The sequence below is a fragment of the Zalophus californianus genome, chromosome 3 (assembly GCF_009762305.2).
Source record: "Zalophus californianus isolate mZalCal1 chromosome 3, mZalCal1.pri.v2, whole genome shotgun sequence".
Taxonomy (NCBI): Eukaryota; Metazoa; Chordata; class Mammalia; order Carnivora; family Otariidae; genus Zalophus; species Zalophus californianus.
The window spans coordinates 104802328-104874416 of record NC_045597.1 but is presented as its reverse complement, the minus strand read 5'-3'; the positions used below and the strand labels follow the sequence as shown (position 1 = coordinate 104874416).

The 72089-nt window shown below is 36.6% G+C and overlaps 1 protein-coding gene across 2 annotated transcripts; it reads right to left on the bottom strand.

Moving 5' to 3' along the window:
• Positions 1-16691: 16691 nt before the first annotated feature.
• HNMT (histamine N-methyltransferase) lies at positions 16692-69737 on the bottom strand. Of its 2 annotated transcripts, XM_027591476.1 has the most exons (8): positions 69039-69181; positions 59133-59185; positions 39103-39210; positions 37951-38081; positions 35419-35512; positions 27324-27390; positions 17996-18064; positions 16692-16934 (listed from the first exon to the last, which is right to left on the bottom strand). In XM_027591476.1, exons 1-8 carry the CDS (start codon positions 69173-69175, stop codon positions 16772-16774), a joined length of 822 nt encoding a protein of 273 aa, XP_027447277.1. In that variant the 5' UTR covers positions 69176-69181; the 3' UTR covers positions 16692-16771. The 2 variants fall into 2 exon arrangements, with proteins under 2 accessions (XP_027447277.1, XP_027447276.1); XM_027591475.1 differs by lacking the exons at positions 16692-16934; positions 17996-18064 and adding an exon at positions 69645-69737 and having other exon boundaries at positions 26999-27390; positions 69039-69185.
• Positions 69738-72089: the final 2352 nt, after the last annotated feature.

Here is a 72089-nt window from a genome sequence, read left to right as displayed (position 1 = left end):
ATAAGGTTCTGGTATCAACTAACACACTTTTTTCAGACTCACTAATGGCCTCCAACTTCTCCCTTGAATCTTATCTTCTGGAGTTCATTTCTGTTGCAACACTGAAGACACTTGGAACATCTAAGGATAATAAGCTGGGCCTTCATGGTCAATCTTGGTATGGGAGAAAAAGTATGAACCTTGGAATCAGAGGACCTAGATTAGAATCCTAATCTACCATTTACTAGTTTTGCTTTCTTAAACAAGTTGCTTGGATTTTATTTTTTTTATTTGGACCACCATTAAGTTGAAAAAAATACTACTTACTGAAAGCATTGCAGGAAAGATTAAATGAGAATTGAAAATTTGGAGCTTTATCATAATAAGAATTCATTACCTTATAATTTAGTTTAAACTTTAATAATTTATATAGATTAACTTTCCATGGCATCTTTAACTCAGAGCATCTTTGTTACTAGGCTACCTCTTTGGCTTGTTGTCTCTTCATCTTGTGATTCTCTGGCCTGCCGTAAACTTTGTTCCCTGATAAGTTACATGATGGGTGCTGAAGATTTAGATGAAAATACAGTCATTTTCAGAAATCTCTCTTTAAATAAATACACAAAATCCATATTCTTACCATTCATTTGCCTTTAAAAATAAACCAATATAGATAGAACTTACTGACACAGTTAAATGCTAGTTTGAGATCACTCAACTCATTTGCATGGATGACCTCTACTTGAACTCATTTCTCTGGAAATAAAAGTTTAGTGCACTACTAATTCAACTTAGAAAGTAATTGGAAGACTTCAGCAAATGAGGAAAATTCTAATTTTATAGGGACTGGGAACTTAATTCAAATGAAAAAAGTTTCATTGATGACATGAGTTAATTGTGCAGTTAACATGAAATAACCTTACCTAGCATTATGAAGACTCAAAGCGTCAGTTTGCAGGTATCAATGATTAAATGATCTGTAACAGAAAATCACATTTCTTGAATTTTCTCCATGTTGTATAGTAAAAGAGACAGTCAATGGTCACTAGGGAGTCTAATACTTCCCATGATATCATATAGTAGAACCCCATTATAACCCCCAAATCTAGGCATAAAGGTACAGTTTCTTCAGATTCCAAGATAGCATATTTCCTCTTTTGTGGGATCTTCATCTTCTACCTCTAAATGTTGTCAATCTCAGGGCTCAGTCCTAGACTTTCTTATAATACACCTGTTTGGAGACTTCATCCATTTCTCTGGCTATTAATACCATTCACATGCTACTGATGTCCAAACACTCCACCTCTCCAAGGTTGAGACACGTATCAACCTACCTACTTAACATTACCACTTGGATGCCTCAAATTCATATCAAAAGTAACATGTTCAAGATTAAATCCTCTCTCAGTTTGGGTTCCCTAGAAGCAGAGCCTCAGACAGGGATTCTCAAGCGATTTATTGTATTGATATTGTTTTAGTGATAGTCAAATGACTTATTTAGTGAGTGCCCTCAGGGAAAGTGGGTAGGAAAACAGGAGAGGACTGAGGAAAACAGCTCAGTGAGACCAGCTCCAGCATGGTCCCACGCTCCAACATGGTCCCACTGGGAAACTCTGGAGTACAAATTGTACACTAAGTTGTTTTCACCTTGAGGCAAGGATGCTGGCTTTTTATAACCACATGTCAGGTTTCTGGATCATCACAAGTGGGATATTGGAGGACCTAAATTTCTGAGTATTGCAGTTACTGTTTAACTTGTGAAAATTCTCCAGAGAAGGTAGTAGCTGTGAGAAACTAGCAGCTAACACTCATGGCAGCTGGGAAATGGATATATCTACCAGTGAAGCAGGTAATAGCAGGGCACCAATAGCATCCAGTAAAGATTCTTAATTGACCCTCTCCTCAATGTGTGGCCTAAGTTCTACCTACAGCTTATATCTGAAATCCACCCACATCTCAGCCAATTCTGCTTATACCTAGGCCAAGGTGACATCATATCTTACCTACACTGGTAAAATGCTTCCAGCAGGTGCTCCTATGTCAACCTTAACTCACCAGCATACATTTTCTTCACAGAAGCCAGGGTCATTTTCTTTCTTTGTTGTTGGTGGTGTTGTTATTGTTTTTAATACAAATCTGATCACCTTCAAATCCTTTAATAGCTTCTTATTGCCTTTACAATTAATTTCAAACTCAAGACCAAGATCTAAAAGGTACTTCAGAATTAGGCTTCTGTTTACAATGCCAACTTTACCCCAGAGGCCTCTTTTCTCTGTTTTTGATGCTGCCCTTTGGTCCATGCCTAGATTATTAAAAGCTTCTGTCTCGTGGCCTTCATTCTCACTGTTTTCTCAGGTGAGAATGCTCTTTCAGATTTCTTTGGTTGGCTCCTCCTCACCACTCAGGCCTCAGATTCAAGGACACTTGTCTGAGAGGCCTCTCCTGACCTGCTTAGCTCATTGACAGCACAGATCACAATCTGCAAGGTTATTTTTTCTCTAAAATCCTAACTATTGAATGAGCCGGATTTGGGTATATGAAAGCAGAAAACAACTTTCTATTAACCTTGATTCTTTGACTCATTATCTTCCACAATGGATAATCCCATAGCTTCTATTCCACTCAGATATTAAAATTCCAATCCAGTGAAGCATCTACACTTTAGTTTCTTTGACTTATGCTATTTGAAGCTTTTTAGCTCTCCCAGCTTGGGCCTGCTTCAGGCTAGAAAGACTGCATTGGACAAAGAGGGCAAGATCAGCTTCTTTACTATTCCCCTTAGCTTTCATTTCCTTCCTCTTCCCTCAGGTGTAGGCTCCCTGAAACTTCAGAATTGGAACAAAGACGGAGCTAGGTGAGATATAAAAGGACTTCATTCACTTGAGTCATTGTAACCTGGCATCAGGCCTTCTATGTGTTGTGGGCCTGACTGCTAATTCTTTCTCAAGTTCAGGACTTCCAATCTTCAGTTATCTGACACAGTTAATACCTTAGGTACTGGTTGATTGCACCTCCTTCAACTCCTGGCTTCTTACAGCCTACTCCCCCAAACAACCATCTTGGGGTCATCTCACTCCTTTGAGTAATCCCCTTTTGAGATAACATGATATACAGATCCCTTTTGCAAAGAATATATATGGAGTAGGGACAATAATTCAGCTTTGTACTGCCAAAGCAAAGGTACACAGGATGGTCTCAGTCCATTCAGGATGCTATAACAAAAATATCATCAACTGGATGGCTTAAAAACACCAAACATTTATTTTTCACAGATTTGGAAGCTGGGAAGTCCAAGATCATGGTGCTGGCCAATTTGGTGTCTGGTGAGAGACTTCTTCCTCATTGATGGCTGCCTACTCAGTGTATCCTCACATGACAGAAGGGGCAAGGGAGCTCTCTGGGAACTCTTTTACAAGGGCATTAATCCCACTCATGAGGGCTCTTCCCTCATGACCCAATTATCTCCCGAGGGCTTTACCTCCAAACACCATCACATTGTGGATTAGGTTTCAACATATGAATTTGAGGGTGTAGGCACATTTAGACCATAGCAAATACTTTCCAATGAAACCTCCTACCAAAGGTTACTCAAAGGTTGCCTGAAGACTTCCAGCCATGAGTGGTAAGATGTTAGACCCTAGGTCTCCCAGACTTCTCTTTCTGAGGATTAAACTTTCTGAGGATGAAATAATCTTTTCCCTTATAGCCTGAGCTACTTGCTGACAACACCCTGTCCATCACTCTTTACTTCCAGGCCTCTCTTGCTTTCTGCTCTTTATAATCAAGAGGTGAGTGTTGGCAATAGATGGCAGAATTAATTTTATCCAATCCTCTTGTACAGGCAACCTCAAGGATCTAACACTTTGATTTAGAATTTGGAGTATATTACACTATTCTCAGCTTTAGGGCCTCACTTAAAACTCCAAGATGGTGAGAGCCCCATTTAATACCCTTTAAAATTTTTCCCCTTTTTCTGTAACTCTCACTACAATATACACCATGAGAGCTGGGATCTTGTTCATCTGGTTCTTTGATGAATTTCCAGCTCTTAGCCGAGTTCCTGGCCCATAATCAGTGCTTAGTATTTGTTGAGTAAATTAACTTTGCTATGTATACATACTTTTTTTTTTTTTTTTGCTTAGTTCCTTTCTCTATAAAATTTGTTTAAAACTTAACTTTCAGAGTGAGGGAGACAAGAGAAAAAAATATGTGGCGTATAGAGAAAAGAGAAGGGGACTGATATTTAGATTATAATCTTTATTTAGGATTTGAAGGGTCTCAGAAACCAGTCAGTATCAGGGATTTACAGCCTCCCACAGTTACCCCCTGGGACTTTTGTTTAAAATGTAGTATTTAAACTGTTAAGTACTTCTACCCCAATTCTTGGTAAATTCTTTCCAAGTCATTCATCTCCTCACCTGCTCTCCCCAGAGGAGCTGTTTAACATAAAATTGTCTATATAGTTCTACAAGGTAAGAGGCCCTTGCACTCACCAGGCAGGTATAGGTCTTACCAACGTTGTCCTACTTCAGCTACTCTTGCCTCCCCCTGGGGGTTCAGAGAGCCACAATAATAGCTCTGTCCTTTTTTTTTTTTTTAAAGATTTTATTTATTCATTTGCGAGAGAGACAGAGAGAGAACAAGCAGGGGGAGAGGCAGAGGGAGAGGGAGAAGCAGACTCCCTGCTCAGCAAGGAGCCTGATGCGGGACTTGATCCCAGGACCCTGGGATCATGACCTGAGCCAAAGGCAGACGCCTAACCATCTGAGCCACCCAGGCGCCCAAAAGCTCTGTCTTTACATGAGGCAGAAAAAAAGAGAACTAACTGGAAAAATGTCTCTGTTATTGGGGGACTAGTACATCCTACTTATTATAAGGATTATTATCATAATAATATGTTAGCAGGCCATCCTGCCAGAATCTTCTATGTAGTGAAAGTAGTCAACTTCCTCTCATCACTACTTTCCTTTGTCAACACATATTGTTTCTCCAACTAATTAATGTGTATTTTCATGGTCAGAGTGAAAAGTAAGTTTTGCAACAAAACAAAACCAGAGGAAGGGTGCCTGTCCAGAAGAACTGAGGATTCTACTCTGGAAGCTCAGCCACCTGATGAGAAGACATCTAGCTTCCTTGAGGGGCTCCTTATGTGTCAGTAATGATTTTGTCAGGGTCAGTACAAGTGAAAATGCTGTGATTGGATGCTTGGAAAAAGGTCAAGAGGAAAATGTATATGGACAATTTAATAAATTTAACACACACACACACACACACACACACACACACACACACACACACGACACACATTGTCTTTATCTTACGGAAGATAAGGACAAAGCCCAGCTCTGAATTTTTTTCCCCAAGTTTCTCCAGAACTAGTGAAAAGAAAAAGAGGAATGAGGAGAAAATTATTCCAAAAAGGAATGAGGGGAAAGTTATTTCAAAAGACGTCTGTGGAGACTGTCACATTTATTATCAACGTAAGTGAATATTGGGCCTTTTTGGGGGACTGGCAAGATCTGAAATAAGGGTAGGAAATCACTGATTTTCCATAACAAATGAAGTGCCCAGGCCATAAAAATGAAGGTCTGTGAGTTCTGGTAAAATATCTAGAAACAAAGGAGCACTATAATTCTGCATTAGTACATAGATAGTTTCTTCTTCCCTGAAAACTGTGTGGCAACAACAAATGTTTATGCTTTATGTATGGTACCTTATTTTGTTTTTGCAATTTTGAAGTCACACATCCTTCTAACATACTTCTAGCATCTCCCTGGAGCCTTACTGCCCAGATCTGTATCCTGGTTCTACTCAACGCATTTTCTGGCTGCCCATATGGCAAATTTGTGCATACTTGAAAAAGGTGTACTTCTTAAAAAATGTTTTACCTCCATCTGTCAAAAGTGTTGAAATATACTGATTTTGTTAGAATAAAACACCATACTGCCATCTTCCAGAAAATCATCCTATTCAATATACAAATCTACCATGACTATAATGGGAATGGCAGACTCTTAGATGGGACACCTTTTGTGGTATACAACATATAAAAGCCACCTTAGTTCTGTTCTTTTTTTATGTGTGAGCTTACAGAATTATTTAACCTTTCTCTGTTTCTGTAAATGAAGCCAATAATAGGTTTCTGGGGATTAAATTAGTTAATGCATATAAAGTACTTAGGTACTTGGCAAATAGGAAACATTCAGTAAATATAAATTTTAATCGTTATTACTGATGAAGAAATATACTTTGACTAGACAGCTTCTCCAATGATTTCCAAACAGTAAGAGGAAAAGCTGGGATATGAATTGGGTCTGGTTTCTCTCACCCAGTGTTCATCTTTTTGCCTCTGATTCATGACAATTCCTGGTCGGGGATGTGCTCTGTTGTCAAACATCAAATGCTTTGCTTGATCAACACTGACTTTAACTGAATGGAAAGTGGCTGTATGATAATATGTTATTGCAAGGAATAGTATAGATACACATTCTATTGTTTGCATTTAAATTTAAAAAGTATAAATAGTTCCCTCCAGAAAATCATGTGGTTCTGTTCAGTGTACAGTTCCTTTCTGTTATCTAACTTCTTGTAAAGAATGTCCTGTGTTTACTACCTAATTTGGGACTTATGTAATTATAGCCTTTAAAATATAAACTTTTAGAACTATGCCCTTTTGAGAGTTTATGGATTCATAAAAATCAAAGCCCTGGTCATGGAAAGAAAGTTTGCAAACAACTATGAACCCTGGAATGGCATGGGAAACGGGTGCCCATGTTCCAGACCAGACCAGTCTCCCAGCTCATGTTCCCCTTAAAAGCATAGGAGATGGCCCCTGTGGGACCTGAAACAGCCTCAGAGCATGGGAGGCAGTTCCCCTCTCACTCCTTCTCACAATGTTCCTGCCAGTTCCCCTCTGATAAAAGCCCCCCATCTCATCCCAGCCTGTTAAAAGTAAGCAAGCTTGGCCCTACTTCATATCCTGGAGACCCCCATATGCATCTTCAGATATTTTGGGGAAATTAACTTCTGACAGCTAGAAATGAAGAAAATCACATCTTGTGTGCCTATTCATGGAGCTGCTTGCCCTCAAATTTATATCTCTGCTTTTCCCTTGCTCTGCTCTGGCACAAAGGGTAAGGAGGCAGTGACAGGGGAAGGTTGACTAACCCCCATAGGCTGTGTTTTCCAGAGTCCATGCTGTGTCCACAGGCACACACTTATGGATGGGTTTGGACAAGGAGGGCACTGATGGAAGAAGGTTGGAGGTTGGCGGGAAGAAGGGAGAAGCTGCCACTTCTCTTCCTATGGTAGGGTTTCCAATATCAGCTGCTTATCCTCTGTGTCTTCAGCAAATCTTGCAATGACCAACGTGGCTCCAGCTTACACGGAATGCCTCCCTCCCCAGGGCTCCAGCGACAACACTCCTCTCTTGGCCCTTCAAACTTGGGATTGTAGGGGCCTCCTGTTGTTGCTCATCTCTGTTGCTTCCCTCTGTACTGAGTGGCTTTATAGAATGCTCCCTGCCCCTATATAACTTTGGAACCAATTCCCTGTGTTTGTTTTACATACTTGGATTGGTTTCTCTTTTCCTGGTTGGGCCCTGACTGATGGAGGCTGATTTTACAAAAGGTGGTTGTGGTGAGATAGAGTCAAGCATAAACTCACAAACATAGTATGTAGAAGAGAATACACTGTGAGGAATGTATGTGTTGTGGGAAATGATTCAGATTAAGAATAAGATGTTGCTGGCTCCTAAATGCTATGCTGCAGGAAGGAAGGAGGTGAGTACTCACCAAACTACTGGGCAATACTCACACTTAGACTGTAACACATCAAAACCACAAGTTTTCTTTCATACAAGAATACAGTACTGGGCTTTCCCTCTGAGGATTGCTTTGTACTCAGCAGGGAAGGAATGGGCTCCTGCCACTAAGGCAGCAGACTAGAAACCTTGTGATACTCAGGATGGCCGGTGGGGGTGTAAAATTCAAAACAATTATTTGAAAGTTGTAGTCCTAACACATAATTCATAGGGTGACAGTGTTTGTCCTGTAAAGCATTAAGGATAGCTGTTTTGTTTAGTCATTCTATAACTCTTAGTAAATACCTACTATATTCCATGCTATTTTAGGTACTAGGATAGAGCAGTGAGCAATTAAAAAAAATACTCTGGGGGTGCCTGGGTGGCTCAGTTGGTTAAGCATCTGACTCTTGATTTCAGCTCAGGTTATGATCTCAGGGTTGTGAGATAGAGTCCCACATCAGTGTAGGACCCACTCAATATTCTCTCTCTCTCCCTCTGCTCCTTGCCACCCCCAGCTCATGCAGTTTAGCTCTCTCTCTCTCTCTCTCTCTAAAAAAAAAAAAAAAGAGTTTGTCTTTATGGAGTTTATAATGTAGCGGTGAGGGACAGAGGAGATAGACCATAAGCAAAAATATAAGTAATATATACGTTAAAATGGTAATATATTTTATAGAATAAAATAATACAGGGAAATAAATAGTAAATGTTGGAAGTAGAAAGTTGAAATTTTAAATAGGAAGGTCAGGGAGGGCCTCACTTAGAATGGTATTTAAGTAAAGACCTGAGGAGGTAAAAGAAAGAGTCACGGGTCTTGTGAGTAGAGTATCCAGGCAGAGAGAGGGAAAAGGATTACAGCACCGTATTTGGATAAGGTGGATGTAATAGAGGAGACTCGAGGAGGAATACACAGTTTCTGATCAGAGTCTCTGGAAGGACAGCATTCTTTTTAACTGAAACAGAGCAAAGATGAGATGGAGGAGGTTGATTTGGGCTTGGGAGATTAGGAGCTTAGTATTTAGACATATTAAATATGATAAGCCTATTGCACATTTAAGAAAAGATGCCACATAGGCAGTTGCTTCTGTGAATCTAGAATTCAGAGAGAGATTTCAGAGTTGTCAGCATATCAGGAGTGCTTAAATTAAATTTAAAGCCTGAAGGAAATGAAAGTGAACATAGATAGAAAAATAAAAGGCCAAAGATCGAGTCCTTGTCACTCCAAAATTAAGAGGTCAGGGAAATGAGGAGGAACTCAAAAAGAAGCTGTATTAGTGTTCTCAAGGGAAACAGAATCAATAGGACTTACACAGAGATATAAAGATACATTGAAAGAGATTTATTATAAGGGGCCAGCTCATGCAATTATGGAAGCTAAGAAGACTCATGATCTGCTGTCTGCAAGCTGAAGGCCCAGGAAAGCCAATGATATTGGTTCTGGTCCAAACCCAAAGGCCTGAAAATCAGAGGAGCCAATGGCATAAGTCCTAGTTCTAGTCTGAAGCCTGAGAATCAGGAGCACTGATGTCTGAGGGCAGGAGAAGATGGGTGTCCCAACTCCAGCAGAGAACAAACTAGCCCTTCCTCTGACTTTTTATTCCATTCAGGCCCTCAGCAGATTGGATGACGCTCACCCACACTGGTGGGAGCTATCTTTTTTACTCAGTCTATCAATTGAAATGCCAATCTGTTCTAAAAGCACCCAAGTGAATCCAAGATGGGTCAGAAAAAGTGAAACAAAAGTTAAACATATCATGGATGAATTTTGTATCCTGATGGGCTCAAAGAGAGAGTGAAGAGAAGATCATGGAAGGAGTGATCTAGAAAGATGGCAGGTGGTAGTCAAAGAGTATGATGCTGGAAATAGAGAATATGGAGGGGATGTAGATCAGATAATGACAAAGTCTATGCTTTAATCATGGGAAGAGATCATAGGAAGTTAGGAGGAAATTAGGAAGCCAGGGTATCAGAAGGATCATATTAGCTTGGAAGGACATTGAAATCACCAAGAAGCAATAGTGATAAAAAAGAAAATGACAATGAAGCAGGATCAAAAATCTGCAAATTTAAGAAGTGGCCTTAGTATGAGTTGATAACTATAGCCAGGAGGACTGGTGTGTAGAAGCATCTGATCATTTGAGATTCAAAACTGAGTGTTTCCATGGAGAAGGAAGAGAAAATAGACAGGAAGGAGCAGTAAGGGGGTAAGAGGGCACCTTTCCCTCCTGCAAGCCCAGTGTCTGAGAACACAGAGGGGCTAACATCTATTAGAAAGGGCTGTGGGAGAAGTGGTATTCTCAAGAAAGAGTCAGGGTCTAGAACGTAAGTTGTCTTTCATTATAATGGACCAGGAGTTCTATAAGTCATATTTGTAGAGTTTTAGAAACTGGGTACAGATGGAATATGTGATCAGAAAAGGATTCCATGGGCTCTTGGATGGCTCAGTCAGTTTGGTGTCCAACTCTTGATTTTGGCTCAGGTCATGATCTCAGGGTCATGAGATAGAGTCCTGAGTGGGCTCTGTCCTGAGCATGGAGCCTGCTTAGGACTCTCTCTCTCTCTCTCTGCCCCTCCCCCTTCACTCATGTGGGCTCTCTCTCTCTCTCTCAAAAAAAAAAAAAAAAAGACATGGGAACTTGTTCAGGGCAGGGAGAGGAAACCCTTACTTATTGAAGTCATAGGCTGGTGTAAGACACTTGATGTCCTTGTACTGTGTGGTTCCCCATGAGGAGAAAACTTGGAAGATACCATTGGATAAAATACATAGTAAGTTTTTACTTTCTTCTGAATGATCTATTTTTATTTTAGTGAAAAGTTGGGTTGATAAGTGAAATGATACACATGACAATTGCCAAACTCTGGGGTAAAAAAGGTGCTATAGGAACAGAAATAATTGTTTTAAATTTTTGAGAATGAGAAAGAAGGAATGAGCAGATGGCTCGTCATGCTTTCATCGGTTTTCAGGTTGGTTCCAAATGGTAAACTATTGCCTGGGCAAATATTTGGAATCAAAATGACCCTACTCCATTTGTTCAGAATATTTCAGTACTCAATGTACTATGCAAGTCATGTTCACCATTATAAAAGGACATAAAACTTGCTAGGAAAAAATCTGTTTTATTAGAGCACTGGGATGAAGTTTGAAAAGAAAGCAAGTGAAGGAACAGATATCCATTACTGAATGGCAAAGATGCTAAGAGAGGAAGAAAAGACTCTGAGTACATTGTGGAATTTGAAGTTTGTGTGGCAGAGCTTTTATCTAGACATGGGTAAACTCTTTATGCTTCATTGTTGTAGAGACCAGGAGTATTTTTTTTTTTAAGATTTTATTTATTTATTTGACAGAGAGAGAGAGACAGCGAAAGAGGGAACACAAGCAGGGAGGAGTGGGAGAGAGAGAAGCAGGCTCCCCGCTTAGCAGGGAGCCCGATGCGGGGGGCTCAAACCCAGGACCCCAGGATCATGACCTGAGCCAAAGGCAAACACTTAATGACTGAGCCACCCAGGTGCCCCAAGACCAGGAGTATTTTTAAATGAAAAGTGGATCTTGAATTATGGATTTTGTTCTAAATAAGTCAAAGAGAATATTGTGTAACTTTGATGGAACCAACAATTCTTATGAGGAAATAACATTTTTTAAATTTTAGTTAAATTTAAAATGACTGTATTTTGGAATAGTTCTTGAATATAGAAGTAAAGCTAAATGAGACATGACTGAAGAGCATCGATCAAATTATTTGGACCTAAAAAGAAAGAAAGAAATACTGAAGCATGCATAGTTAATTAGTAATATGAACAAAGTTTTGGAGGGTGGGAAGTGGCTCTCTCAGTGCTCTAGGTATTACTTGAAATTAGTTCAAAGACAATAGCTGTGTATCAAGGCTAGATGTGGCACAGCCTGTGCAATCAGACCTGAGTGTGAACTCCCACTGTACCACTTGCCTTAAGTATCAGTTTCTCCTGTAAAGTGGAAATATTAAAATCTCCTTCATGATTTGCAGAGATGAAGTGAAATACATGTATTGCTTAGCATAGTGTCTGAAACACAGAAATAGGATTTTGCATATAGTCCCTCCCAGTAAATTTGCTATGCAACGGATTGCACTGATATCACCTGGACTATTCAATTTTTCTTTCAAAGATGTTTGGGAATAAATTTAATAAAAGAACCCATTTTCTCTCCCTTTTCCCACTTAATGACTAGGCAAAACTTAAGGCCTAGTGTCCCATGGGAAGAAGGCTAGATGGACCTAGATATTAGAGTTTCCCTTAAATAAAAAGCAGATTTATTACTTCTGGCTATGCTTTGGTTGCTGCCTCTCTCTCTAAGCAGTTGCTATGTTTTGGCTATGATTTTGTATTTGTCATTATTAGAAGTTGGGCAAGTATAAATTAGTCCTCCCCACTGCAAGGCAGTGGTCATTCCTGAAACAGAAATTTATTATTTCCCTCACATTGTGTCATATCCCAGAAAAGGATATTGCACTGGGTAGTGGGATGGGAGAGGAGTCTCTAAGGAAAACGAAAAACAGAGATGAGATTCTTGAAGTTCCTACTCAAATGTGTCCTGTTCTAGAAATCTTCAATTGTCTAGTAAGAATTAATTGTTTTATATTCCCTCAAGTAATTTCTACTGCTTAATTTTACAGTTATGTCTCACTTTATCCTATAGTATATTTGTTTTCTTGTTAGTCTCTCTTAGCTGTCAATAACCACTGTGAGAGAGCTAGGCTGTCTTCTCATTCACTGCCACTTTCCTATTATACCTAGCATCCAGTCCTGTGCACAGGTATCCAAACAAAGTCAGCCCCTGTCAATCACTCCCTCTCTGCAGTAACCCCAAGACTTGAGAGCCTTATTTACTGTGATTATATCCATGGAAATGCTTAATTTGGGAATTGGGGAGATTTTTCAGGTAACTGTAATTACATAAAACCCCATTTTGAGGTAAGAAAGATCGAAGATTGTGGAATCAGTTACCCTGTAATGCAAAAGGGACTTTCTGGTCCTGCTGCCTTCCATCTCCTTGGCTGAGAAATGGCATAGACTGGTAAAACTGGCTTCCAAGCCAAAGGCACACCTATTTACATGGTTGTGGTTATTTATTTCAATATTACTTTTGCTTCTCCAATGCTTCTCTCCCTGTTCCATGCAAATTCTTTTATTTTTCAAATTACTGATCCAAAAAGGGTAGGAGTGGGGGATCTTGCGTGAAAGGAAAAGTCAATTGGCATATATGGTTATCTTGAATACCTGACATTTGAGTTTAGTTGTTACCCTCCTAAGAATTAAATAATATATTTTTAAGGCACAAAACTGGGACTGCTAAAATTTTGATTTTAAATAGCCATAGGTATCTGGGCCAGATTTAAACATATTATTCTTAGTGGGAAATGATTGTGTCTTACAGTTCCCTTCAATACTCTTGTGCACAAGCCAGCAGAACTCTGTTCTTTTTGATTGGAAAATGTAAATCATACTTAAGAATTGTTCCAAAAAGAGTCTTGAGCTGAGTCCTTGGATGCAAAGTTGTAGCTCACTGCAGATTCTGATTGTTGAGTTACAACTCACTGAGAATCAGGGGTTTAAAAGGGAAGCACTGACAAACCTTTAAGCCAGGGCAGCACAAATGGCGCCTTGATAATTTATAGTCTACAGGCAGCTCTTGGGTTTATTATCACAATGACAAATGCACTGTCATTGTTAATAGGATATTTCCCAGCAAGGACTTCTTGGTATGCAAGCCAGGTTCGGTATGTCATGCAGCATGATAGCAATAAAGTCTACAAGAATTTGTAATGAACTTCAATTACTAATAGATTATGGTTAATGGGAAATATGTGCAGTAAAGATATGGGTTTTTATATGCGCCTTCTGGTATTCTACAAGGCAATGATTTATGCTACAATTTATGTTAACATTTTCTGCTATGAAAAGGCCCAATTTGGTAGAAAGCCACTTCATCCATAACAAATATTCGAGATAATTTTGCACATAATATAAATGAAAGTATAAAATTAGATATTAATCTATTTCATTTTAGCATTTTTATTTTTATTGAAAATGGAGACTTTTTTCTCTCCTGAGTAGTACTGTTGGTTAAAAATTCTTGATATAAAATGAAAGCATGAGATATATTGATGTCTTTCAGTAAAGTGTAACATTTTGTATGTTAATTTCTTTAACTTCCTGCTGTAATTAAGGACCCAGTTAAGATTTGATATATGCTGGTGTCTAGCTTATGTATTTTTAAATTAAGAAAACCCACAAGTATTCATGTTAACATGAATTTATAATCCACATCATGATTCCTATCACTATGGAGATTGACATCTGTGATAATAAATATGGAAGTACATATATAAATGATTTGTGTGTGTGTGTGTGTGTGTGTGTGTGTATGTGGCATAAACACAAACAGATACACATATATATAGTCTATACACATATATATTGACAAAAACAGACAAAACTGGAAAATGCAAACCATAGCTTAACCAAGTATAGAACCAAAAACTGCAATAAAATTAAACTAGAAAAAATGAAATAATTCACCAAAAGACTTTGAGTTAAGTGATAATGAATTTAAAATTATGAACATAGAGTAGGCACAGTCTTGGGAACCCACTGAAAACATTTTATATCTATAAAATGTGTGTGTGTGTGTGTGTGTGTGCATAAAAGCTAAGATGACTTTTAAAAAGATGAATTTTAAAAAAGCTTGATCCCTAAAATCAGAATACATATTTTTAATGTTCTTCCTTTTTTTTTAATCCCTGAAATCATTATTTCTAAAGGTCCTATATGATATCCTGCAAATGGCAGGTATACAAATAATGAATACATTTGTACTCACTATTGTCCTTACTTAAATTTTGAACTGTGATTTTTCCCTCTGACTCATCGCGGTGCTAAGAATGATGAGCGGCCTCAGTGTCCAAGAATTAAGCTCTTGGACTCTGGAGAAGAGACCCAGTTCTGCCACTTCTTAGTTTAGACTGTGTGCAAGTCCATCTAAACCTATGAAACCTCAGAGTTTTCATCTGAAAAATTAGATTAGTAAAAAATGCCTTTTTATTTTGAAAATTTAATGAAATAATGTCAAAAAATTTGCATAGTGCCTGACAAATAGTGAGTGCATAATTCATTTTAAATATTATTTTTATTTGTATTGTTTAGAGAAATACTGGTCTAGACATGTCAGTGAATATATGTATAATTATTGCTATCATTATTAATATTCCTTACAAGCTTCCATATCTTGTAGCTTTTGAGGCTCTAGTGAGCCAGAGAATCACCTGGTTGATTGATAAAAAGGCAGATTTCTGGGCCTCACACACAAATCTAGAGTAGGACCAAGAAATTTGCATATCTAACAATCCCCCCAGGTGATTCTTCTGCCCACTGAAATTTTAAAAGCAGTGCATTGGTACAATTACAGAATTCGTTGATACTCATTTCTCTGTAAATTGTTGAAACAGAACTAAAATACCATGACTGACAATCTCATCTGCTAGGTGAGATTTGACATCCTGCTGATTAAACATCTAGAATCCAAGTGATTGATAAAATATGTACACTTCTCATCTTGATATTTTGGGCCTATTTAGGGAAAAATGTTTTTTCCTCAAAAATATCTATTGACTCTCCTATACGCAATATAAACTATGTTGTATTTTTCAAAAGTTTTTCTCTTATTTTCTCAATGTTCTTTTTGGTCTACCTTACAGATTAGAAAAAAGATTCTGAAAAAGATGGGAAAGACTTGGATTAGATTAACCTGCTTAGATTAGGGCATTATCTTACTCCAAGTAAATTAGCATTGTACACAGAGGATAGAATGTTGTTTCTCTCTCGTATAACAGTCTAAGGATAGGCAATAAACACATCCCTGTTGTGGTTAACTCTGCTCCATGAAGACTCAGCTCCTTCCACCTTTTGCTCTGAATTTCCTATGACATTGCTGCTTTTTCTGCACATTCTGAGATAGCACACTACCACATCCACATTCTAGTCATCCAGAAGGAGAAAAAGTGTGTGGGTTATGTCAGCATAACCCACACACTGTGTTGCTTCTTCTCACATCCCATTGGCTGGAACTTAGTCATATGACTATATGTAGTTCAAAGGGAGTATGGGAAATGTAGTCTTCATCTGGGGAGCCATGTACCTCATTAAAAATTAGACATTCTGTTACCAGAGAAGGCAAGCACTGCTTTTGGGAAATAGTCTCTGCACATTCCCTACGTTTCTCCAGACAGCTGGAGTTACATAGACCTTATCATTTGCCATTACCAAGTTTCTTTTGTTATGGATACTCAGTAACTGATAATATGTTTACACAAGACCAAAAGACTAGATCAATTCACTGTAATTGTCTCCCCTGCCCAAGAGGGCAGGCCAAAGTTATATAGGAGTTGCCTTTTGAGGGTAGTACATTGTAGGATCAAAGTTGACTAAGTCGAACAGGTGCTGTCTTTGTATCAGAGTCACCAAGGGAGATCATTCCCTGGGAAATAGAGTGAAAATTCATCAGCTAGGAGGTAATACCTATAAAGAAGCTTGGAGGGTTAGAAGAGAAAGGAACAGAGAATCAACAAGGATCAACATTAAGGGCAGCCAGGATGTGGTGGTTAAGAACATGGTCCCTAGGGTTCATCTGTGTGGGTTGGAATTCTGGTTCCAAGAGCTGTGAGAATGTGGGAGAAATGATACAAGCAACTTATACCTTGGCTTTCTTCTTTGTGAAATTGGGATAAAAATAGTTACTAATTCATAAGCTTGTTAGGAGGATTAGATTAAATAATGTAGCACAGTGTCTAATACATTGTAACTCCTCAATAAATATTAACTATTATTAACATGGAGTCCTTAAAATTCTTTAAGTTCTGTTTTATTTATTTCTCCATGATCAACCCTTTTTCAAGCTGGAAATCTATAAATTAGACAGACCAAAGTAAACACAGGGAGCCAATGTTTACTCCACCATTCCTAGGACACACAGATGGGAAACCCATGGGTTGCCAACCTTGCCCAAACAAATCTGTCCCATGAGGTTTCTTCTGAAGCAGTAATCTCTGGCTCATTTCCTTGTCTCACTTTCTTGGTATTTTTTAAAAAATGAGAAAAGTCCAAACTATTCTCCCAATCAGACCTGGAGAAATAAAAAAACTAATAAAAATAGTAATAAACAAACCACAAAAACTGTAAAGCACCTCCCATTAAAAGCCATTGTGAAGTACATTAAACCTCTTGGAAAGCATGCAGAATGGTAGCAATATCTTGATAAATAAGCCAAGGCTGCAATGTGCTTGTGCTGATAATAAGTAGCATGGAAGAACTGTCTCTTTTACAAAACCCTGGGATTTATGTCCAGTCTGCCTGCATTGGAAACTAGAGAATTAATTCACGAAATCCATCTATCAACACAGGCAGAGAGAGGAATCACAGTGTAGAAATGAAATTAGGATGAAATTAGTTAGCTGTAGGACATAAATAGGGGTACTGACATTTTCCTAAATCTTCTGTATCAAATGTCTTTGGAGAACTCACCAAGCTTGGACTGTAGTTGATGGCCTCTATGATTTATTTCAACATTTTCTACCCTAGGCAGTTTGTTTGCAAAGTCCTTCAAGTATCATTAAGACAAATCAGGAAACAGATAATTCTTCAAGAGAAGAATATTTTCATGGGAAGACACTGCTTATACAGAATATCCACAATGTGTCATTGCAGCCTCCAGAACAACGCATCACCCTATTTATTAATCCATTGCTACAGAGATTATGGCAATCTGACATGGAGCCCTAATGAATTTTTGGCACATTTGGAAATTGTGACTGTTGTTGCCCAGGGAGCCTCTTAAATCAACTCCCACCCCTTTACTGCAGTTGCCTTTTCACAGCGTATATCACATTGAGAAATGGATTACACAACCCATAGCTTTAACTACCCTGCATTAGTTGATTGCATTTTATGGATGTGTATTGCACAGTGTATGAATCATAGGGGAGCTAGGATATGAATGACAGATAATTTAAACATGAAATTAGTAATGCCTGGGACCTGGTAAGAATAGAGGTAGAAAAATAAAGGCAAAAGTCAAGGCAGTGGTTGGGAGAACCCATGTATTTGGGACTTGGCTAAAGCAAACTTACTAGTGAAGCATAGTGTTTAGAAAGAGTATTATTTTACCATTTTTTTTTTAAATATTACCCTTTGGCCATCTGATGCTTCTTCTTCCCTTCTGTAATAAGATCGTTCCCCTTCTGTTTGCAGACGGACCTTTGAGAGCAAAAGGAATTTAGTTCTATGAAGTCTTATCTTTTAAGACAAGCTACATCTAAGATGAAAGAGCATATTAACTTAATTTGCCCACTGTACAGACGCATAGTGTGAAGTCAGAAGGTATAGGGTCTAGCTTACACCCTGTTACAAACTTGTTTTGAGAACTGGGCTAAATCATTTAACTTATTAGTACCTCAGCCTCTTCACCTTCAAAATGGGATAATAATTATCAGTCTTTCAAATTAAGTAATAATCAAATGAGATGTTATATGCTCTTCTATCTAGGACATCTGGGTGGCAAGTAGATACCCATGAGGATACTGTGAGGAAAAGGGTATTTGTTTCCAAGACAGACATAGACAGGGATTGGAAATGGCAAGGAGCATTACCTGAGACAGCCAAAGCTCATGTCTCATTCAAATGCCATGTAGTTTTACATTCCTGGCATCTCTCATTCCGGTGTGTGCTCCATTCCTGTCTTTCTAACTAACATCCTAATGAGGGCCTCCCCCATATGGCCCACAATGGCTACTCTGGATTGACTCTATCTTAAGACCTTTCATCTCAGCTACTACAGAAAGCCATCTAGCTTCCTGAAGGTCCTTCAAATATGTTGAGCTCATTCCCACAACAGGGCCTCTGTACTTGCCTGTCCTTCTTTCTGAAAAGCTCTTCCACCAGCTCTTTGCATGCCTTCCCTTGCACTTCATTTAAACCTCTGTTCAGACCCCACCCCTTTAAAGATGACTTCCCTGACCATTCTAACTAATATTTTACCCTCTGGTACTCTTTTCTCCTTATCTACTTTTATTTTCTTAATAGTACCTATAGTTATCTGACATATATCTATTTTTCTGTCTGCCCTTCCACTAGAAATCAGGCCAGTGGCATTGGGAACTTAAGTTTTCTTACTGCAGTACTGCTCTTGTTTAGAACAATGCCTCACACAATAAATATTGGTTGAATGTATATTTCATGAATGAGTGACAGTACAAATGCCAAATCTCCCCTGATTCATAATTTAAAAAATTTTGTAAAGATTTTATTTATTTATTTGAGATAGAGCAAAAGAGAGAGCATGAGCAGGGGGGAGGGGCAGAGGGGCAGAGGGAGAGTGAAAAGCAGGCTTCCCACTGAGCAGGGAGCCCAACCCAGGTTCCATATCAGGGCCCTGAGCTCATGATCTGCCTGAGCTGGAAGCAGGTGCTTAACCCACTGAGCCATGCAGGTACCCCTATAATTTCAAAATTTTTAAGAAAAGAATTAAAAGGACCCATTTCATATTTTTCAAGAGAAACCACTCCAATTTCTGGCCAACCAGTGAGTTGCCTCCTTCTGTTAGCTGCCCACCCATTGGTCTATTCAGACAGGGTTGAGATGGGGCCATTTCAGACAGTACAGAGCACAGGCACTTATAGCATCTGATGGGCAGATATCCCAAAGTGGGTCTAGAGTGGCCCAACCCTGATGGCACCTTGGGCTTCATGAAGCACCAGCTAGGCTCCAGTAGACACAGAGATCCCATCAACCTTTGGCTAGAAATGTCAAGGTTATGAATTATTAAATTGACTTCTCTAGGTACTAGCTCTCTGGACTCAGTCATAATTTTCTTTAATTTTAATTTTTTGTCTGCTCTGCATTTTATATTAAATTTTATGAGCAATTAATAATAATCATTGCTAATATTTTTGAAATACCCTGAGTCTGCCATTTTATGAGTGTATTTATGTAGCTTAACTCCTGGAATCCTTATGACCATCCTCTGAGGTAGAAAGGATGATTATATTCATTTTGAAGGTGAAGAAATGTGAGAATTGAGAGAAAAATCAGTTACCCGAGGTCTCTTAGTGAATAACTAACAGAACTGGGGTTTAAACCCAGAGGTCTGGTTTTGCTTCTTCATCTAACAAAGCTTTATGTTATACATTCATTTCCCTGTTGGGTTTAGCAAGAAGTCCTTATTTCCTTAGAAATAACATTCTGATGGGGTAAACACATCTAAATATGCCTTTAAAATGACAAAACAGGGCGCCTGGGTGGCTCAGATGGTTAAGCGTCTGCCTTCGGCTCCGGTCATGATCCCGGGGTCCTGGGATCGAGTCCCGCATCGGGCTCCCTGCTCAGTGGGGAGTCTGTTTCTCCCTCTGCTTCTCTCTCTCTCTCCCTGTCTCTCATGAATAAATAAATAAAATCTAAAAAAAAAAAAAAAAAAAAATAAAATGACAAAACATTCTGAGTAAGCTATTCTTATTAAGCAAAAATTTAAAATACATTAAATATACATTTAAGTATGTGCAGTTTCACAGACTTATTATCTAGTATTCTTTGTGACCTTTGAATCTGTTTTTATGGAGATATACCAGAAATCATTACTTTTTTTTGCCCAGTTTGGCAGAATTTTTGATTAAGAAAATTGCCAATTTTTATAATGAGCAAATATCAGGGCCCTGTAATACTGTGTTCTATTTAATGTCTTCTCTGGATTTTGGAAATACTCTCTAACAACAAAATCAAAAAAGTGTCAGAAATACTTTAAATAAGTTAAGGTTTATACAAACACTAAGGGCAATCATCAATTTTATTGGGTTCTTGAGCTATGCTTACAGAAAAATATAAAGACACAGGTAAAAAAAAAATATAAACACATAGATATAAGGTGAATGCTTGAGAAAGAAAGAATTCACTAAACACCCATTACTTAGGATCCATATTCATGGCACCCTCTTAAACACTGGGAAATGTATAATTTTGTATAAAACAACATTCCAAATTCATGTTACAGGCTTTTTTCTGAACCAAAAGTGTGAACTTGAAAAGTCAGCAGTTTCATTCCTTGTACCTATATAACTTTCCACCACTGCCTGGTAGGTACGAATGGGGATTTTTTTAAATATATATATATATATATATAAAGGCTCAAGTGTTCCCATCACATTAACAAATTGAAACAGAGAATTTATCTTTTTTTCTTTTCTTTTCTTTTTCTTTCTTTCTTTCTTTTTTTTTTTTTTTTTTAGTAAGGGATATTTATAGGATGTTTTTAGTAAGGGATTCTTTTTAGTAAGGGATGTTTATAAGAAAGGCCATTTTTATAAATATCCATCTATGGAGTGCTATTCTTTTCTATCTGTAAGTAGCATGTTAATTCTATTCTTTGTTTTGCACGTGTGCTTTTCAGAGAAGGCCATAATTCGCTCTATAGAGTCTTGATTTCTATCCTTTTGGGGAAGTTGTTCAAGGTCGTCATGGCCCATATCCATCAATTATGCCTGCCTCACAGATGTCCTTTGTCAGTAGTACATATCAGTATGATTAATGGTTCAGGGTTCATATTCAGGAATCTGATTGGATAACTGTCATTTCATTTGTTATCATGGATAATTCAGAAAACATTGATGAAGTTGTCTAAGAAAAGAGGGCAATGCAAGCCAGTTTTACTTATAATGAACAACAAAGCTTGGTCTTTTGTTAGCAAAAATAGGTTGTGCACTCCAGTATACTTCCTGGACTTCAGCTAGGAGATTGGGGGGGGTATTAACTCTATAGGTATTTCCTGCAACATTAAGTGGTAGTTCTATAAGATGAAAAAGTGAATACCACACTATGTTGAAGGCTTCATAACTGGGAGAATAAGGGTTCATGAGCTCTTCAGTAAAACCTAACTTTTATTCTGTATGTAACAGAAAGTAGTAATTATTCACTTACTTTAAATATAGCTTCATTTATTAATTATAAATTATTGGATTATTTACTTATTTAAAGAGAAGTACTGTTTTTATAAGAATGATAGATGCTTAGGGGTGCCTGGGTGGCTCAGTTGGTTGGGCGACTGCCTTCAGCTCAGGTCATGATCCTGGAGTCCTGGGATCAAGTCTCGCATCGGGCTCCCTGCTTGGCGGGGAGTCTGCTTCTCCCTCTGACCCTCCCCCCTCTCATGTGCTCTCTCTCTCTCATTCTCACTATCTCAAATGAATAAATAAATAAAATCTTTAAAAAAAATGTAGATGTTTGCCATTAAAGATAAAATAAAGCACATTCAATAAGTTTTTTAAAATCCTCTGAAATCCTGTCCAAGGATGACTCTTAGTCTTAAAGGAGATCTTAGACAGAGGAACATAAGAGACGTTAAGGTGTTGAAATAGATTCAGGGTTTTCTGGAAATTTGGTAAATGATACAAAGTGCATTTTAAGTCAGTGGAAATCCCCCAGTAAATTGTATTGATATAGCCACCTATCTTTGTGAGGGTAAACATTTTGTTCTCATTTTAACTCCTTCCACTTATGTAAATTTCTTTTTTTATTAAGTTTTTAAATTTTAATTCCAATATAGTTAACATACAGTGTTATATTAGGTTCAGGTGTACAGTATAGTGATTCAGTAATTCTATACATTACTCAGTTCTCATAATAATAAGTGTACTCTTAATCCCCATCACCTATTTCACCCATCCCCCCACCCTCTGGTAACCATCAATTTGTTCTCTATAGTTAAGAGTCTGTTTCCTTGGTTTTTCTTTCTCTCTTTTTTCTTTGTTCCTTTGCTTTGTTTTTTAAATTCCACATGTGAGTGAAATCATATGGTATTTGTCTTTCTCTGACTTATTTCACTTAGCGTTATACTCTAGCTCCATCCATGTTGTTGCAAGTGGTAAGATTTCATTCTTTTTTATGGCTAAATAATATTCCATTACATATATATTTACACACACATACATATACACACACACACACACATGTATATATAAAATCACCTCTTCTTTATCCATTCATCAATCGATGGACACTTGGGATGCTTCCATATCTTGACTATTGTAAATAATGCTGCAATAAACAGGGATGCATGTATCTCTTTGAATTAGTGTTTTTGTATTTTGAGGATAAATACCCTGTAGTACAATTACTATATTGTAGGGTAGTTCTGTTTTAAACTTTTTGAGGAAACGCCATACTGTCTTCCACAGTGGGTACACCAGTTTGCACTCCCACCAAGAGTGTACTGTGGTTCCTTTTTCTCTGCATCCTTGCCAAAACTTGTTGTTTCTTTTAGCCATTCTGACAGGTGTGAGGAATATCTCTTTGTAGTTTTGATTTGCATTTCCCTCATGATGAAGTATGTTGAGCATCTTTTCATGTGTCTGTTGGCCATCTGTATGTCTTCTTTGGAGAAATATCTGTTCATATCTTCTTATTTTTTAATTGCTTTTTTTTGGCGTAGAGTTGTATAATTTCTTTATATATTTTGGATACTAACCCTTTATCAGATACATCATTTGCAAATATCTTCTCCCATTCAGTAGGATGGCTTTGAATCTTGTTGGTTGTTTCCAGTTTTGTTGTTCAGAAGCTTTTTATTTTAATGTAGTCTCAATAGTTTATTTTTACTTTGATTTTCCTTGCCCAAAGGAGACATATCTAGAAAAATGTTGCAACAGCTGATGTCAGAGAAATTACTGCTTGTGCTCTGTTTTAGGATATTTATGGTTTCAGGTCTCACATTTAGGTTCTTAATCCATTTTGAGTTTATTTTTGTGTATGGTGTAAGAAAGTGGTCCGGTTTATTCTTTTGTATGTTGCTGTCTAGCTTTCCCAACACCATTTTTTGAACAAACTGCCTTTCCCATTGCATATTCTTGTCTCCTTTGTTGAAGATTAATTGACCATATACTTATGGGTTGATTTCTAGGTTTTCTATTCTGTTCCATTGATCTATGTGTCTGTTTTTATGACAGTACCATGCTGTTTTGATCACTGTGTTTTGTAATATAACCTGAAGTCCAGAATTGTGATGCTTCCAGTTTAGTTTTTCTTTTTCAAGATTTCTTTGGCTATTGGGGTCTTGTCTGGTTCCATACAAGTTTTAGAATTGTTTGTTCTAATTGTTTGAAAAATACTGTTGGTATTTTGATAGGGATTGCACTAAACGTATAGATTGTTTTGGGTACTATGGACATTTTAACAATATTTGTTCTTCCAGTTCATGCACATGGAATGTCTTTCCATTTCTTTGTGTCATCTTCAATTTCTTTCATCAAATGTTTTATAGTTTTCAGAGTACAGGTATTTTATTGGTTTTGGTGTAATTGTAAATTGAATTAATTTCTCTTTCTGCTCCTTAATTATTAGTGTATAGAAATGCAACAGATTTTTGTACATTGATTTTGTATCCTGCAACTTTACTGAATTAATTTATCAGTTCTAGTAATTTTTTTGGTGGGATCTTCAGGATATATATATATTATCATATTATATATTATATACATATATAATCATGTCATCTGCAGCAGTCCATTTTAACATTTCTTGTAGGGCTGGTTTGGTGGTCATGAAGTCCCTTAGTTTTTGTCTGAGAAATTCTTTATCCCTCCTTCTATTCTGAATGCTAGCATTTCTGGATAGAATATTCTTGGCTGCACATTTTTCCATTCAGCACTTTGCACATATGCCACTCTCTTCTGGCCTGCAAAATTTCTGCTAAAAAATCCACTGATAGCCTTATGGAGTTTTCCTTGTAAGTAATTTTCTTCTTTTCTCTTGCTGCTTTAATTTCTTTTTCTTTATCACTTCTTTTTGCCATTTTAATTGTTATGTGTCTTTGTGTGGACTTTCTTGGGTTAATTTTGTTGGGGGATCTCTGTGCCTCCTAGATCTGGGTTTGTTTCCTTCCCCAGATTCAGAAGTTTCAGCTATTATTCTCTCAAATAGATTTTCAGCCCTCTTTTCTCTCTCTTCTTAGAGATCCCTATAATGCAAATGTTACTGTGCTTGATGGAATCACTGAGTTCCCTAAGTCTATTCTCATTCTGTATAATTGTTTTCTTTTACCTCCTCAGTTTGATTGCTTTCCATTACTGTCTTCCATGTTGATAATTTTTTCTTCTCTTTCCTCTAGCCTACCATTGATTCCATCTAGTGTATTTTTAATTTCATTTATTGTGTTCTTCATCTATGCTTGGTTCTTTTTTATCTCTTTGTTAAGGATCTCACTGATGCATCCACTCATTTCCCAAGTCCAGTGACTATCTTTATGATCATTACTTTAAATTCTCTAACAGGCATATTACTTATATTAATTTCATGTAGGTCTCTTGCTGTGGTTTTGTCCAGTTCTTTCATTTGGAACATATTCCTCTGTCTCCTCATTTTGTCTAACTCTCTATGTCTGTTTCTGTGTGTTGGGAAAGTCAGCTATGTCTCCTACTCTTGAAAGTAGTGGGTGGGGCACACACTTTTAATAAGGTGGTGCTGGTCCTCTTCCATAGGGTATATGCAGTTGCTGTGAAGACCAGGCCTGGCCAGTGATGCTCTGCAAAGCCCACATGGGTAGGGAGTGCAGTTTTAACAAGGTGTGTGTGGAGGTGACCTGCTGTTTGGAACAAGGCCCCACAAAACACACAGGAGACTCGGTGTTGGCAAGATTTATGCCAGTCTTCTAGGGGAGGAGACTGCAGTGCAGTCAAGTGACTGGGAAGGACAGATCTGCCGATGTGAGGGGCTTAGTGTAAGCAAGTTAGGTAAGGAGTGTGGGCTCTGCTGGTTTCTGAAGGTGGTGAAGCATTTATGCTGACGGGTGGGAGATGGAAATGGCAGCTCCTTTGTTTCTGGAGGAGTCTCTCAGGGAAATATGTTTCTCTGGGACATGTTCTGAGATTAGTAAATAATTCTCCCTCCGATGTGCCCTAGGCATTTTTCAAACTGCTGCTTCTATGCTGTATCTCCATGGGCTATTTGTTGTGCTATCTCTTTAAGGACAGGGACTCAGTTTCCTGTAACACACTGGGCTCTCCCAGAGCAGAGCCTACTAATTTTTAAAATTCCAGTCTTTAAGTCATGCTCGTTGTAAGAACTCATGAAATTCAGCCCCTCTTGCTTTCAGAGCCAAATGTTATGGGAATTCTTCCCCATGCAGGCTCACTGGTGTGACCCTCTATTTCTGACCCTTCTCCGTGCCCCTGGCTCCTCCCAACTGCAGACAGCCAGGACCCTTTTAGCTCACCACCTCATCTTCATCTTTCCTATCCTCTTCCATGTGGTCTCTTCTTTACCTTTAGTTGTGAGTTTCTTCTGCCTGTCTTTCGGTGGTTTTCTGTTATTTATGCTGATTTGAGCATTACCATGGGACTAGGTGAGTTGAGGGTCCTTCTACTCTGCCATCTTCCCAGACTCCTACACTTATGTAAATTTCAAACATATCAAAGATTTATTTTTTAAAGTGAAACTATATTTTTTATAATAAAATATGTAAATATTCTAAAACCTTGTTTTAAGAAGGCCTTTAAAAATGTGTCAGAAGCCCAGAAATTAAGAAAGAAAAAAAAAACCTTAAAATTTGACTGAATAGAAAATGAATAGAAAAAAACTTCACTATATTAAAAAACAAACAAAATACTATAAAATCAAAGATAAAAGATAAACAATAAAGAGAAAAGAGTAAACAAAGTAGAAGCAAATGGAACACATAACAAATAATTTTGTAGTATCCTAAGGTGCTTATTTTTAGTAATCAATAAAAACAAGATAGAAACTACCAGAAGAATGTGCACAAATAATTCTTCACAAAAGGGAAAAGATCAATAAACATACTTTTTCATATATATCAATAAGTATATACTTTTGTAGTATTTAAAGAATCCATAGCACATGTTTTATGAATATTTTGGGAAATCCCAGTACAACCAACAAATGGAAAGGATTTTACTGTCAATAAGCCAGTGAAACTTAGTTGTCTCATTTTTCTAGCTTATGTGGTATTTATTCGGAATGTGGCCTCTTGATGTGGGGAAGGAATGGGATAAGACTAACAGTATCCTATATGATTCGCATGGAAATCTAAGAATGTCTTGGAATTTTCTAAATTTTATATATGAGACAATAATCTATTTATATTGAGATGTGTTTATAATTTTAATACAGAAATAAATGATCAACATTATTCAAAATATAATTTTTAATATACTTTCATGTTGATATTTATGCCTCAACCACTATGAAACTCAGACTATTATTAAAAAGAACCTTTCCCTCTTTCTTTACACTGAATTCAGACTCTTGCAGATCTTTCATAATTTCTGCTTTGAGATCAGGTGGTGCTGTTGTATTAAAGTTGCAGGTTTCTGTCAAAAAATCACAAAGCAGTTCTCCATTTTCATTGCCATCAACAAAACAATCAGATATGTCCATGGTGGACAGAAGGTCATAACACTCATACTTAATCCCCAATTTATCCAGAATCTGAGTGAGGTCAGATGATGTGACATACTGACAGAGGTCATCCTGAGGTAAGCGGGATCCATACTTTTTCCACAGCTTGTCCCAGCCACTGATTCCTGTGTGATAAAACAAAGTTCATGCTTTTACTTATTCTTCTTCTCAATTCTCTTCTCTGCCGGGAAGTATACTACATGCTTAGAATAAAGCAGCCAATAAAGAAATATTCTTGCCTTTGAGTAACTTAATTTAAGAGGTGCACAGCAGGGGGAAAGAAAGTTAAATACACAAGTAAATAAATCACATATCAGATGGTGCTAAGTGCTAATGAAAAACAAATCAGAACAAGGAATAAGGAGGGTTAAAGAGTTAGATGGGTTGCTGTTTATATAGAGTGGTCACAGAAAGTCTCTGTAATAATGTGACATTTGAGCAGAGATATGAGAACAAGCCATGTAGGTATCAGAGGGAAGAATACCTTAGGTACAGAAAAGAGCAACTACAAAGGCTCTGATGCAGGACCATGCTTGTCATGTTAAGAACTAGCCAGGAAACCAGTGAGGTTGGAATTCAGTGAGCAAAAGGGAGAATAGAAGAAGATAAGGATGGATGAGTGGTGGGGAAGTAGATAGGGTGCCATATCACGTGGGATGAGATGGGAAGCCATTGTAGAGTTGTCTGAAATAACTTTCTGGATCGATGAACATATTCTATATCTGCATTGTCCAATATGGTAGCCACTAACCATCTGTGGCTAAGGAACATTTGAACTGTGGCTAGTATGACCAAGAAAATGAATTTTAAGCTTTACTTCATTGCAATTCATTTACATATCAATTTCAATAGCCAAATGTGGCTTTTATACTGGACAACACAACATTAGATTGACTTAACCTGATTTACATTTTAATAAGGTTACTTAGTCACACAGATGAGAATAGACCATAGGGCCATAAGGGCAGAAACAGGGAGAACAGTAAGGAGGTTATGGAAATAATCTGGGTGACAGATGATGGCAAATTGGAGCAGCTAGCTTTTGGAGGTGATGAGAAGTGGTTGGATTTCTTATATATTATGCTCCTAGATCCAGGGAGATTTGCCAATAATTTGGATATTGGGTATGAGTGAAAACAGAGTCAGTGGCCCCGATGATTTTGCCCCAAGTACCTGAAAAGAGAGAATTGCCATTATTGGAAATGGGAAGAATGAGATAGGAGCAGTTTTAAATGTATCATCAGGTGTCAAGTTTTGGAAATGTAAATATGAGATATCTATTGATACCTCTTGGACATTCCAGCAGTGATAGGAAGAAGGCAGTGGTTTATGTGAGTCTTGAGTTCAGAGGAGAGGATCTAAGAGTAAGAACTGAAACAGAGAGAAAGAGCAGAATAAATACAATGATAATTTTCTCAAACAAAAAATGGGGTAGCCGCTCATGTCTCCACTTATAAAATGCTGCCTTGCACTGCCAATAAATAGGCTGATTCTTACAAATTTTGTTCCCAGCTTTAGAAGATGTTTTAGCAATGTCTACTGTGTTTAATTGAAAACCCAGCCCAGTGTAGAAGCTAAGAGAAGCAGCCTCTGAGGGAGAGAGACACAGGTTGGAATGTACTTCTGACACTTCATGAAGAGATGAGATTTGTTATTTAGTCTCTGAGAACCTCAGTTTTCTGATCTATAAAGTGGGGATAACCATACTTACCTCAAATGCAACTGCAAGTATTAAATGAGATAATTTAAGTGAATTGTTATACAATGCTAAGCACATGGCAGATGGATAATAAATACTTATAAATGAACATTATATGGAATTAGTTTGATAATATATTTTCACTGGTTGTAATCTTGAGACTGTGAAAAAGCAAACTTGCTGTTTAGAAATCTATACTACTACTACATCAACAGAAATGAGCATCTGTTTGTGGACCCTCTAATACATGCATATAATAATGGGATGTTACATACACAGTTGATACAGTGTAGTAAGTAAGAGGGTCTCTAAAGCCAACTGCTTAAGTAGGAAGCCTGACTTTTCCTCTGACTAGCTCTATGAAACTTTTCCTCAGGTTTATCACCTGCAAAACAGGGATAACAATAGAGTTTTTGCATAGAATTAGGGCAAGAGAAAGTAAAGGAACTAAGAACCATGACTGGCACACGTAGTAAATAAACATTGTTCAAGTATTGGGAAATTAAGTTGGACTTGGCAAAGCAATGTAAGAGGGAACCTATATTCCAGGATTAATAGTGAAGATTTCAAAGGCTTGACATTTTTTTGGTTCCCAAACCTCTTTTATGGTCTAATGAAGTAACTGACTCTCCAGCAAAGTACACAAACAATAAATACCTATACAGTTATGCATATGATTATTGGATGCCCAAAGACCCCTGGCCATCATCCATGGATTGGGCTAAAGTCTCCTGATTGAACTCAACAAAACAGACTATCCAAGGCAGAAAAGGGTAAAATTTAAATAGCTTAGATAATTGACATTCTACCAATATTTCAGAGGGAGTGATAACTTCAGGGTATGCTCTAGAAGGTAAAATTGGAATGAAGCAGAAAAAACAAAACCTCAGTCCAATGAAAAATAATAGGGTCATGAGTATGTATTAAAAAATCTTTCATTACAAAGATAATGATTATCTGCCCAAATAAGAATATGCCTACAAATAAGACTTTACAAGAAAATAAATATTTCAATGAGTTGAAAGGAAGCTCTATTATCATTATTATTTTTATTTTTAAGCTGACAGAGAAAAAAAATAACCGAATACTGATTGCAGAAAATTTACTGGTGTCAGTGTTGTGTGACTTGGTGCCATTTCTGAGCTGAGCAATTATACACTTTCTAACTGATGCATTATCATAATGGCTGTCAGTGGGCACAACATATGGTGTTATTTTTGTTTCCAACATGATATAAACCAGATTCTTTTTTCTCATTCTATTAAAAATAACACACCATGTTTGCCTCCTTCCTCAGTCAGGTAAGGAGAGGGGAGAACAAAAAACTAGTGTCTCCTTCTGGCTAAACCCCCTTAACCAGAAAAGTTGCATTTTAACTAGCAACTCTCAAAACTAATGCCTGGCTACTACATTTGCAGAAAAACATGCTACGATTGATATCATTTTAGTGTGAGACACTCATTTTAAAAATCCACCTCATTTGTCCTTATCTCTCTTCCTTTTCATCCCCAAATCAAATCTTTTATCTTTATATAATCAGGAACTTCTGCTTGTTATAATTAAATGAATATTTACTGAGCTGGGCTAGTTCTGTAACTGATACTTCCAAATACAGAGAAAAGCCTCTCTTCCCTCAAGCAACATGTATTCTAACAGTAAATGCTGTCATTTAATTCTGATTTCAATTTCTATGTCTTTTCCTAATGAGTTTTATTTGCCCACTCTTCATCGCTTTTCTCTGCCTATTCCAGCATGCACTTTAGTGTGTGTGCGTGTCTGTGTGCACGTGTATCTTCTTTATTGAGTCTTTTACTCCTGTTTATTAAACCTATCTTCAAATCTCCAGAACTTTCTATGTTCTCTGATTCCAAGTCCATCATGTAGTTTTAGCCAAAACATGCTCTTTTTTTTAGACACATTCAGAACTAGTAGTTTAGAATATTATAAGGCAGAAATAATAAATGATTATAAAATAATTTATTCAGTTCAATTCAAATGTCTATTGGGTGTGTTTTAGGTTCCAAAGAGATGAGAAGCAGGATGCCTGCTCTCAAGGAGCTCTCTTTAAATTCCTTGTATGCCTCTGATAAGAAACTTAGCACCCTGCTCCAAGTGTTCACACACCTCAATCCTCTACTACATAGCAGCCGTTCAAAAGCAGAGGAAAAGTAGTAGTCATCTGCATCCTACAGAGCCTAGCAGTGACTGACTGTAGAAGCTCAAGAAAAGCTGAATGAATCAAATCTACCAAACAGCTATCCTCTGCAGACAACATGGACTGAGAGTACAGGCTGTGCACTGTTTTCAATATGGCTGAACACACATGGTATCTAGGTACACATGGTACACATGGAACATAGAGCCAACCCAGGTTTCTGCATAATTCTGGAAACTGACCCCATATTTCATTATCTTATGATTAATAAATTGTAAAAGTGAGTGTCCATATGGGACTCAAATAACAGTAATTCAGTCTATTCAGAGAAATAACTTGTCAATTCAGTAATAGGTCAGTGTCTGAGATGGACAGGAAAGAGCCTTAGCTATGTGGCACATTTAAGATGACCCTTTAGAGCAAGATGGTAATCCAGACATACTATTATCTGCCTAGATATTAGCTAGATGAGTGTTCCTGGAAATTTAATTTAGTAACTAGTTCTAGGTTTGTCTGAATCGTCTACAATGAGCACCCAGTTTTCTGCATTGAAGTGTAGCTATGGATGACAATGCTGCCCTGAAACAAAGCTTTCTTCCCAAACAGGTTTCTGCACTTCTAGGTAATTATGAAGCAAATTCCACCCAGAAAGTGACTGCAAGAGGCTTGATAAGAACAGAGCTTAGTGTGAACCATTTTGGTATATGTGTTCCAAGTTTTAGGGCAATATTCAAGTTTAAGGAATGTTTTCATGAGGTAAACATGGAGAAGGGGGTTTCAAGGATTATAGTTTGAGCTGAGAAGGCAGTTTAGGGCAATGGTTTTCATACGGGGTGAAGGGGGAAGTTGCTCAGGTACCTCATATGATCCAGGAAGCATTCTCAAACTTGGTTGCTATCTACAGACTGGTCTGGGCAGACAGGGATTTGAAGTGATATCAGCAAATGAAAAAATGAACAATAAAGATGTAGATCAATCCTATACATGTTAATTGACAAGGATATAAGGCAAATCTGATTGCAAATTTCTTGTGATTCAATTTGTTTTTTCTGTTGGAAACTGGCCATGATCTATTTTTCTAAAAGCTGATCCATATATTCGTAGTGACTTTGTTAATGCAACAAAGAAAATATTGCTATTCTTAAAAAAGGAAACTGCAGCCACTTCCATACACTGAGGGGCAATACAGTTTATCCTGGGGAAATATACCGTGGCTAAGACAGGTTCATAGGTGCACAGGTTTACCCAGGTGAAAGAGGTAGATCAAAAGGAAGTTAAACTGCTCCAAGGAACAAATAAGAGGGATGGAAGGGCAAAAGTGAGGAGTTGGTATCTTAGGAAAAGTAGTGAGCTAAGAGGATATGGGTGAGGTCTGGGAGAAGTTACGAGTAGGTGCAAGGGAGAAGGGCACCGCTGAGCAGGAGAAAAGCTAGGAAAAGAGTGGCTGTGGGACTTTGCACTAAGTTCTGTACCTGCTGTCCTTCTACTCCATCAGTCTTGCCATCTCCCAAAAATCAAAGAATGGTGCTTTCGAGAATGAAGGAAGTAGGGCTATGTCTATGTTTGGAGCAAAGCAGAACAGGATAAGAAAAGGCAGCTGAAAGACATGCAAGGTTTGGAGATAGGAAATCAAAAATTGAACTGGCAGCAGAAGTTTGGGGCAAACAGTGGTTGGCAACCATCAGGAGCATGTAGGGCGCCTGGGTGGCTCAGTTGGTTAAGCGACTGCCTTCGGCTCAGGTCATGATCCTGGAGTCCCGGGATCGAGTCCCGCATCGGGCTCCCTCCTCGGCAGGGAGTCTGTTTCTCCCTCTGACCCTCTTCCCTTTCGTGCTCTCTATCTCTCATTCTCTCTCTCTCAAATAAATAAATAAAATCTTAAAAAAAAAAAAAAAAAAAAGGAGCATGTAAGCATGACCCCCAAGATCCTCAGGAGTCATGGGGAGAGGGATGGATGACCCAAGTTACTTGGGATAAGGGATCCCATCATTTTTTCTGGATTTATAAGTTATAAGTGATCCCCTAAGACTGAGGAATCTGGAGACATTCAGTTTATACTAAACTGATGACAAGATCAACATATTTGACAATTTTATTTACCTTTTCAAGTAGAATATTTTCTTTACTGAAAAGGAAACTGTATTGAACTAGGTGGCTTATTTTTTATTACATATATTTAATTAATTTATTTCCTTCATAACTCTTCTGATAGAGGCAATAAAGCTGTAACTTTTAGCCTTAGGAGATAATTGGAAAGTCCAAAATAAAATGCCTAAATGTATCTTCTCCTTTTGTTAAGTGGTTCTTTAAGAAGAAATGTATGTATGATATTTCTCTTGTAGCTGCACAAATCTCTTCTAAGAAAAGTGCATGTGATAAAGGCAGGGGGTCATTAGAGTCCCTTTAATAATTGGACATTTGTTATTTTTTGCATTCTTACGTGTAGGAACAATGTCTATGAACAATGTTGTCCTCTTTGGGATACCTCTCTCCCATGCTGAGTACAGTAATGAAGAGTTTTTTACTGTATACAGAAAAAGTTAGCAAAATATTTCCACCATCAAACTACATTGACTGAATATCTTTTGAGTCAAAATACTTTTTAAGAAAAAGCTAATTGATATTTGAGTCTTTACTCCCTTTCTTTGCTTTTTCCCTGTGAATGTATATATACATAGTATATATATACATAGTACATATGAACCACATATATGCATAGATGCAATGTAATGTAGGTGTGATTATCTAGAAATAGCCCTTGAATAAACTAAGACTCATAGGTCAAGTTCACACAGCTAGGAAATGCCTCAGCATTCTTGCTGCATGTATCACCATATATTTCACTGTGCCTGTTTTGGTTTGAACATTTCTTGATACTAATAAACCATGGATTGTATTAATATAATTCATGAGATAGCCAGTGGAATACTGTATTCATAAGGGTACTTAGTTCTCAGTTGTTTGTAGACTATTCGTGTCAAACCTTAGACTGGCTTTTTCCTCTTGGTAGAAATATACTCATAGAAAACTGCTTTCTGACACTGAAATACTTAACTGCTGAAAATATTTAAGAATAAACCAAATATAAGAAAGAGGGGATCTTCTATTGATATGAAATATATCCTAAAATCAGACATACATGATTTCTGGATAAACTGTTATTTCTATTGGTAACACTTTTTCTTTATTATTGATACAGATTATTAAGAATAGACTGCCCTCGTTGGTAACAACTAAGTTGTCTTTTGTATTCCTAAATGTAGCATAATGGCTTTACCCAAGTGTCTTAATTTAGACAGAGGTTAGTAGGAAGCATCCAGTTTACATAAGCCCTTCTAAATGGGAAAACAGAACTCTACCACATGAGTATTTTTAATTAACTAGAGATAAAAATAGTATATCAAAATGTTCCTTTAGGGAAGAGGTTGTGTACAGGAACTCTCATTTGCAAAAACTCCCACATGAGTTCAACCCTAGAATTATAGGTAACAACCCTATTTGCCATCCTTAAAGTCATTTCTCATATTTAAGAATTGATGAATTTTGTGACATACGGTTTTGAGTAAGGGGTCTGGTATATACTTAGGAAGATAGAGACTGTTGTATATCTAGAATCAATCTGCCTAGCACTGTGTAGACAATCCACGAAGATTGCTGAATGAAAGAATTAATGAATTAATGAACTCAGCAATGTCAGTGTTTCATTATTAGCATGTTGACTTCTCTATGTGGTACTTATTATATAGTGGAAGCAACGTGACATGATCAAATGCCCTCTTTGGAAAATACAAAACAAGTGAACAATTTTTGGTAGTTATTTGAGAAAATCTACCATGAACAATATTGATAATGGCTCTAGAAATGCAAATTAATCAAATATGAAGGCATCCCAAATATTTAAACCTTTATTTATATATAGTAAACATCACAGAAGGGGAAGAGACATTCAAGAAGCAAAAAGGAGGTAAACAGAAATATTTGCTGTTTTTGGCCTCATTAAAAAAAATTCCTATTAGTGGTATTTGCTCTATGTCATATAAAAAATAATTTATATATAGACAACAAAGATAAATTTTCCCCAAAGAAGTAATTAGACATTTAATTCCACTAGACCCCCTAAATTGATAGCTGTTATGAAGGACTTTCCTAATACTGTGTTTATTAATTGACTACGATCAGAAGCCAAGTCAAGAATTTCATAATGAAGACCAAATATAGCAGGCTGCCTTCGAACACATATATCCAAGCACATATGCACTATTATTGTTTTAAAATTCAGGGTGAATATAAATAATTTACCTGACACAAGAATAATGAGCATCTTAGCGTTGGTAGCTAAGAGACTATGGAAGAATTTTAGGGTAGCTGGGATATCTTTTACATAATACAGCATCTAGAAATGAAAGAAAAGAGAGATTAGACACTTTTCTATGTCAATGTCTTTGTTACTTGGGCTAGATAGTCATCAGAAAGTTTGATTTTCAAGTTGAGAGTTTTACTCAACAAAACACTTTAAGAATTTAAAAATTAAAGATGTTATATGGAGAAAGAAAGTAATAGTGTGATAAAATATTTGAGAAAAGGGAAAACTATGGTATTTGCTCAATTACAGCCAAATAGTTTTAAATTTACTCTTTCTGACTTCAATACAGAGACATTTATAGCTGGAGATACTTAGTCTCCACTCCACATTGGGGCATCGATTCTATGCTTACTCTATATTTTGTGAATTATAGTTCTTCTGGGAGAAGATGGTGCTGGCACCAAAAAAACAGACCCCATTTCATGGAACATTGCTTTAAAATTAAGCCCCTTGTACCAGCTTTACCATATGCTCACAGATGCTTTTTTTAAATCACAGAAAATATGGCAGGCTCTGATGTTGACAGATTCTCTAGGAAAATGGACTGAATAAAGCATGAGGTTACATACTTGGTCACAAGGTGCTAGGGGTCAACCCACCCCTTTTTAATAACTCTGGACCATCTCTGATGGAGTTCAGGGAAAGGCCTTTCCACTCAACACAGGCAGAGCCTAGAATTATACATTGGCAGTGGAAAATTTTCCTTAATGGCTTGCATCCCTGGAATCTACCCCCACAGATACTTACTTCTTAAATCTCATCTCCATCTCTCTTGGGCAATAATTTAATATTCTATGTAGATGCCCACGATAGAATTTTTTGCATTAAGCAAACACAACTTAAACTACGCCCCTTTCACATGAATGAATGAAATAAAATGGAGCTGCACATGGCCTATGCTGCTTCGGGACCATATTTAGTATCATGTCATTCCATGCTGTTCATGACAGAGATAGGTACCCAGATATATAATCCATAAGATGGCTAACAGTCTATGATGTGACCTGGCTAAAAAAAGAGGAGGTGGGCCAGAAGAGATGCTCTGAAATTTGATCTAATAGATACTGAGATTCTCTGAAGTTGACTGTGAACATTAAGTTGAAAGAATGTCATGAGAGTGTTAAGACTATAAGGAACAATGAAGAGACAAAGATATAACATAGGGAAAATGTATCCTAGACAGGGAGGAAGATAGGGGAATAGAATAGTAATGCAGAGGAAGCAGAGTTGCTCTAAGAAAGAAGGAAGATACATGGAAATTTTGAGAGAAATAGAAGAATGATCTCTGAAGATGCGACATTTTATAACAGGTAAAGAATGGGATCCAGAGTACAAGTGGAGGGACAGGTTTTTGATAAAAGGAGGCTTTTGTAATTAGATGAAAGAAAGAGATGTTGGGTACAGATGCAGCTGTGTTTATAAATTTGGAGGGTGAAAGATGACTTTCCGTCTGATGATTTCTCTTTGTGCTATACAGTATGAAGTGAGGTCATCAGCTGGGAATGAGTGGTGGTGGAGGGGTTACAGGAAGTGTAAGGAGAGAGAAGGAGGTATGAAATAGTTAATATGAGGAGGGAAGAAATTAAGTCTAATAGAGAAACAATATAGGCTTGATGGACAATTTAAGTACTCTCTTACAGGTAAATGATTTTGTCAGCTAGGAAAGCAGAGGTGTAGGATTGCTTGGATAACTAATGTTGGAGTCATTTCTTCCTTTGATTTCTTGTAAGTTTATTCCTTTGGGATGACTGCACTTGTGGACTGTGGAAAGATGTCTCTTACTGTTAATATTGGTATTTCTAAAATATACACATTTTCTGATGGTAGACAACACCCAAAGTCCATACACTCATATGCTATCCAGAAATATCAGTGATTCTCATAAATCCGTCCCCATAACATCTAATGAATGGTCACTCCCTTTCCAAGAAACCCTCCAGTGTATTTCTAAGAAATACACTATCAGTGCTGGATCATGGAAATAAATTCCTACTGAATGACTGACTGATATTGGTAAACTTTATCGACCTAAGAATGATCTAACCTACCCCTTCTGTCACATGCACACCAGCCAGGTCATCAACAGAAGGGAAAGAAAGGATTCAGAAAAACTCTGGGACATCAGTCCATCCAGACCATTAGAGCTGTGCTAGAATATGTTAACACTCTACTGCCCTCAAAACTATCTATGAACTTCCAATCCTACAAAAATTAATTAAGCCAACATTGAAAAAAAATCAGTAACTGAAGGTGTTTGAGTATAAAAAAATTGGCTTTTTGAATGTTACAGAGAATCTCTCAGTACTATCAACATCTTTATCCTCAATCTGGACAGATAATGTTCACTTGTAAAATCAGAAACCAGATTTTCATTTTTCTTCCTAAAGGTAGAATATTAGGCATTCTTCATACATATTTCTGAAAAAAAAACATCTTTCTGAGAATATATAACAATAAATATTTCTTACCTGAATCATATGAATAAAGTCCCACTTCTGAAATTCTTTTTTCTCTATGATTCTATTTTGATATTCAGATGATGTCTCCTTATGCCAAGCAAACTTTATGTTCTCGAGGTTCGATGTCTTGGCTACAAGCTCTAAAATATAGAAAAGAGATGGCACACCAACAATTTTAATTGCAAATGCAGAATCCATTTCCATTTCGAATTTTAATGCAATCAATGTTATATACATAACAGATATAAAGCACATTTTTCTTTTTTATGTGGCTCTGGAAGACCAGAGAGTTCATCCTGATTTTTTTTTCTAGTAGTAAATGAAATTAGAGATGAAAGAAAGAGTCAATAAGAAATAATTATGAGAACCCTGATCAGACATTGGTTACATTATCTCAGTATTAATGGGGAATCAACTGGTGAATTTTATCAGTGGAAAACAAATGATATGATTCTGTAACCCAGGAGCCAGCAGACCATGGCCCATGGACCATATCTGGCTCGCCACCTATTTCTAAATAGACTGAAAGCTAAAAACATACTATTTTACTTCCTGACTTTATGCCTTTCATATCTTATGCTGTTAGATTTTTAAATGGTTAAAAAAATCAAAAGAATAACATTTGATGATATGTGAAAATGATATAACAGTCAAACTTTTGTGTTTATAAAGTTTTATTGGAACATATGAACATTCAGTTTATCAGCATCATCTTTGACTGCCTTGGTGCTACCATAGGAGAGTTGATTGGTTGTGAGAGAGATTGTGTGGCCTAAAAAATATTTACAGTGTGTGTTTTTTCAGAGAAGTTTGCTGACTCCTGCTATAATCCATTAAACATAAACCCTTTAAGAGCAAGGATTCTGTTTAAATATTTCTGAATGAATTAATGACTCTGTCTCTAAGAATAAACATCAAAAATAATAGTTGATGACCAGGGAAGAGAGGAGTCAGTAAAAAAAGAAATCTAATTATTCACTGTTCATATTTCTGAGGTGTTAGTCATGTCTGCCAAGAAAACAAATTAAATATCTTATTTTCCCAATAAGCTTACAAAGAACATACCCTAGTGACTATGTTGTTAATGACTGAGGGGACAAATTTGGGATGATAAGCCTTTCAGGATAGGATTTGACATAGAGCACCATGGGTTACAGGTACCTTTGTACTTGGCAATTTGCTCAGCACTTGGCTCAACAACTTCATTGTTGATATGAATTCCCGGATATTGAATCTGCACTTTGGAAAGAATTTGAAGATCAATTTCACCTAGAAGACAAGTATATGGAATATATAATGTAAGTCCAGAAAGAAATGATTAAGAATAATTTGAGGTAGTACATTATGTCTTACTTGTACTAGGAAAACCCAACATAAAGAATAATGCTCAACTGTTGCCCTGCCATGTTGTCTATGATGCAGAACAGGTAGGTTGTAAGTAGGAATAATAATATGACTTGAGGAGGGCTATAATTGTTATTCCTTCCTTCATTCATATAACCTTTATTTATTTTCTATTACCATATTATGTTAAATCTAAGATGCCATTGATTCTAGGACTCGGTCAACTCTTCCTTTTGTATCACTAGATCAGAAAAAAACACTGTCAGTTATAATTTTAAGATTCCATCAACTGAAAGATGTATCCCAAATTCAGAGATGTTAAAATATGAAAAAAAAAAGCACCTGAGAATTGATAAACTAGGCTAGGCCAGAAGCATATAAAAATATGTCAGAAGAAAAATATGTTAGGTACAAAAAAAAAAAAAAGATTAAAAAGGTGTCAGACATTCACTTTCAAATACACCAGGGTCTAGTGGAAGACACAGGCATGAAAGGAACCCTGTCAGGTTGGGCCATGGTGGGGAGAGGAAAGGAGACAGTGAGGAAAAGGAAGGAGGAGAGGTCAGAGAAAGGGAAAGCCTTATGGAGGGAGACCCTCCTTGAGCTCTGTGTTACAGGGTAAGTGGAAGTTAGCTCAGAGACTTCTGGGAAAATGAGGAATTGCAGGTAGATAGGACAGGAAGATAGAGACATGAAGTCAGGGAACAGAACGGTATATATGGACTACTGGCACTTCAGCATTTTGGAATATTCGACAAGGCAGGCATCCAAGCAAAAGGTGATTCCAGTGAGGTAAAATGGAAAGGAGGTTATGGTAGAATAGATATGCATTCATTAATTCATGCACCAACAATTAATTGCATACTATGTGTCCAGCACTTCACTAGGCTCTAGCAAATAATGTTAGGAAGAGCACAAAGATACCTGCCCTGATGAAAACTTACCATGTAAATGATTGAGTGAGAGAGATGGTGATAAGTTTGATGGGTTTGAGTTCCAAACCTGTCTTCTCCACTTACTAGGTGTGTATAACTTTTAGCAATTTGCTTTACCTCTCCAAGCTGTATTTTCCTCATCAGAAAAATAGCAATAATGATAGCACATAATTTATTAATTGTGAGGGTTCAGTGAGAAAATGCATATAAAACTCAGTGTAAAATAGACACTCAATAAATAGTAGCTTTTCATTAGTTTTATTGCTTTCATTGAAAATAAAAATATCTCCTCTGTCCCTATTGCTGATGTCTCCAACTTAAGTTCTGCAATTTTATTCTCTAAGGTTATGATGTTTACCTTTACTAAAATAGATCTATGTGCTGGCAAGACTAGCCTATGAAAATGATGTTAGTCTTTAACATTTTGGTATAAATGACATTAACAGAACCTCTACAAGGTTGGATATGGCAGGCAACAAAAGCATAAGTCATAAGACTAGAAGGTCTGGAAGAAAGGAAGTGAGGAAGATAAATCAGGAACAAAAGATGCTAGACTAGGAAAAAGGGCAGTCAAACAGCACCGTGAGAGTCCCAAGTGCTGGTAATAGGAGCTGGTGGGGATGGGGAGGGGAAGAAGTGGAAAGGAAGCTGAAATGGAGGATAAAGGAGCTTATGTGACAATTTTCTGGCCTCACCAACATGAAAACTTTTATACTTTCTGTAATAACTCTAGCTGCCACTTTTTGGCCACCTACTATTTGTCAAACACTGTGCTCGGCACTTTACTTGGATCATCTCACTTAATCCTGACAACAAAGTTATCACAAACTCTGCAATATTATTCCCAACCAGATAAGCTGATTAAAGTAATTTGACACTCAGGAGATATTAATATGCCTAAAGTTTAAGGCACATTTTTCTGACTCTAAAGTGTTTGTTCTTCTAACTTACTTCATACTAAGAAATAGAAAGATAGCAAATACTAAAACGGCATAAGAAGTTTTTTTTTCCTTCTTTGCAGTAATTATTTTTAAATGACAAAAAAATAATAATTACTAGGGCAAAAGGCTGATAAAGAAAAGCTGTGGACTAATGAGAAATAGATTCCAGCTTGCCCCAAAGGGCCAGAGGCCAGAAATTCTATTCTTGCCTCTATCAACCTAGATATATACATTTTAAGACAGAGAGAGCATGTGAGCAGGGAGGGGAAGGACAGAATGAGAGGGAAAGAGAGAATCTTAAGCAGGCTCCATGCCCAGCTGAGAGCTTGATCCAGTTCTCAAACTCACAACCCTCGGACCATGACCAAGAGTCGGACACTTAACCAACTGAGCCACCCAGGCATCCCCAACCTAGGCATATATTTTAAACAAAAAAGTCATCATTTCTGAGGATCCCAAATCCAACATTTTGAAACTCAGAAGGTTGCAATAATTTTTCGCTTGGGGCTTGATGAGCTCTTCTTCCCCTAAGATGAACCCCAACATTTTGGATCTGCCCAGATGGCAGAATGTATCTAGCACAGCCCCAAGGTATATTCCAATATTGTTATTTTCCCAACCAGCAGAATGTTCTACCACAGTCAGAGCCAGCCAGTCCCTCTTTTTAGGGTAATGATGGAGGGCACAGTATTAGAATAGCACCTGAGACATGGAAACCATGGGTTTACTAACAACCTCTGGACTGTGAGTCCATGTATGGACATAAACCCTCTGTGCATTCTCTGCTGGATCCCTAGCAGAAAGGAATGAGCAACAGAAGGAGATAATGAAACTATTTCATCAGGAATTAGCACATAAAATCCATTTCTGTCTTAATAAGTTGAGTAACCACACTTCCTGTTTGCCGGGGACAGGTATACTTTTTGCTTGTTGTGCTGGTGTCCCATCTGGTTTTATTCTTGTCCTATTCTTGTCCTTTAACTTTTAACCAAATATTATTATTAGAATATTATTTTTGCAAATAGTTTTTAATAACTATTTTATAAATTGACCAATATAATAAAAACCTGTTCGATAAATAAATATTTTTTAAATTATAATTTTAATTATTTACCCACTTCCTACAACTCTCACTCTTTAAAAAAAAAGATTTATTTATTTTAGGGAGAAAGAGAGTGGGGGGAGGGGCAGAGGGAGAGGGAGAGAGAATCCTCAAGCAGACTCCCCACTAAGTGTGGGACCTGATGCAGGGCTCAATCCCAGGACCCTGAGATCATGACCTGAGCCAAAATCAAGAGTCCGATGCTCAACTCACTGATCCATCCAGGTGCCCCTATAGCTCTCACTCTTAAAAGTATTCTCGGTTTGACAATAAATAATGCCACCATGCTTATGAGACACTTATTCTCACATGCTATGTTTATTATTTATATTTATATTATATATATTATTTATAATGGACTATATTATTTCTTATTGTAATAGATTAGATGATAGATAGATGATACATAGATAGATAGATGATACATAGATAGATGATAGGTAATAGATAGATGTAGAGGTCACCCAAAATATAATACATTCCTTGTTCTCATACCCTACATAGTTTGCTTTCTAGTATCCCTCAGAAATAGGAGACATGCATTTAAAAAAATGATTTATGTGAACACCTTCCTCAACAAAAAGAGAATAATAAAGAGGTAGTTCAGATGTTCTATAGTATTATGTCCTATAGTCTAGCCTAAACATCTAGCATTTAGTTATAAATATATTTTTTAGTACATTACCTATACTGTTCACTATCCATCCAGTCTCCCAAGCTTTGCTCCTTCCTTCTTTCTCCTTCTCTAGCCATGCATAAATTTTCCTCCTAAATGTTTCTTACTTTTTTCCATTCCTATTAGCAATCCTTGCTCAGGCCCAAATTATCTATGCCTTGGAATTCTGCAAAAATACCCTAAAAATTCACCCTATCTTTGCTGAACTTTGTCCCCCAAAGCCATCACTACAACAGTCATTCAAAACTCTAAGCTAAGCAAGCCCATCACTTCCCTGCTTAAAACCTTCTGACTAATCAACTAGATAAAAGTCCAAGCTCTTAAACTGAGCATAGACCACTCTGCCTGCTTCCTATTATCTCTCACAGCTTCATATTTTGAAACTTTTGGCTCCAGGAACCTTGAATTTCTTGCATTTTTACCGTTCTTTCTCCCCCACTGCCCTCCACATACACCATGTTCTTCTGTGCTTTTTTTTGTCTTCTGCCAGGAATTGTCTCCCCTCACTTCCTTACATCATCTAACTCCAACACATCTTGAACTATTCTACATATGACTGATTACCTTGGTAGTCTTTCCCACAGAGCCTGGAAGTAACATTAAAATCCTTCAGACAGAAACTACCCATCAATTGACTGGAGTTGGCAACAAGATAAAACCTTGTGTTCCCTAATCTAAATTATTGCTTTACTTCACTTATTTTATTCACTAGCAAAGACTTGATTCTAATGAGTTTATTAAAAAGTATCAAGGACTCTAAAATGCTAGATTGAACAACTGAGCAGGTTTGATCATCAATCACTGAAAAGCATGTGAGGGGTTATCTGAACTGTAGTACCATGAGCCAGCAATGAGAGATTCAAACAAACAAACAAAAAACAAAAACTAAAAAAAGAAAGAAAAAAAAAGGAAGGAGACCATTTGTTCTTTCTTTCTCAACTGAATCTTCCTTAGTAGGAGCCATAACATTATGAATGTGTTCCACTATCAGACATTAAGCACCCTATAAATGCTTTTAGCACACAAGCCAAACTAATGTGCCAAAAGAATGGGAGAAAGTAAACTAGAAATGAATAGATCAAATGATTCAGAAATTCTCAGCAAGTTCAGAGGTAAACAAAAGAAATGTGGAAGCCAGCACTTTTATTGTACTTTGCAAATCCTCCTGGAAATCCTAACTTTGAGATCCAAGAAAACAGCATTTAAGGGGAAAAAGGCAATACATGTTTATCTCAAAGTCAGTCTCTTTTTACATACGATCTCTTATTAGGCATTGCTTGGTCATAATTCTCACAATTGTAGACTACTTATTTATAACATTCTAAGCCTTCAGCTACATAAATGCCAACAGTTGTTTGGGTTAACTAAAGCCTTATTATGTGTTTCCCCTTAAAGTTTTGGAACAAAATCTGCAGTTTCCTGTGACAAATGGAAAAATTATAATGATTAAACAACTCTATTTCAATATACTATCCTTCTTTTAGAGTCTGTGCATTTTATGATGATGTAACTGATTTTCCCAGTTGGTTAATATGTGAAACAAGCAAAGTTGAGAAAATTCAAATGTGTCAAAATGTTATAGAGTACTTCGTTTCAATGTACAGTGTTTAGAAAGATATGCACCAGTTTACAATCATTGGTTATCTCAAGTGGTGGAATTATAGGTTATTTTTCATTCCCCCTCCCACTTTTTTTTAACCTTTCATTCCAGAATTGGAAACCTGTACTTCCACTCACCTTCATCCATTTTGCCCATTCCCCCAACCCCCTCCCCTTGGGCAACCACCAATTTGTTCTCTGTATATAGTAGTCTGTTTCTGCTTCACTTGTTTGTTTTGTTTTTGTTTAGATTCTATTTATAAATGAAATCATATGGTATTTGTCTTTCTCTGATTGACTTATTTCACTTGGCATAATCCATGTTGTTGCAAATGTCAATATTCTATTCTTTTTTATTGCTGGGTAATATTCCTCCATGTGTGTCTGTGTCTGTGTCTCTGTGTGTGTGTGTGTGTGTGTGTGTGTGTGCGCACGTGCACGTGCATCTTTATTCATTCATCAATTGACAGACACTTAGGTTGCTCCCAAATCTTAGCTACTGTAAATAATGCTGCAATGAACACAGGGATGCATATAGCTTTTTCAAGTTAGTGTTTTTGTTTTCTTTGGGTAAATACCTAGAAGTGTAATTATTGGACTATATGGTATTTCTATTTTTAATTTTTTGAGGAACTTCCATACTGCTTCCCACAGTGGCTGTACCAATTTACGTTCCCACCAACAGTGCATGAAAGTTACTTTTTCTCCACATCTTGCCCATTGTTATTTCTTGTCTTTTTGATACTGGCCATTCTGACAGGTGTGAGGTGATATCTCATTGTGGTCTTGATTTTCATTTCCCTGATGATTAGTGATGTTGAGCATCTGTCTATGTGTTTGTTAGCTATCTGTATGTCTTCTTTGGAAATTATCTATTCAGATCCTCTTCCCATTTTTAATTGTATTATTTGGTTTTTCTAGTGTTGAATGAGGAGTTCTTTATATATTTTGGATATTGACCACTCATCAGATATAGGATTTGCAAATATCTTGTCCCGTTCAGTAGGTTGCCTTTTTGTTTTGTTGATTGTTTCTTTCACTGTGCAAAAGCCTTTTGTTTTGGTGTAGTCACTATAGTTTATTTTTGCTTTTGTTTCCCTTGCCTGAAGAGACGGATCTAGAAAAATGTTTCTAAGACCAGTGTCAAAGAGATTACTGACAATGTTTTATTCTACGAGTTTTAGGATTTCATGTGTCACATTTAGGCCTTTAATCCATTTTGAATTTAATTTTGTGTATGGTGTAATACGATGGGTCATCTTTTGTATGTAGCTATCCAGTTTTCCCAGAAACATTTACTTAAGAGACTGTCTTTTCCCCATTGTATATTCTTGCCTCTTTTCTTGTAGATTAATTGACCATATAAGTGTAGATTTATTTCTGGGCTCTCTATTCTGTTCCATTGATCTATGTGTCTATTTTTGTGCCAGTACCATACTGCTTAGATCACTGTGCTTTGTAATATAACTCAAGGTCCAGAATTGTGATGCCTCCAGCTTTGCTTTTCTTTTTTAAGTTTGCTTTGGCTATTTGGGATCTTTGGTGGTTCCATCCACATTTTAGAATTGTTTGTTCTAGTTATTTGAAAAATACTGTTGGTATTTTGATAGGGATTGCATTTAAATATGTAGACTGTTTTGGGTACTATGGGCATTTTAACAATATTTGTTCTTCTAATCCATGAGCATGGAATGTCATTCTATTTCTTTGTATCATCTTCAATGTTCTTTCATCAGTGTTTTATAGTTTTCAGAGTATAGATCTTTTACCTCTTTCGTTAGGTTTATTCCTAGATATCTTATTATAGTTGATGTAATTGTAAATGGGATTGTTTTCTTAATTTCTCTTTCTGTTGCTTCATTATTAGTGTACAGAAATGCAACAGATTTTTGTACACTGATTTTGTATCCTGCAACTTTATTGAATTCATTTATCAGGTCTAGTAGTTTTTTGGTGGAGTCTTTAGGGTTTTCTATAGAGAGTATCATGTCATTTACAAATTGTGAAAGTTTTTCTTCTTCCTTACTGATTTAAATGCCTTTTATTTCTCTTTGTTGTCTGATTGCTGTGGTTAGGACTTCCAGTACTATGTTAAATAAAAGTGCTGAGAGTGGACATCCTTGTCTTATTCCTGACCTTAGGGGAAAAGCTCTCAGTTTTTCCCCATTGAGGATAATGTTAGCTGTGGGTTTTTCATATATGGCCTTTATTATGTTGAGGTATGTTCCCTCTAAACCTACTTTATGGAGGGTTTTATCACTGATGGATGTTATACTTTGTCAAATGCTTTTTCTGTATCTATTGAAATAATCATATGGTTTTTATCTTTTCTCTTATTTATGTGATGTATCACATTGATTGATTTGCAATACCGAACCACCCTTGCTTCCCAGGAATAAATCACACTTGATAGTGGTGAAGGATTTTTTTTTTTTAATGTATTGTTGGATTCTGTTTGCTAGTATTTTGTTGAGGATTTTTGCATTTATGTTCATCAGGGATCTTGGCCTGTAGTTCTCCCTTTTAGTGGTGTCTTTATCTGGTTTTGGTATCAGGGTAATGCTGGCCTCACTGAATGAATTTGGAAGTTTTCCTTCTTTTTCTATTTTTTTTTTAATTGTTTGAGAAGAATAGGTATTAACTCTTCTTTAAATGTTTGGTAGAGTTCACCCATGAGGCCATCTGGTCCTGGACTTTTGTTTGTTGGCAGTTTTTTGATTACTGATTCCATTCTGTTGCTGGTTATTGGTCTGTTCAAATTTTCTATTCTTTTTTTTTTTGGTTTTGGTAGTTTATATGTTTCTAGGAATTTATCCATTCCTTGTAGGTTGTCCAATATGTTGGCATATAGTTTTTGATATTATTCTCTTATAATTGTTTGTATTTCTGGGTGTTGGTTGTTATTTCATCTCTCTCATTTGTGATTTTATTTATTTGAGTCATTTCTCTTTTTTTTCTTCCTTAAGTTGGTGAGGAGTTGATCAATTTTATTGAGTTTTTTCAAAGAACCAGCTCTTGGTTTCCTTGATCTGTCCTATTGTGTTTTTAGTTTCTCTATCATTTATTTCTGCTCTGTTGTTCCCTTCCTTCTGCTGGTTTTAGGTTTTGTTTGTTGTTCTTTTTCTTGCACCTTTTCATAAGGCTAGGTTGTTTGAAATTTTTCTTTCTTCTTGAGATCAGCCTGTATTGCCATAAACTTCCCTCTAAGAAATGCTTTTGCTGAATCCGAAAGGTTTTGGACTGTTATGTTTTCATTTTCATTTGTTTCCATGTACTTTTTTATTTCTTCTTTGATTTCCTGGTTGACCCATTCATTGTTTAGTAGCATGTTATTTAGCCTCCATGTATTTGTGGTCTTTCCAAACTTTTTCTTGAGGTTGACTTCTAGTTTCATAGTGTTGTGGTCAGAAAATAAAAATGCATAGAATGACTGATCTTCTTGAATTTTTTGAGACTTGTTTTGTAGCCTAATATGTGATCTATTCTGGAGAATATTCCATGTGCATTGGAAAGAATGTGTATTCTGCTGTTTTAGAATGGAATGTCCTGAATATATCTGTTAAATCCATCCGTTCCAGTGTGTCACTCAAAACCATTGTTTCCTTGTTGATCTTCTGTTTAGATGATGTGTCCATTGATCTAAGTGGGGTATTAAAGTCCCCTACTATTATTGTATTATTGATTGTTTCTTTGTATTTGTCATTAACTGTTTTATGTATATGGTGCTCCTATATTGGGTGCATAAATATTTACAATTGTTATATCTTTTTGTTGGATTGTCCCCTTTATTATTATATAGTGTCTTTGTCTCTTGTTAGAGTCTTTGTTTCCAAGTCTAATTTGTCTGATATAAGTATGGCTACTCTGGCTTTTTTTGACATCCATTTGCATGATAAATCCCTCATTTTCAATCTGCACGTGTCTTTAGGTCTAAAATGAGTCTCTTATAGGCAGCATATAGATGGGTCTTATTTTTTTGTCCATTTTGTCACCCTACATCTTTTGATTAGAGCATTTATTCAATTTACATTCAAAATAATTATTGATAGGTATGTATTTATTGTAATTTTACTTGTTTTGTGGTTGTTTCTGAATATTTCCTCTGATCCTTTCTTGTCTTTCTCTCTTTCATGGTGTGCTGGTTTTCTTTAGTGATATATTTGGATTTCTTTCTCTTTATTCCTTACATATTTATTAGCGGTTTTTAATATATGGTTACCATTAGGTTTGCATATAGCCTCTTCTGCATATAGCAATCTACATTAAGTTGATGGCATTTAAGTTTGAACCCATTCTTTACCCTTTTACTCTCCGTGTTGTAAGTATATGTTGCCTTATTTTGCATCCTTTACTTTGTGAGCTACTTGACAGATTTTTTACAAAAATATCCATTTTCATTACTTTTGTGTTTTCTACCTTTATACTGTCACTTTTGGTCTCCTCTTTCTACTCAAAGTCCCTTTTAATATTTCTTGCAGGCTGGTTTAGTGGTCATAAACTCCTTTAGTTTTTGTTTGTCTAGGAAACTCTTTATCTCTCCTTGTATTCTGAATAATACCCTTGCTTGATAGAATATTTTTGGCTACAGATTTTTCCCATTCAGCACTGTGACTATATCATGTCACTTCCTTCTGGCTTGTTGAGTTTCTATTGAAAAATTTCCTGCTAGCCTTATGGGTTTTCCTTTGCATGTTATCGTCTTCTTTGGTCTTGTTGCTTTTAATTTTTTTTCCTTATCATTATATTTTGCCAATTTAATTACAATATATCTTGGTATGGATCTGCCTTTGTTGATTTTGATGGGATTTCTCTATGCTCTTGGATCTGAATATGTTTCCTTTCCCAAATTAGGGATGTTTTCAGTTATTATTTCTTTGCATAAATTTTCTGCCCCCTCTCTCCTTCTTCCGGTGTTATTTTCTGTCAAACAAAATATGCTGATCTTGATTTACAAAGTTAAATGAAAACTAAATTCTTAAAATCCCCCTTCTTGCAAATCTCCTTCCTTTGTACCATCCCATTCCTCAAATCAGCCACAACTATAAAATGACTTTTCATGTCTCTTTTGGGGCTATGTTGAATCTTTATTTAATTTTACAGTCAGATATTTTTGTGATTGTAATATCTTAATTTCATATGAGCCATATTTTAAATGCATCATGCCTATATTTAGAGGGATATATATATATTTGAGATCCCTGACAGTGGAACTTATGAAAAGTTCAAAAACAAGGAAAGGGGAGATCTCGTCTTCTAGACACCCTTTCTCCACTCCCTGAACTTCAATGATATATCTAATGAGATAGCAGAGGAATGTTGCATTCTTGCTTGAAATCCAAAGTCAGCTGATAAAAAATAGAAAAAAAATACGAAAAGGAAAACTTAGAGGTTATGGATAGACAAAACTGAGCTCAAATTTAGTATCTGCCAGAATTATCTTATACAAACGTATTAATATCTTTGCCCTTTAAAGTACATATCTGTAAATTAGGGATAATGTGGTCTATGCTATTGTAAAGGTCAGAGGCACTATATGGAGATCTTGTACTTCAGTTCATGATTATATAGTAATTGCTCAATAAATTGAAGCTATTCTACATTAACTCAATGAATATTTTTGAGTACCTACTAAATGCCATGTCCTAATCACTGGAGATAAAGCAATGAATAATACAGACAAAAATATTCAACTGTTATGGATGGTGATAAGTCTCATGGAGAAAATCAAGGCAAAAGGAGCAAGGGGAAGCCATGGAGGGGAGTTTGTGATTTTCAATTGGATGGTCAAGTAGGCTTCATGTAAAAAGTGACATTTAAGAGAAAGTTTAAGGAGACCGGGAATGAGGGAATGAAGTTTTGCCCTTCTAAATGAACAGCTCCATAATAAAATGATAACTTGTAAGAGCACTCATCATGTATTTGTATTGTCTGGCTTGTTCTTCTGACTTATCCTCCATCAAATGAAACACAAATCCCAGCTTGAGAACCCTGGGGTTTCTCAAAATGAGAAAATCTGCAGGTCAAGAAAATGGAGGATTAAAGACTGGAGATATCACTTGCCATTTGATTTCCTTCTATTCTTGCTTCATTTCTCATATTGAAATGTATGTGAATTCTTTAGATTATCAGCAGGAAAAATTTTATTCTATTACATGTTGCATTAAGATTATTATCTTCCTTGTTCTCTCTACTAGAATATCAGGCACAAAACAAATTGTAGGGAGACAAATTACCCAGATAACTCTGTACTTAGTGATGAAAAATAATTTCATCTATGGGTTTGCAACCAAAGCAAAAGCAATCTGATGTTGAGCTGCAGTGGGAAAGATAGAAGGTTCTTGACAAGATTACCTCATATCTATCTCTCTCTCTCTCTCTCCCCCCATCTCTCTCTCTCTTTCCCTGCATGCCTCAGTATTCAGGCAATTCTGTCAGTATAAAAATATGAGATAGAATATTAAAATAGCTGTAGGGTCTCAGGAAGGGAATTATAAATATAAATTCTGAGTCAAAAGGGCATTGCCATTTGCTTTCATGTGTCTTCTGGCTGTTAGCCCAGGAACAAAACTGCCTAATACAACTGCAGGAGGCCTAAGAAAAGCCACGCTACCAAAATGTTGTGTGAAGTGCAACTTAGAGAAAATGTCCCAAAAGGTGCTGAACACTGAAATGTAGAGATATTTGATAGACAATTCGCATAAAGGACTGAATTTTGCCTTAACTTTTAATTTAGACATTTCAAACATATAGATACTTGACTGCTACTTCAACACATACATAGAAAGAAAGAAATTCTATCAATACAATATTGTAATATTCAAAAGTTATATTGATTTACCCTTAATGAAGTGCTAACTTTCTCTTAACTTTTCTTCCTCATGCCCAAAGACAGGACTTATAAGAGGAAACTACTTGAACTGGTGAAGGTAGTCCAAGATAATCATGTAGATGGTGTGATTTCATCAACATTGGCATGCATACATGCTCTCTCATGCCTCTCTGTCTCTCAAATAACCTTCACAGGCTCTTATATGAGCCTGCAACATTAATAATCATTAAAACACAAATTTTCCTTGTTGAGGAAAATTATCAGTCATTTATACCCTTGTATGAATAGAGTCTGAGGACCTGCTATCCTCATGGAATAAAAGGAAAGAAAAATATTTCCAAATGTCTCAAGGAAGAGACAGTGGATAGCCACCATCCTTTTGACCACCATCACCCTCATCATAATGGCTAACATGTACTTGGATCAGGCATGGGAGAATCTGTGTGCTCTGAAAAAAAAACTCTGCTAAGCCTTAACACAGAATACATGGTTCTTAAAATATTTGTACAGGTATAATGCCATTACCAGAGAGTCAAAAATGGCCAAAGGAGTGTCCCAAAAAACATATATGTGGGAGCAGTGCTATGGGCATCGGCCACATAGCTAAAGTTGCTGTCAGAAGTCAGTGAGTCTACTCTTTACCATCATCTCTCATCTACCATAAGATTATAGTTTTAACTGGGTTTATTCTTCCTGTCCCTGGTTATAAAATAAATACTGTATAAAACTTGAGAAATAGATAAAGATATGAAGTAGAAAATCAAATAAATAGCCTACTACCAGAGAAAACAAAAGTTAACATTTTGGCTTATTTCCTTCTAAGCTCTTCTTTTTTTACTTTCAAACAAATAATTTCCTTTAGTCTACCCAGGAGAGATCATTATGTATATGAACTATTTTGATTTTCTTACTTGAGAGTTAAACCATGAATATATCAAAATGTACTTAAATGTCTTATTTATGGCAACAACACTATATTCTCTGAAATAGAATAATTGTTTTAATTATAATCTTTGATACTATAATATAAATGTAATATAAGTGTATATAAATTTATACATTTATATGTGGAAATATATATGAATGTGTATTTATATGTAAATATATTTTTATATATAGTTAGTTGATATATAGTTAATTTTTTTCTATTATGAAGAACCTGACAACAAACCATGACTTTTTGTGCAAAAATCTTGATTTTTTTCAGATTAATTCCAAGAACCAGAATTAATGGTTAGAATAAGCCCCTTGGTCTTTGGTTGTTTTAAAAATAAAACAAAACAAAACAAAAGACAAGGCCTAAGGACAAGGGTGCCAGATGCTGAGAAAGGACGCAGGCTGAAGAATTGTAGCACATTTTTAGAGGCCTCCTCATTGGGCAAGATCAGTCTAATTGCTGGAGCAATTGGAGATGGGGGGGCAGGAAGCCAAGGGTATGGGGTGGGAGCAGGCATGTCCAGGAGTCCATGAAGAGGGGCTGAAGCAGCAGCTGGGACTGCGGTGGGACAGCAGGGGAGTGGCTATGTATTAAGTATGTCAGTATTTTTATGGCCAGCATGAACAGGTCTTTGTGTATTTGATGAATATCAGAACTGTTTTTGATACATTACTTTCAGGAAAATTTCATTTCATTTCATGCCTTTACCTTTTGTACATGAAGGCTTCCATATTACTGTAATCTCATTAGTATTACACATTGGCCTTTTATATCTTCTCAAATTGTTCTCAGTGAAAATTTGAACTTTTCTTCCAATAGGTTGCTTATTTTCATATTAAATATAATTATTAGCTAATCAAATATTTTTTCATCATTTCTATCAGTTATTGTTAATAGAGACAAAGCTACAGAAGACCCTGGGCATTGACCCCAATCTCTATAATCCCCAAGCTCCTTTATTAGGTTCACCATCTGCAAAATGAAAATGAGAACAGACCCTCTATACCAGGGTTGCATGAGTGTCTATATTAAATCACAAAGTTTTATTCAGTAGTAAACGTCAAGTGGAAGCCTATTCACTAATTAAGAGATTGTCCCAAACTGTCATAGGAACTGACAAGATACAAATTTTTCCTTCAGCAAAATTGAAGATAACCACATGTTAAGGACTTCCAAGCACATTGTAGATATTCAAAACTGAATAAAAAACTCATATGTTAACAAAAAAAAAGAACATGGATCTATCACATTGCTTTTTATCTGTTTTACCTATATCAGGCCATTACTGCATTCTTATGAAGTCTAAGGCTGCACAACTGAGCTTATTTGCTTTTCTAAGTATATAGTCATTAATCTGCAAATAATGGTACTTTTGTCTTCACTCTGCTCATTATTCTGTTTTCCTGTTTCAAGCCTTATTGAATTACCCAAAACTAGCTTGTTTACTCTAGTTTTAATGACAATGGTTCCAGTGTTGTAGCATTACGCTTGCTTCAAACTGGTAATGTATTTTTTGTTAATACTACTTCCATTTCACTTGAAAGTTTTAAATACAATACAAAGGGGTAAACTATTTTGTTAAAATTATATGTATTTTTAATAATAGGGTATGAATGTCTTTAACAAAACTTTTTATCTGAGTCTCCAAACTATGATTACCCAAAGCAGACAGTCCTAAATTCTAATAATTAGTGATTCAGTAGAGTCCATATCATGGAGTAACTGCTAGCATGCTGCACATGAGTAAAATAGTACTTACTCATTTCAAGTTACAAGCAACTAGAATACAGATTAAAAATTATCTGCATGTCTAGAAGTCCCATTTAAATTCCACTTCCTCAATATAGCCAAACATTGTGTTAGCCATACCACTCTGAAGAAATGCCTACCTCTTTCTAGAAGGTTACTCATGAAACCGTAGATTTTCTGGACCAAAAGCACCTTTAATGGCCCCAACAGCCAAGAAATTAGGGCCTAAGTCCTTTCCACAGCATGGCTGAAAAGTACTTTTCAAGCCTATGCTTACTCCTAGAGTCACAGATAACACCTTATCTCTCAAGATGTGCGCTTTCATTTCTGGACAAGTTTGATCAGTAAATTGTAATACTGACTCAAGAAATCTTTCTCTCTTACAACCATTGGTTCTTTAGGGGTAAATATTCTGTAGTTTGATCAATAGGAAATATCTGAAGATGGGAATAAGCACATTCAATTTTTATTTTTTTCTGCTCCCCCCCCCCAAATCCCCTAATTCTCTGTATTTCCCCAGTCATTCCCAATTTGCTGATATAAACTGTTGGCTTACTCTAGACTACTGAAAAACATTAACCTTTGCTTCCTACCACCACCTCCTGGCTTCTAAAATTGACACACTGGCTCTTTCTGTTACTGCCCTAATTACACTTGCTTCACTTCTATCCAACTAGCTTAGAAAATAAAACTTCTGTGTTACCTTAACATGTTGTTATGAACAGAGACAGAATTAATAATCTAAAAGATTAGATTTTCAAATAGCTGGTTACTACTAAGTACCTAATATCTCCTTTTCCAAGTCAATAATTAACTTTTATATTTGTTTCATACAGTCTGTTGAACTGGACTGAAGTCAAGAGACCTGGCTTTTGTTCTGCCTTGGTGGTTCTCAGGCTTCTTATCTGTAAAATGAGATGGTTTCTAAATGCTTTTCTATTTTTCAATCTCAGCAGGAATGCCGATGTCTATGTGTTGCAGAACAAGAAAACCACCTAATTGCTCTTAACATATGTCAGCAAAATTATTACCAAAAAGATGTCATGAGAGGATTCATACTACCTGTATTTCATATGTGAGTTGCTTCAGTTGACTAAATATCATCTATAGGGGCATCTGGGTGGCTCAGTTGGTTAAGCATCTGACTCGATTTTGGCTCAGTTCATGATCTCAGGGTCCTGGGATCGAGCTTTGTGTGGGGCTCTGTGCTTAGCAAGGAGTCTGCTTGAGGATTTTTCTCTCTCCCTCTACACTTCCCCCCACTCTCTCTCTCTCTAAAATAAATAAATCTTAAAAAATTTTCAGTAAACATATATACCATTATATATGTTATGGCAATTGAGTCAGTACACAAAAGGTTAATAAAAATAGAAGTAGAAAGCTGGATAAAATGAGATTATTTGAGTTGTCATCTTGTCTAATCCTTATAAAACTCTCTGGAATTTGAACATAAGAACTGAACAGTACAGCAGGTTCCCCTTTAAACAGAGCCCACAGCAAGGAGAACACATTGCTCATTACTGCCTTCTGGAATATTTTTCCAGGCATAAATGCATGCAGTGTAAATTACTAGCATTCTCCTTTACCAAAAAGAATATGGTTTTTTTCTTTATGTACTTTCTAGCATAAAGACGATATTCATTAAAAATCAAATAATAATGACACCTCATTGGGTGGCTCAAGCATCAGTATTGAGGATGAACCAAGAAGCATATTCTATGACACTTAGAATACAATGCAATTGTTCTCAATATCTAAGAACAACTGCTGAAATGAACATGGTATGGGTACTTCAAGACTTTGAATAAAAGCAATTCCAGTTGCTTTGTGTTTCATTAAAGCACAAACACATGCAATGTACACAACACAACTTTACACTTCCCAATTTGGGCTCTATAAAAGCTACATGATATTTTTCTCTTGATTTCCTCTCCTTAATTTTTGGGTTCATATATTTATTTCATACATTTTCCTAACATTAAACATATAATCTATGGAAAGCAGTGCTATTTATCAATTGTATTTTATTGATGTGGTAGATTAAAGATGACATTAAAAAGTTTGCTATGAGTTTCCTCTCTTTTGAACTGCTCAGAGCCCTAATAATTGCTCAGCTTCTGAACTGAATTTCCAAACATCCTTTTCAAAAACTTTACATTCTCTCTTAAATAGTGGAATCTCTCCACACAATCACCAACCTCTACAGAAGAGAAGCAGAAGACAGAAAGTGTGTATAGGTAACCCCCTGCTCATGTTTCTGAAAAGAAAAAAAAGTAGGCTGACAAAGAATATGAGCATTAAGTGATAAAAGCAGCAATTTCACTTAGAGAGGTTTTTAGTTTCTTTGCTTTTATTTGTTTTTTCATTGTAGTGGGGAGAAGTGGTAGCACCAATATGAATGCCAAGAAAATATTTGCACTAAAGATATGCAGAAAATGATCTGCAGGTATCTGGGCAACCAGGAAGAGAACATGTACACAGTGAAACCAGAGAGGTCTATAAGCTAAGAAGGAAGTAGAACCTTGTAAGATACATTATAGGAGTTGAGCACAAGTACTAGACAGGGCCAATGGCCTTGTTTGCCATGGATTGGAGTTCAGTGACTGACTTGAAAGGATACTGAAGTCACAGGAAAATGCAAAACTCTCAGGTATGCTATAGATTGTAGAACATGTGGGGAGACCATTTCTCTAAAAGATAGGAAGTTCCTCATTGTATAGTAATATATTGTTCTTCTACCCAGTGCTTGCAATTAGGCAATGACATGTTATCAGATAAACATGTCCCAGTCGGTATGTGAGCACTTTAACTAAGTGCTATAAAGCACTGCTTTTTCATGCCAGAAACATGTGGACCTAGGAATTTTAAATAAATCAATTTTTATTTCATATAGCTTATTTACTTGAGCAGAGAATGCTAAATATCTATAGCTTGAATTTCCCTTGGAGTTCTTCTTATAGTAACCTTAAAGGGCACCCATATTCTACCCAAGGCAAAGGCTGTTATTAATACAGTGTTAGAGCTCAGTCAGAAAAATTCCAAGTGTTGCTTCCTTTGTTTTGATAAGTTCTCTATATTAGCTCCTATGTGCACCTTTATGTAAGGAATCACTGTGCAGGCCAAATGTTCCTTTCTCTAGATAGCTTATAAGCATCTGGATAAATTTACATTAGAAATTCAATTAACTTTATATTGAAAGGTCAATTAACTTGGCCATGATAGAGATTGGTTTTAATTACTTTTCCTTGCTGGGCTTCTCTTCTTGTCCAAGCACAAGTGACACTATCAAATGATAGTCTCATTACCTGTTGGGTGTCTGAAACTCATATGCAAAACTCACTGGTAAGGACTGTCTCGGTTAAATGAATTTACTTTTATAATCCTTAGGACTTAGAATATCGGTAAGCAATGACAGGGTATTTTTGCTTAAACAATCTCTATAATATTGTTCATGACAATATCTTTCATTATTTGTCCTTGCTGGTTTCTCTTTTTTTGGTGGAAGATGATAATAAATAAAAATTATTTTAAATAGCCCTTATTACATATCACAGTATATTATATGAAAAATGAACAAATGATTACATTAAAAACAAGTGATTCTATTCCATTAGAGGGCTCTTAGTTATCTTTGTGTTCACATGGGTCACAATTTAACTCACTCATGTGTCACTAGAGCACTTATACTTGAAAAACCCAGGGGATTACCACTTGACACTATATAACAAGTTGTAGTGTAGTGTCTACTTGTTACCAGGAGGTAACCAATACTAAGCTATCACTTAATCAAAAGAAAATAATGAAAGAAAGAAAGGTATGAATATATAAATAATATATATGATTATATTTTACATATTAATATACTAACTCAGATCTCCAGGTGATTAGCAACTTAAAAAGAAACCAAACACTACTCAGGAGTTTGATATAACGTAAAGTCTGCAGATGAAATTTTTTGTTTATTTTTGAAGAAGGGACCAGCCTGTACCTTACAGGAGCAGTAACAATATGCTAAGTATGATATAAATGTTATCTATATAGTTCTTACTACAACAATATGATATATAATTCATTGTTTCCATTTTACTGATGAGCAAACAGAAGCTTATATTCCAGCCAAGGTCACACATTTTCACACTCTAATGGCAGAGTCAGAAACTACACCCACATCAGTCTGCCTTTTCAGATTTCCCATTTTCTCCTAGGATACAAGCACAGCTCTAAGAGTAGTAAGACCATGAAGTGCTTATAAAAGTGGATTTGGGAGTGTGTTGGAGGGCAGTTTGGGAACTGAATCAGAGGAAGGGAACAGTTTTGGCCAGTGCAACTCAAAGAGTGGGGCCACAAGAGTATAAATTAACTATTTCATTAAACATATTTTCCACCATATTTATAGTTTCTCAATGAAGGGAACTGTGCACTGATTTCCATGCCAGTGGATGCTTCTTATCTCCTCCAACCATTAACAGTTTGCAAACCAGCAAGCAGTCCATGGACCACACTTGGGTGGCACAAGCTTAAGGGATATCTTAGGAAATTTTCCTTTACTGTGAACAATTAAATGATTTTGGATAAAAGTTATCCTTAAAGTTACTCTATGTGTTTTTCCATTTATAAAAAAGTATTAAAAAGCCACATCGGGGCACCTGGGTGGCTCAGTCAGTTAAGCATCTGCCTTCAGCTAAGGTCATTATTCCAGGGTTCTGGGGCTGAGCTCTGCATTGGGCTCCCTGCTCAGTGGGGAACCTGCTTCTTCCTCTCCAGCTCCCCCTGCTCGTGCTTGTGTTCTCTCTCTCTCTCACTCTCTCTCCCTGTCAAATAAATAAAATCTTTAAAAAAATAAATAAAAAGCCACATCTTATCCATATTTCAGATACTAATGAAGGCTTAAGTCTTAAGTGTTATAAAACTATGGGGGCCCTTAATCTTAGTTGAATTGATACTACTCTTACCAGTTTTAATAAGCCAATCTCTTCCAAGAACAAAAAAAAATAGTTATCTTAGAGAATGAACAATATTGCCATCAAACAGCATGATGTTTGGAGTGAAATACAAATTTTAAAAATGTGTTATTCATACCTGCACCTCCGCCAATGCTTAGAATCTTAATTTCTGATTTTCTATCACCAATCCTGAAAAAAAAATTATGTCGTTTAAGAAAAATATGCTATGTGCTTTGTAAAATCTGATTATAAAGTCTAGTTGAAGAGAACAAACTAAAATTATAATGAATAAAAACTAGGCCAACATGAAAGGTCACACTCATGTCAGTAGTTACACTGCTGTGTTTAGAAATCTTTAGAAAATAGGTTCCACTCATTAATGATTTTCAACTGGGAGACTTTTAGAAACAGCACTATAAACATTTCAGAGATAGGAAATGCCATTTGTTTAGAGATTGTTTGGAGAACAAGAACAGATAAAGTGAGCCTTTGAGTCTAGTGATCTAATAAGCCATCCGTTATAGATGGGAGGAGGTTAAGGTGATTCACACTGTATATCTGCCTTCTTTCTTGCTAACTTCCTTTCAATGAACAAATGTTTATTAAACATTTATTATGTGTCTATATTTAGCATTGGGGGTATAAAAATGAATAAAACACTACTTTGCTCTCAAGTTAAAATGTGAGATAATAAAGCTCAGTATTAAGAGAAGGGAAAGATGGCAGAGTAGGAGGACCCTGAACTCATCTCCTCCCACAGACATACTGAGGCCACAGTGACATATAATGCAACTCACCCTGAAAACAACCTGAAGACTAGCAGAACAGTTATTCCACAGCTAAAGACATAAAGAAGCCATATCAAGAAAAGTAGGAGGGGTAGAGATGTAGAGATGTGGTAGGAAGCAAACCCCCAGCATGGCAACTACAGGCTGGAGGGATCTCAAAAGCATGGAGAGACTTCCTAAGGAGTGAGGGGGTGAAGCCCCATCTGAGGCACCCCCTGTTATAGAAACCTGTACCAGGAAGACAAGCCTTCATAACATCTGGCTTTGAAAATCAGCAGGAATTAACTCCAGCAGAGCCAGGCTCTAGGAAACAGAGACTCTGTTCTTAAAATGCCAGCATACAATATCACTCAATCAGAACCCAGTACAGAAACAGAAGTTTGAAAAGTACCTGGACATGTAGGAAGGAAATTGATTGACTAATCTTGGGATTTGTGCTGGAGGGGCAGGGATCTATAGAAGCTTTCTCCAGGAATGAAAGTGCTGGCAGGCATCATTTTTCTTGCCCTTTTTCAGTCTGGCTAGTTGGATGCTGGTAGGAGACAATGTTGACACTCTCTGTCTACTGCTTGCTCACACAAGGGACACCCCTGGAGCACCTGGTTCTGGGAATGGGGGCATTGCTCTACTGAGCCTCACAAGATGCCTTCTACATAAGACGATGACTTTCAAGACCATGAGATATAGCAGACCAACTAATGCATAGAAATAAACAGAGAGTCATATAAAATTAGAAGACACAGGAATATGTTCCAAACAAAAGAACAAGACAAAAATCAGAAAAAGAACTAAACAAAACAGATAAGCAAGGTACCTGATGAAGAAACAAGAGTAATGTTTATAAAGATGCTCACCAGATTTGGAAGAAGAGTGGATGAACTTCGTGAGAACTTCAGTGAAGAGACAGTAAATGTAAAAAAGAACTAATCAAAGCTAAAGAATACAGTAACTGAACTGAAAAACATACTAGAGGGAATCAACAGCACATTAGAGGATGCAGAAGAAGAGATCAGCAATCTGGAGTTCAGGATAGTGGAAAGCACCCAAGTTGAACAGCAAAAAGAAAAAGAAATTTTCAAAAAAATGAGAATAGGTTAAGGGACATCTGTACATCAAGTGTACTAACATTTGTATTACAGGGGCGCCAGAAGGAAAAGAAGGGGCAGAAAATTTACTTCACGAAATAATTGCTGAAAACTTCACCAACCTGTGAGAGGAAGCAGTTCCAGGAGTCACAGAGAGCCCCAAACAAGATGAACCAGAGGAGGTCTACACCAAGATACATAATAATTAAAATGCCAAAAATTAAAGATAACATGAAAATCTTAAAAGCAGCAAGAGAAAAGAAAGCAGTTATGTACAGGGGAAATCCCATAAGGCTATAACCTGATTTTTCACCAGAAATTTTCCAGGCCAGAAGACAGCGGCATGATATATTCAAAGCTGAAAGGAAAAAAAAAAAAAAAAAGCCTACAACCAAGAGTAATTTACCTGCAAGATAAACATTCAGAATCAGAGGAGAGATAAAGAGTTTCCCAGACAAACAGAAATTAAAGGAGTTCATCACCACTAAACCAGATTCACAAGAAATGTTAAAGGGATTTTTTTTATGTGGAAAAGAAAAAGCCATAACTAGAAATAAGAAAATTATGAAAGGAAAAAAAATTCACTGGTAAAAATCAAATAAAGCTAGGATGAAGGATAAAACACAAAAGTAGTGAAATAAATTCTAGCTACAAAAATTAGTTATGGATTACACAGAATAAAAAGATGTAAAATATGACATATATATAAAACATGGAGAGGGAGTAAAAATGTTTTTATTTTAAAATGTGTTTGAATTTAAGCAACCACAAACTTAATATAGACTGCTATATACATAGGATGTTATATGTGAACCTCATAGTAACCACAAAACAAAAACCTATTAATAGATACACAAAAAATAAAGAGAAAGGAATCCAAGCATTACACTAAAGAAAGTCATCAAATCACATGGCAATAGAGCAAGAGCAAAAGAAAAGAGAGAAAAACTACAAAAACAATTAGCAACAATCGTAAATATTTACTCACCCATCATAGAGGCACCTAAATATATAAAGCAAATATCAGACATAAAGAAGTAACAGTAACACAATAATAGTAGGGGACTTTACATCCCATTTACATCAATGGATAGATCATCCTGGCAGAAAATTAATAAGCAAACAGTGGCTTTGAACAATACATTAGAACAGATGAACTTAACAGATACGTACAGAACATTCTATTCAAAAACAGCAGAATACACATTTTTTTCAAGTGCATATGGACATTCCCTAAGATAGATCACATGTTAGGCCACAACCTTGTATCAGTAAACTTAAGAGAATTGAAATTGTATCAAACATCAGAAAAGATCACAACAATATGAAACTAGAAATCAATTACTAGGTAAAAAAAAGAAACAAATGGAGGCTAAATAGCATGCTACTAAAAAACCAATGGGTCAACTAAAAAAATCAAAGAGCAAATTAAAAAAAAAAATACCTGGAGACAAATAAAAATGGAAACATAGCAGTGCAAAATGTCTGAAATGCAGCAAATGCATTTCTAAAAGGGAAGTTTATAGTGATACAGGTCTACCTAAGAAAGAAGAAAAATATCACATAAAAAATCTAATCATACACCTAAAAGACTGGAAAAAGGATAAATGAAGCTCAAAGTTAGTAGGAAGGAAATAATAAAGATCGAAAAGGAAATAAATGAAATAATGACTGAAAAAACAATAGGAAAGATCAGTGAAACCAAGAGCTGGTTCTTTGAAAAGTTAAACAACTCATAAACCTTTAGCCAGATTCATTAAGAAAAGTAGAGAGAGGACTCAAATCAGAAATGAAAGAGAAGTTACAACTGACACCACAGAAATACAAAGGATCATAAGAAACTACTATGAAAAATTATATGCCAATAAAGTATACACTGAGAAATAGAAGAAATGGATAAATTCCTAGAAAAATACAATCTTCTAAGACTGAATCAGGAATAAATAGAAAAATCTGAAGCGGCAGATTACTATTGACAAAATTGAATCAGTAATCAAAAACTTCCAACAAACAAAAGTTCAGGACTAGAGGGATTCACAGAAGAATTCTACCAAACATTTAAAGAAGAGTTAATACCTATTCTTCCCAAACTATTTCAAAAAATGGAAGAGGAAGTAATGCTTTCAAATTCATTTTGTGAGGCCAGCATAACCCTGATACCAAAATGAGATAAAGATACTAAAAAATTTTAAAAAAAAATTACAGACCAATATCCAACATAGATGCATAAATTTTCAACAAAATATTAGGAAACCAAATTCAACAACACATTAAAAGCATCATTCACCACAATCAAGTGTGGTTTATACTGGAATACAAGGATGGTTCAATATCTGCTAATCAATCAATGTGATATATCAAATTAACAAAATGAAGGACAAAAATCATATGATCATCTCATTAGATGCAAAAAAGCATTTGACAAAATTGAACATCTATTCATGATTAAAACTCCCAACAGAGTGGGCTTAAAGGGAACATAGCTTAACATAACAAAGTCCATATAGGAAAAACCCACAGCTAGCATCATACTCTGGTGAAAAGCTAAAAGCTTTTCCTCGAAGATCAGGAGCAAGACAAGGATGTCCACTCTTACCACTTTTGTTCAACATAGTACTGAAGTCCTAGCCACAGCAATCAGACAAGAAAAAGAAATAAAAGGCATCCAAGTTGGTAAGGAAAACGTTAAACTGTCACTATTTATAGATAGGATACCATATGTACAAAACCGTAAAGATTCAGTAAAAAATTATTAGAAGTATAAAATAAATTCAGTAAAGTTGCAAGATCCAAAATGAAATACAAAAATCTGTTCCATTTCTGTACACCAGTAACAAATGAGCAGAAAGAGAAATCAAGAAAGCAATCCCATTTACAATTGCATTAAAAAGAATAAAATATTTCAGAATAAATTTAAACAAGGAGGTGAAAGATTTATGTTTATTGAACCATTATTTATAATAGCCAAGATATGGAAGCAACCTAAGTGTGAATGGATGAATGGAGAAAATTGTGATATATATATACAAAATGGGATATTACTTGCCATTTGTGACAACATGGATGGACTTAGAGGGTATTCTAAGTGAAATAAGTCAGACAGAGTAAGATAAATGCCATATAATTTCACATATATGTCAGATCTAAAAAACAAAACTAACAAATAAACATTGACAACAACAACAAAAAAAACCAAACAGGCTCATAAATACAGAAAACAAACATGGTTGCCAGAGGGAGGGGAGTGAGGTGATGGGTGAAATAGGCATAGGGGTTTAAATGGTACAAATGTCCAGTTATAAAATAAATAAGCTGTGAGAATGCATGTTCAAGATAAGGAATATAGTCAATAATACTGTAATAATGTATGGTGACAAACAGCAACTATACTTATTGTGGTGAGCATTTTATAATGTATGTGATTGTGGAATCACTATGTTATACACCTGAAACAATATGGTACATCAACTATACTTGGATTAAAACTAAAGAAAAAAATAGAGCCCAGTATTATGGTTCTAGTACAAAAATGGAATGGGATTGATTTACTGAGAGGTAACAGCAGGACTTGCTTTTGATTGATATTAATAAAAGGGGGAAGGGTATTATGACTGACTAATTTCCAGCTTGGATGACTGCATATGGTGAGAAAAAGGAAGCTGGAGAATATAGTTTGATGGCAAGTTTGTGTTTTGTCAGGGTATTTTGTTTTGTTTTTTCTTTTTAACAAATCTGAATTCTACAGACATTTGGATATGCAAGATTTAAGTTGAGTGGGAGACAGATCAGGGTCAATGATGTATTCTGGAGAGTTAGCATCATAAAGCTATGGTCAAAACTAGGAGACTAGAGTCTATCACCCAAGCATATTGCGAAGAATTTGACAAGCTGTGGGATAATGATGTAATGCCAACTTTTAAAAGTCACTGGACTATGGGGAACACACAAAGGGGACAAAGAGGAAAACAGTAAAGCTCAGAGAGGATAGAATTAGAGAAAGAGAAAGCCACTGGTAGTGTTAACAGTAGCAGAGTGTACTACCAAAACATAAAGGAGGAATCATCTCCATTGGATTTGGCAATATGAGTGTCTTTGATGATAGTTTTAAAAGGTTGAGGTCAAAAGTCAGATGGCAGTGAGATTAAAAGTGAATAAAGAGAAAGAAGATCTAGAGATTGTTGAAATAGAATGAAAGAGTGAGAATGGAAAGGGGAAACCTGAACTGAAAGAGTGGTGTTTGTTTATTTGGACTCTAGCTTTGTCTTTTGTTTTTTTGTGTTTTTGTTTTTGTTTTTGTTTTTCCCCTGAAGTGAGAGAGCCTGGACAGAGTAGTAGAACAAAAACAGATTTAAACAAGTTCTTAAGGAACTGGAAAGGATAGATTCAAGGACACCTATGAATGAATTCCCTTCCTTAGTTCTAATTATTTTCCCACTCATAATCATAGTCCTAATACAACCATCCCTATCTATGCTCTTGGTTAATTCTTAAAACTGCTTTATATCTGTAGATAGCATAGTGAAGCTATGGAGCACAACATCAAGGTTGAAGTCCTATCCTACTCGTACATTATCCTTAAGCAAGTTATTTAATTTCTCTGCATCTTTATTACCTATGAAGTAGGATAATAGTATCACCTACTGTATAGAATTGTAATAATAGTATCTAGTTTAAGGAACAGTTGTGGGGATTAAATGATTTAATTCATGTAAATCTCTTAGAAATGTGTCTGCACATGACAAGCACTCAACATATATTAGCAATTGTTATTATTCCAGCCACAGCTAAGTGATTTCACTTTTTGAATATTCACAACTTTTCTATGAATTAGACACTATTATGAACTTGCTTCATATATTATGATTAATAATTATTGAAAACTTACTATTTTCCAGTCAAGGATCTAAATGCATAACATATAACAACATCAACAACAAAGTTTATTATTTACAGCGATATACTGGAACTCTCCCCACCTCACACCTCACCTCCAGATGGGGATTGTTTCTCCAAGGAAACAAACCATCTTGCTGAATAAACTTACAATATTGACATCTGAGAATCTCCCAACAAACAACTGAGTCCACATCCAATTACTATAGCGAGCCACCCACTCACCCCCTCAGTGAACAAACTTCACTTACATACATAAAGAGGATCTGAACACCTTTTTAGTGTCTCACTATTGATTGGATGGACAATCAAGTCACATCAGGTAGCTAGGGAGCTCCCCTAACACGAGAGAGACCAAAAGAAACAGAAAAAGAGCATTCAGAAGAAACATGCAGAGAACAGAGGAAATTTTTATAATAGATAAAAAAGGTCTTACATGAACAGGCTATAAAAAAGACCACTTTTGAAAATTAAAAATGTAATAGTAAAAAATTAATAGAAGGGCTGTAAGATAAAAATTGTAAAAAGTGGATATATAAGAAAATTAGAGAATTACTTCAGGAGGTCTGGTGTTTGATGAATAGAACTTCCAGAAAGAAAATCAGAGAGAAGGGATGATAGAGTAATACCAAAATTTCCCTGAAATGAAAGATCTGAATCTTGATTGAAATGGCCCATGGACTACCCACAAAAATGTGTGAAAAAGGGATGCCTGGGTGGCTCAGTTGGTTAAGCATCTGCCTTTGGCTCAGGTCATGATCCCACGGTCCCGGGATCACATCCCACCTTGGGCTTCCTGCTCAGTGGGGAGCCTGCTTCTCCCTCTGCCTGCCACTCCCCCTGCTTGTGTTCTCTTTCTTTCTCTGACAAATAAACAAAATCTTAAAAAAAAAAATGTGTAAAAAAGTCCCACACCACAACTCATCTTAGAATTTCATAATACTAGATAGAACATCCTTAAAACTTCTAAGTAGGGAAAACAAAAACAAAAAAGGTCACAAGCCAAACATGAGCAATTTGAAGGACATTGGATTTCTCAATGGAAACTCTAGTTGCTAAAAGACAATGGAAACATACCTTTAAATTTCTAATATAATACCATTTCAGGACAGAAATTACTATCAAATAAAGATGACCACAGATTGAAGGCACTTTTAAACATACAAAATCTCAAAAGTTTACTTTTCATGCACTCTTTCTTGGGAAGCTCTTAAAGGACAAAAGGAGAAGGAGAAGGAGAAGGAGAAGAAGAAGAAAAGTCTAAATGACATGAGATCCAGAATCAGGGAATTTAATACTGCAGAGAGGGCAAGAGAATTTCTAGAAGGTGAAATAAATTCTCTTATCAATAACTGTATGGCAGATCACCAGCAATTCACTGCAGACTGGAAAAGATGAACAGAGAGCTCCAGAAAAGATGTTCCCATGAGGAAAACTTAACAGATGACTTGATTTGTTGGACTATATTGAGAGAAGATTAATACTTCTGCTTGGGGTCCAAGTAGTGACAGGTATATAGAAAACTAAGAAAAGAAACTAAAATCAAAACAATAGTTAACTCTAGGAAAAACAAAAAGTACCTGAAAAGAAATGTGATTGTAATACAACGTATCATTCAATTATGTATGATATGTACATAGGCAAATTATATAAACATTCAAATTATTGAACCGAAAATTTTGATATAAATATACTGACATGATAGGGGAGGAAATATATATGTTTATTTAGCTATTTTAATACAGTAAGAATAACATGATATTTAGAATTAGGAAAGAAAATTTCGTAAGAAACAACTAAAATACTTCAGAATATTTAAAGTGGTTGCTTCTGAAGAGTTGGAGGAGTCAGAGATGGGAGTGAGTAGGGCTAGGAGCCAGTTGTTTTTGTTTTTTTGTGTTGTTGTTTTTTTTTAACCACTGCAATCCTAATTTAGTTATGTTTTTGAAAGTTCTTTAGTCTTTCACAAATTCTACATTCAGTATTTCTAACCAGATTGTGTACCCCATGAAGATAGGGGTCATCATCATTCATAATATTTAATCCATCCCTGGTGCCTCTTCAGACCACTGATGACTGAAGAAAACCAAGGGACTGGATAAGCTACAGACCTGAGCACAGACCTTTAGGACTGTAAAAGACTTCAGAAATTAACTCATTTCCTTTAATTTTAGAAATGAACAAAAAGACCCATAGAAATAAATTATTAGTTCCTAGATAAGAAGTTATCTGTATTTGCTGTATGCTTTGATTTTGGCATCATTGTTCTAATACTTACTAATTATTAATAAATTATATAACTGAACCATAAGAAATATAAAGGGAAATAGAATTCCATACACATCCAACAATGCCTGCTTTCATCAGGCAGGGGTACTATCCCAGTGAAAGAATTTCAGGCCTACAGTAGAGAAATCCAGCAAAAGATAAAATATCAGTTTTCTTTGCTGTTGCAAATTGGATCCACACTCAGTCATTTATTCCCAGTTTTCTATCATTATTTCCTGAAGCAGAGTATGTTACAGCAATCCACCCCCAGATAGGTGATTTGATTATCCTCAGCATGTGGAATCTTTTACTCTCATAATGCTTATCAGCTCTAGCACAAATTGAACACATTAATCACCAAAAAAAGAAGTCTGCAAGAAGGACAGGAACTAGTGAGTTTCACTGATAATGGGAAAATGCCTTTTTTTTTTTGAAGAACCACACTGCTAATATTAAGTTGAAAGGAAAAGAATTTTTTTTGAGAGTGATAACTATAAGAATATGGATAAGGAAATGAATTTAAATGGATATTAGGAGAACTGAGAAGTACCCACTCCTCAATCCTCAGAGGCAAACAGTATTTGGTAATTATTTATATTTTATTCTAATGAAAAGAATACTAGACTCTGCATTTGGGACTTTTTTGAAATGTAAAATCTGGAGGAGGGCTGAAAAATCTGAGCTCAAAGATTTAGTATCTTTTCCCAAATGAACATGGACGTGTGCCTTCAAATGGTTAATGCTTATCTCTGCGCAGCTGGAAGTACTGGACGAACCGGAGCCTTTGAACGTGGAAAGCGGGCATCTAACTAAAGCACCGCAGAAGAAGGGGCGCGGGGAGGGGGGGGTGGGGTGGGGCTGGGGGCCGAGGAGGGCCGGGTGAAAGCTGCTATCAGTAGCTCCTTCTTATCCCCGCGCCCAGCCTGCAGGGCTGGGCTCGACCCATCTGTCATTGCACACAAGGAGCCCGAGGCTTGTCTCTTTGACAAAAACGTCCGTTTTTGTTACCTTGCTATTATGCCTGGCAGCTTCTTGTCCATGAATTCCTGCATGCACTGGTGTTCCGTGGAACTGTTGAGAAACCTCCGAAAAGATTCAACGTATCTGTTGTGGTCAGAAAACAAGCTCCTCATGGAAGATGCCATGTTTGGTTTTCTGATGGAAGACAGAGAAGGAAGTTTTAACTTCCCCTCCTTTTCTTCCCAGTTCCTTATTTTTTCTCCTCACCGCCACAATTCCTACCCTCCCTCCCCAGAAAAACAAAACAAAACAAAACCAAAAAAACCGTGCTTTGAATTTAACAGGCACGGAAGGCGGCTGTGCAAATCTCATTACGTCAGTCATTTGTACAGGACTTTGCGCTGCTACTTTAACCCCTACACTGTTGTTTTGTAAGAAAGGGAGGTGGTAAAGCAAAGCAATAAATCCACTGCTAAAACTTGTTTTTTTAACGCCTGATGTTCAGAAAGCCAAAAAACCAGACTGGATTCTAATCATTTCCTGTTTGGCGGGCAGCAACTAGCAGTAAATTTAAATTCCAAGTGGGACCCCAGCTGCTTTATGGGCCAAAGGCGACAAACACAGGGATTAACACCCACGTAAAAGGCTACAGACCACTTTCAGAAATCTACGCCTGCTGAAATCTTTGACAGAAGACTGTCCTCTGCCTGCCTCCATGCTTTCTACAGGAGAATTTCTTGCCTTGCCCCTTCTCAGTACTTGAACTTTACACTGATTGGCTGCATCTCTTCAAACGCTGATTGGTTGTGTTGTGTTGTAAAGGGAGTCTCTTTAGCATAAACTATCAGGGAGGAACTATGAACTAGAAGGTCTGAGAAGCCTGCTTTGGGGGCAATGAAGGAAATGAGAGAAGACTCTCAGGGCACAAATGCAGGAGAAAGGGTAACAGCCAGCCGAGTCTGTAGGAATCATTCCCGAAGTGCTTCTGAACAAGGAATCTTTAGATACTTAGGGTTGGACGAGCCTCTGGTGGCCCAGTGTTGTCACCAGTCAAAAATCCAAAGTGTTAGAATATCTACATGCTGGACTTTTTACCCGGGAAGTGGTGTTAAAGAAGGCCATTCCCAGGGCGCCTGGGTGGCTCAGTTGGTTAAGCGACTGCTTTTGGCCCAGGTCATGATCCTGGAGTCCCGGGATCGAGTCCCACATCGGACCCCCCGCTCAGCGGGGAGTCTGCTTCTCCTTCTCCCTTGGTCCCCCTCTCCTCATCTCTGATTGTGCGCTCTCTCTCTCACACTCTTTCAAAATAAATAAAATCTCTTTTTAAAGGAAGGAAAGAAAACCACTCCTCCAGCATAGGATGTTAATAACAGTATCCATCTCATGGAAGAATTACAAGAATTAATGAGTTAGTTCATATACATCTCTTAGAACTGTGTCTGCCTAAGCCATTCAGTTCCAAAACTGTCCAAGCATTCAACGCTCCCAAACACTCTTTTCTAAGCACTTCATGGTCACATTACTCTTAGAGCTGTGCCTTTGCCCTAGGAGAAAATGGGAAATCTGGAAAAGCGGATTGCTGTGGGTATAGTGTGAAACTGTGTGACCTTGGCTGAAACATAACTTTCTGTTTGCTCATCAGTGAAATGGGAACAATGAATTAAATCTCATGGGGTTGTAATGAGAATTCTACAGATAACTTTCATAGCCATGCTTACCAGATGCTTACTGCTCCTGTAAGGGGCAGGCTGGTCCCTTCTGTAATAAGAAAACAACAAAAAAAGTTGCCATTTTATTTACAGACACTGAAAATTGAGTTTCATATCATTTTCACATGTCATGAAATATTCTTTGGATTTTCTCCAGTCATTGACAGATGTAACAGTTATTCTTCGCTCAAGGGCTGTATGGAAACAAGGTGCTGGGCTGGATTTGGCCCACAGGCCCTAACTTAGCTCCTAGGACTACAGACAGACAGACAGACAAACATATGCTACTTAACTCCCGTGTCTCTCCAACCAGCCTCGTCTTCCTCAAACTGACTCTCACAAGCTTCTGGTTGTTCATTACCATCTCCCACCCTTCCCTTTAGATCTAATCCAAATCATTCGTTCACAGATTCATCTACTTTAACAAATATTTAGTAAGGGTATACTGTGTGATACTCGGTTGTGAAGAAATGGCATTGACCTTACCTTCAAAAGTTCCTATTAAAACCTACTGTTAACTAAAACTCACTCTTCACCTGAGACCATCATCTGGCCCCTTGCCAAACTTCCTCAACAGTCTGCTCTTCATTCATGTCTCCTTTGGGATTTCATCCCCCTTCTCATGGCTTCTATCCTACTTGAAATCCTCCTTTTTTTTTTTCATCTACTGCGCTATTTTCATACTGGCTTCCCTGTCTTAGGAGTCACACTGATCCTAGCGAATTGTATGGCCACTGCCAAACTCAGTGTTCTAAAGCACAGTAATGATAAAGTCACTCTTCTCCCCTCAAATGTGTACTGTCTCTCCACTGTACCCCAACTTAAGTCCGAGCCTTATTCTTTGACTCCCATACCCCAAATCATCCAGACTTGTGTTTCATTTTCCTTTAAGGCTTGCGAGTGCATCCCTTCAAACCATGCTGCTTCTCTGGATACATCCCTGTGCTTTCCCGCCTACAGCTTCTCCATGTAGCAGCCCCTACGTGAGTAATGCTCTGCTTCTCCTCTGACCCCACCCACCGAAAATGTTCCCACTCCTCACGGGCTACCATTTCCATGAATCCTTCTGTATTTCCCTCAAAAGGCTTAGCAGTGTGCTCTTAATTTCTGAGCCTCTTACAGCTTTGATGGCATTTGTCCTTGTTTTATGGTTTGTTAATGCACTTGCCTTCTCTCCCCTGCTAGGCCCTATGTGATGGCTAGCTAATAAGGACAGGGACTGAGTCATAACTGCTCACAGTAGGCTTTCAGTTATTTTAAAAGATTAAAATTGTGCTTGATCACTTTCACTATTGAGATACTCTCCACCATCAGTTATTCTTCCTTCTTTACATGATTGGGCAATTCTAACTGTTATTAATAAAACTGTAATTCCACTTATTGAGTTCTT

Coding starts and splice junctions, on each gene's coding strand:
- HNMT (XM_027591475.1), bottom strand. CDS start 69,175: ATGGCATCTTCCATGAGGAGCTTGTTTTCTGACCACAACAGATACGTT. Junction 39,211..59,132: donor AAGCATTGGCGGAGGTGCAG/GTATGAATAACA, acceptor CTTGTCTTCTAG/GTGAAATTGATCTTCAAATT. Junction 35,513..37,950: donor ACTTTATTCATATGATTCAG/GTAAGAAATATT, acceptor TTTCATTTCTAG/ATGCTGTATTATGTAAAAGA.